At 41.4% G+C, this 71,595-nt stretch overlaps 3 protein-coding genes across 12 annotated transcripts in view; all 3 read right to left on the reverse strand.

Moving 5' to 3' along the window:
• Positions 1-10,957: 10,957 nt before the first annotated feature.
• Positions 10,958-42,193, reverse strand: LOC137125451 (A-kinase anchor protein 12-like). 8 transcript variants are annotated; one of them, XM_067500919.1, is made up of 31 exons: positions 41,793-42,193; positions 41,251-41,693; positions 40,366-40,554; positions 39,739-39,905; positions 39,341-39,369; positions 39,017-39,049; positions 38,355-38,407; positions 33,863-36,603; positions 33,604-33,765; positions 32,002-32,060; positions 31,725-31,745; positions 30,035-30,288; positions 29,783-29,844; positions 29,346-29,574; positions 25,988-27,774; positions 25,674-25,893; positions 24,126-24,336; positions 23,815-24,003; positions 23,491-23,725; positions 23,020-23,099; positions 21,408-21,466; positions 19,159-20,948; positions 15,280-15,372; positions 14,944-15,196; positions 14,806-14,866; positions 14,467-14,592; positions 13,083-14,351; positions 11,781-11,945; positions 11,519-11,606; positions 11,314-11,436; positions 10,958-11,184 (listed from the first exon to the last, which is right to left on the reverse strand). In XM_067500919.1, the coding sequence occupies exons 2-21, from the start codon at positions 41,327-41,329 to the stop codon at positions 21,433-21,435; spliced, it is 6,834 nt and encodes a 2,277-aa protein (XP_067357020.1). In that variant the 5' UTR covers positions 41,330-41,693; positions 41,793-42,193; the 3' UTR covers positions 10,958-11,184; positions 11,314-11,436; positions 11,519-11,606; positions 11,781-11,945; positions 13,083-14,351; positions 14,467-14,592; positions 14,806-14,866; positions 14,944-15,196; positions 15,280-15,372; positions 19,159-20,948; positions 21,408-21,432. The 8 variants fall into 8 exon arrangements, with proteins under 8 accessions (XP_067357020.1, XP_067357019.1, XP_067357018.1 ...); XM_067500918.1 differs by having other exon boundaries at positions 13,083-13,715; positions 13,908-14,351; positions 41,251-42,193; XM_067500917.1 differs by having other exon boundaries at positions 19,170-20,948; positions 41,251-42,193.
• Positions 42,194-45,154: 2,961 nt separating this feature from the next.
• On the reverse strand, positions 45,155-59,633 carry senp7b (SUMO specific peptidase 7b). Of its 3 annotated transcripts, none has more exons than XM_067501079.1 (22): positions 59,358-59,633; positions 58,607-58,715; positions 58,062-58,144; positions 57,689-57,856; positions 56,941-57,035; positions 56,542-56,693; positions 56,061-56,442; positions 55,784-55,899; positions 52,400-52,552; positions 51,455-51,488; positions 50,919-51,122; positions 50,402-50,622; positions 50,226-50,293; positions 49,957-50,073; positions 49,662-49,784; positions 49,446-49,538; positions 48,018-48,094; positions 47,329-47,408; positions 47,114-47,157; positions 46,965-47,033; positions 46,348-46,498; positions 45,155-45,755 (listed from the first exon to the last, which is right to left on the reverse strand). In XM_067501079.1, the coding sequence occupies exons 2-22, from the start codon at positions 58,712-58,714 to the stop codon at positions 45,618-45,620; spliced, it is 2,676 nt and encodes an 891-aa protein (XP_067357180.1). In that variant the 5' UTR covers position 58,715; positions 59,358-59,633; the 3' UTR covers positions 45,155-45,617. The 3 variants fall into 3 exon arrangements, with proteins under 3 accessions (XP_067357180.1, XP_067357178.1, XP_067357181.1); XM_067501077.1 differs by having other exon boundaries at positions 58,601-58,715; XM_067501080.1 differs by having other exon boundaries at positions 47,329-47,390; positions 58,601-58,715; positions 59,358-59,632.
• Positions 59,634-68,288: 8,655 nt separating this feature from the next.
• The window catches only part of LOC137125544 (uncharacterized), a 4,644-nt gene continuing 1,337 nt past the window's right edge, over positions 68,289-71,595 (reverse strand). The window contains exons 2-4 of the mRNA XM_067501183.1: positions 70,709-70,813; positions 70,289-70,389; positions 68,289-69,725 (exon numbers count right to left, since the gene is read on the reverse strand). Coding sequence (XP_067357284.1) covers positions 69,618-69,725; positions 70,289-70,389; positions 70,709-70,813 — 314 coding nt within the window. The 3' untranslated portion in view covers positions 68,289-69,617. The remainder of the gene's footprint in view (positions 69,726-70,288; positions 70,390-70,708; positions 70,814-71,595) is intronic.

Genomic DNA, 71,595 nt, shown 5'->3' on the forward strand with positions numbered 1-71,595 from the left:
TTAGCTTGTCTACATTTGATCATTTGCTTTAATCATTAATGTAATTAACACCATTACATCCAGAGGCTGCAGTCATTTGTACCTCTCTGTGACGGCTTAGTAGCAGATTTATATCTCTATGCACTTCTTCTTCTTCTTTTTGTAATATTTTCGCATCTCTGGGTGGTTTCATGTTTAGTTGTGTTGCATCTATTGTTGTTTTGTGAAACGCCGCAGTTATTTTGTGTCTTATAGGTGTTTGTGTCCCTTTGTCGTCATTTTCCATCTCTATCTTATTGTAATTGAACATTGTGAGTCTCTTACCATAAAGGTCCTGTTGACCTGTGCTTACTAGGCAACAACCACATTTATCAATATAATTACTTAAATCAACCGTTTCAATCTTAGGTGGTTTGTTGTTAAGCTGCAGGTCAAATGTGTGTGTGTGTAGGAGGAGCTTTGAGGAATGGGGAGAATGTAACTCAGCTGGGGATCATAAAGGTTTCTCACAAATATAAATTACTGTTAACACACACACACTGATTACCCAGCAGTGGTGTGTGTGTGTGTGTGTGTTGGGGCGATTGAGGTTTTTCCATGTGTGTTTGCAGAAACGCTTGTGAAATCAGAGCGTCCTCGGTGGCCCCACCACTCTTGGCCCACAGCATGATGGGAAGAATGAAACTCCACAACATCACACAAAGACAAACCCCACCCGCATCACAACACATCCGCCCACTTCGCACGTGCATGCTGGGAACAGCCTCAGAGCCAGAAGTGCTGACTTGTTTTCTCCGAGTTGGACGCTGAATGGAGGCGGAAGGGTGATGGAGAAGAGGAGAAGGGCTGAAAGGAAAACCTGAACACTGGCGCTGGACTCTGGCTTTGTGGACCCAGTTGATCCAACACGTGCCGTCGCATGCGACAGGATGGAGGGAAGCTGCAGCTCTGCCAAACAGCAGCTGATGCAAAAGAGAGAAGACTTTTCTGGGCTTTCTGCAGAAACTGGACAACATAGACGGGCTAAAAAGGGAAACCGACGACAGATGCTCACCAGGAGGACGTGACACAAGCAGAGAAGTGCTGCAAGACAGTTTAATTCCTAATGCTCAAACGTCTGCCTTAGTGCTGTTAACAATTCTTCCCAAGATTTGTGAATGATTTGCTCACGAATGTATCAGCACAGTTTAGAAGTGACTGTGAACTCCAGTTCTTGTCATGTATCCAGGGCTTCGATTAGATTAGGTCAGATTCCCTTTGCACAAGAACAATGAAATTAAGGCACGAGGTCAAATGGTTCTAATAAACAGTAATAAATAGGAAATAAAAAGATACACACACACGTAGTGTCACAAATGCTTGTAAACATAAAATAATGAGAAATTATTGCACCTATTTAAAAGACACCTATAACAATTATTGCAGCTATTTGCAGCTTTACAGATGTTCAGCACCGATTTAACTGTCTGGTTGTTCTTGCACGAACTGTCCTCGTTTCAAACACATGCTGTGATGTGTGGGATGAGTCCTTCAGAATCTTTTTTACCATCTGGAGGCAGCGAGAAGGGAAAATGTCCTCCAATGGCTGGTGGTTGCAACTGTGCACCACACAATGATGCCATGAGCCCGAATGCTCTCGTCACAAACACTGCAGTGTCCGGTCCAACATCTGAAGCCTTCAGTGATGGTACTTTATGGTCCATTTTCTTTGTCCTCAAACCAATGTGAGCGCCAACAAAGTAAAGACAGGCAAACTATAAGTACAGGCGTTTAAACATCTTACAAAAATATATAAATCATAAAAACCAACTTTGTTGCCAGATTCTGTCCTTTTTAAATAAGACACAAAACAAATCACACAAAGGTTTGAACTTGACACATTTTGTAGGTGGAAACCAACACGTTACAACCATGTTAAGGAAATGTTTGTTGCACGTAATAATGTCTGTTTTGTACTGGTGATATTCAGAGGAAGGAAACTAATGACTTTACTGACCTTCTTGTCTTTGCTCTGCTGTAAAATGTCAGAACCTTAAACACCTAATGTATAGAGCTGCACTTCCTGTACTGGAGTCCTTCACTGCATAATAGTGATTCATGCAGAAGATTATTCATAGGCCTGATCTCAGCTCTCAGTTTTCATTTGTTGAGTCATGTTTCTTCCTTTCACTCCGACTTTTATCTGGTTTCACTCTGATTTTCAGTCACTTCCAGTACATCTGAGTGAACGCTTTCACACTTACTGCACACGTCCATTAGGATGGAAAAGCATTAATTAAATTACCAAGTACAAGTAATGCAACACTGAAGAAAGATCAAGGAGGCTTGTTGTCACTGTGGTGACTTACAAAACCCGAATGTTTCAAGCGTCTGCTCCTGATTTGTTGAACATGTGGAAATGGATGGAAACCAATGGCTGCCTGGGGTGGTGGGAAAATAAACCCTCCAAAATTAAAACACTACAGCATGCAAGTGAAGAAATCTTCTTGTATTAAGCACAGGGTCTGAAACACTCAACAGATCGTGTTGGTCTCAAATCCTGAACACGTGAAGTGCAGAGCCCATCCCATCATCTTCATCCCAAAAATGGTCCTGACAAACTTCAACACGCAGGCAGCCTAATCGCACACTGCAGCTCGTCAACGCTCTGTCTTTCTCTTCACATCTGCGTTTGTTAGGCCTGTTGTTGCAGCTTGTCCTGTAAAACTTAAATGCTCCCACATCAAATAGCGGTGAGGCTCGCTGGGCTTGGACTAATTAGGGACGCTGTTATTACCAACATACTCACAGCCCGAGGCTCCCACAGCTAATAAGGCTAACGAGGGTAACTCCGCCAATTAGGCTAACGAGCCGCTGTCATCCCACGGGCAATTTAGAGTCAAATCCAACAGAAAACAAGTCGAGTTACCTATTTAAACCAAAGTTTAATGGAAAACCTTTCTTCACAGGTCTGACACTGTTACTCTGCTATCATTAATAATAATACTGCCTCTATTACTGCTATTATGATTTGATAAAAAAGAATCAGCTTTGAAAGAACCATCTCCTTCACAAATCTGCACATGCAAGCACAGTAAATATACAGTGAAAGTAATAATCCCAGTCATGTACTTCTCAACATAAATGCTGTTTAAACGGAATTTTTCAAGCAGTCAAAGAAGATAAAATAGCTAATGAGACACGTTAGCACAGGAGAGAAAATCATATCCTACACTACTGTCACAAAGTCCTTATGTCTCTACTAAGGTACAGTTTAAAAACCTTCAGCAAAGTCGTAGATGATCTGCAGATTTTATCAACTTGCAATTTCAAAAAACGATATGACCAGAATGTCAATTAACTGTGAAGTAACAATTTACATGTCATTAACAGATTCAGGCCCTAAAATCAAAGATTTTAAATCAAGATATTATCAGGTCAATTCACTGGTTCACAGGAAGGTTAAAACACGAAAACAACATGTTCCACCTCCTCCAGGAAGGTGTTTACTGTTCTCAGCAGTATAGAGATACAACCATTCACACCTCCAGCTGCTCATGAAACAATGCAGCTGTTATGCGAGAGCCAGCAGCAGTTTGTTTCCAGCCTGAAAGCTGCCAGTTAACTCCAACTCACAACTTTGACGGTCACTCTGCACCTAATACGCAGCCCTTCCCAGTAAATCACCGAGTCTTTCGAGATAAATCAGGGTTTCACAATAAAATGTAAAGCCTTTCAAAATAAAACACGTGGGCCATCACAGTAAAAAGTATTGAATGAGGTCACCTGCAGATTTAATCACTAAACAAAAGCTGAAAATGTCAGAGAACTTGGCACATTATTTAAAATAATTTTAAATTAAGAAAATAATTAACAAAAGGTGTCTGAGTCGTCCTAAATGGAAAGTTTCTTCCGTCATGATGAAATTCTTTGGAAAGCGGATTTAATGGACGTCTCTCTGTCTTATTGGATTATCAGACAATTTGCTTTTGTTTATCTGCATTTCCAGCTTTACTAGGAAAGTCAGAGCCTTCAAACTCATCAAACGCCTCTGTTGGTCCAGGGGCCAGCGTGGATTTGTCGTGTCAGAACCCACGCGGCACCTGTGTCGCATCACGGCAGTGAAGCCACAGGAGGAGAAAACCCAGCAAAACTGCTTCTGGTTCTTCAGGGGAAACTGTTCCTGCTACACAATGCGGCCTTTGTCTGCCCCCAGGCCTCCGAAAAAAAAAGGTTTTTACGACATTGTACACAAACCAGAACACATTATCTTATCCCTTAAGCGCCCTTAATTTCTCCATTAAGTCAGGATTAAGTGTACATAATGAATGGAGGGTCTTGAGGAATTTGTCATCGTTTGATTTTGTGTGGGATTCGAAGCCTTATGTGCAGTTTATGGGATTATTAATGAGAACAGAACCATAACACTGACCCGTTTAATCACCCCTGACTGATTACCTTCATCTGGACTCCATCTGATGCTTCTTAACCCTCAGATGTTTCTAAATCCACCTTTTAACAGTCTAAACAAAAAATACAAGAAATTTCGGTTTCAGCTGCAAAACTCAAACGAATGAGAGACGTCTGGGAGGCAGATTTTGCAGTTTGCCTCTGTTTCCAGTCTTTAGGTCATTGGGAAACACAGGAGTGCACTATCAAGTCCAAACCCTTGAGGATGAGATATGTGAACACAGAGAAGATAACATTTGAAAAAGTTTCCAGTTTAACACACAAGCAGAAGCAGTGAGACATGATCAAAGAGATAAGACTGTTTTCCTGTCTTCTGTAACTGTAGACATATTTACATGTGCAGATAATTTCAAAGGGTTTGCATATTTTCTCTTGCTACCGTAGCTGTCAGTTAGTATCATCGTTCGAGGACGTGGCTCAGGTGGGTGCTGGGTAATGAGGTAATTACCACCGTGATGGCTTGGCGTCTCTTTCCTGAGTGGATTCCCAGAGACACGTGTAGCAGCCGAGCCAAAGAGTGTGCAGAGCCTCAGGTGGCTGTCAGGAGAAGGAGGAGGAGGGAGAAGGAGGGCGGAGGGCCCGTAGATGAAATGGCAGCCGAGACCGTCAGAGGAAAGTTTAAAAACACAAAGAGCTCTTTAGTCCCGGCCTGTGGAGTCTTCGTGAGCCGCTGGGGAACTGGCAAAGAGACGAGGGAAACGATGACCGAGGCTCGGAGCTGGAGATGAGTTTGGAGGAGAAAACAAACATTTAAACATCCACCGGTGATACAAACGCTCCTCCAGCTCCTGCTTTGACTTCGCTTCCTTTGCCTCAACATCATCTCTCATCCAGTCTGATGTGCAGCTTCCTGTTAGAGAGTTTGTTAAGCACTAATTAAAGTCCAAGAACTCATTTTAGGATAAATGAACACTTGTGTGCTCATTTACTGTCCTAACTCTGTGTTTACCACCTGCGCTTTCCCACCAGTAATGACTAGTGTCCAGATTAAACTTAGTGGAGCCCCTGAAGTTTTGCATTGGGCTGCAAAACTCATCGTCCTAAAACTCCAAGTTGGTCAAGTTATTATCTCTTCTTACTTCCAGTCAGTGATTAGTAGCTTTTCTAATGTTTTTTTTTATCTCAGCTGCCATGTAGTTGTGGCTCTGTGAAGTCCGACTTAAGACAAAGAAACGGAGCTGGAATGTTTGATGATTAAATGCTGATTTGTTCACAGGCTCTGAAACTTTGTGATGCTTCAACACAATGAGGCTCAGGAGTGTGGACTGCAGTTTTACATCCTCGTAGCTCAGAGACAAAAACTCTAGGAGGATAAATATCTGGATAAATATCTAGACTCCCGAGGTGGTTCCGGTGTGGAGAAGCAGACTTGTTTCCATGTTGGACTCTCTCTGAGCTGTAAATCCATGAGTCCATCATGGTGGAAGTAGATCAGTGTCTGAGACTGGCTCACATTCTGCCTCTGAATTCAGACAGGTAAAAGTCTGATTGGAACAAAATCCACCTGGACTCCAAAATCTCGTGGTTGTTGGTCTCACGAAATTATGAAATCCAACATTAGACTGGATTCAGAGTGAAGCTTCAGTTGCTGCAGCTCAGACCAGCAATGGTTTTTACAGGAAGTTATGGATCTACCATCACGGATGTCTTTAAACAGGGCTGAGAGGTTTGAAGAGATTCTTAATGTTCCTCACTGTTTATCATTAAACTGATCTGGACTCAGGCTTCACCCAATGAAACCTAACGTTTTCTGGTTTGCCTGAGTCCCAGCTCTGGCTAAGAGGAGTGACAGCCGTCAGCTCCAGAGCATCTGAACCCTCGTTAAGATGGATGCTCCATCAGAGCTCAGCGATCAGCAGGAGACTCGCATCAGGGACGCCGCATTGCAAAGTGATTGCAGATGTGTCCTGAGCGGGCCAACGCCACCGTGTCAGCTCCCCCAGTTGGAACGTGTCGGGCTTGGAAAGCCGAGCGGAGCAGAGGACGGCTTATTTTCCACGCCAGCTTACATGAGCCGAGCGGCCTGTGAGGCCCGGAGAGGAGGCAGAGAAGTGAAGTAATCGTCCCTTCAGCTGCCGGGGACAGACTTAAGTAAGAGCAGCTCTTCCAGAATGGAAGGAAATCCCCCAAAACACCACAGAGATCTGATCCTGCAGCTACTTTTACAGTTGTGTTGGTTTGGAGTTTAATGCAGCAAAGGAGAGAAAGCAACCTGCTCACAACTGTGTGCAGTGAAATAAACACATCAGTGTGATGAATGTGCAGGAACATTACATGACTTCACTCCTTTAGTTAAAGGGAAAAAAACAGGACACACACACACTGTTCTTTATTTTATTGCTTTGAAAAGTGTTTTGAAACATCAAAAATGAGTTACAGTCTGTGTGACGTGTCTGATGGTCGTCTCAGTTGCAGCGGTCAGTGGAGCATGTGAAGACGTGGTACGAGGAAATGGACTTCAGGATGAAGGCATCGGATTCCTTTATGCACCTCTTAAAGTTGGAGGGTTCTGCAGAGAGAGAGGAGGCACAGGTTACACCACAGAAGAAGAAGAAGAAGAAAGGAGGAGGAGAGTGAAGACTCACTGGGAAACGTGATGATGACTGAGGCACAGACTTCATCAGGTCTCTGACACGTCTCCACTGTGTTGAAGCACCTGCCACCAACTGAGCCTGGGACACAGCGGTTACATTTCAGCGCCACTGCTGCAGAAGGAAGAGGGGGAGGTGAGGCATACGTCAATCAGAAATTAGAAAGAGAAACAAGAGCTGAAGAGACTCACTGCTGCTGATGCAGATGACGAGGAGGACGAAGAGGAGCTGGAAGGTCTTCATGGTTCACTGCTGCAGAGCTGCTCACTGTGAGACACACAGGAGACATTTGAACGTGTCTGTTAGTCCACAGAGGACATGTTACACACAATGTGTTTACAAAGCAGAGCTGTACAAAAAAAAGAGGGAAGTAATGAGTCCTCACCTGTCTGCGTTGTCTGTAGGACGTGTACAGATCCACTGCTGTGGCGTCTTCCTGCAGGAGCTTTTATCTTCTGCTCGGTCTCATTGTGAAACACTGGAGATTCTGTTTCTGCCAAAGCAGCTCAGAGAAGTTACAACATGTGCACTTTGTGCAACAGTTTGTGTGTAAAGTCAACAACGACAAAATGTCCCCGTCCCAAGGTCCTTTAAAGTCTTAAAGGACATTGAAAGTCTTGTTTTGGAAATAGCAACATTTAACTTCTCCTCAGCAACTATTGAGTAACAGATGAATCGCTCACATTGTCCTGTTTACAAAGAGGATTTTTCTTATTTGTGTTTTTGTTTTCATGGACTCCGGTGAACTTCAGGTCTTCACTCAAAGTTTTCTCCAAAAGTTTTGGAACATTTCTGCTTTTGCTTTTGGGTTTCTGGTATTTACACATAGCACAGAACAGACCAGCTTTTAAATCAGATCATCCACAGTAAGATGCGTTAAATGAAACTGGGATCCACTTGATCTTCATCAAAAAAAAGTTGACACTCATCTGTAGAAGAAGCTCCTCTGTGCTGCTGTTTGCAAGTCTGGATCAAAGATGAGGGAAAAACCTCTATGTCTGATGAGATCCTGGGGCCTGAAGGACTAACTGTCAAATTTTCCTCTATTTTTACAGACGTGCAGAGAGCAGCAGGGTGTGTTCTCTAGATAATGATGATATTTTGTGTTTTGTCATCCATTGTGTAACGACTGTGACCACAAGTTGTGTTGTTTGATGAGCTTCTGCTGCATGTTTCGGATGTTTTATTAATGTGACTCCTTGTGAGCAGTGACTTCCTGTTTGGGCCTGAGTGCAACACAAGTGTCTGTAAAATAAACAAGGTTACAAATCACTCGTTTTTAATAACGGCATCAAACCTGTGACTCACTGACCCCAAATGGTTGGTGTCTTTCTTCTTTGATCCACTTTAGTTCTGATGCTTTTCTAAACGACATGTTTTCTGTCGATCTCAGCTCATTTCCGCCTCCACACTCTGGTCTTTCCATCACAAATACACTATATTGCCAAAAGTATTTGCTCACCCATCCAAACAAATGAATTCAGGTGCACAAATCAAGGTCCATAAAGACATGGATGAGTGACTTGGTGTGGAAGAACTTGACTGGCCTGCACAGAGTCCTGACCTCAACCCGATAAAACACCTTTGGGATGAATTAGAGCGAAGACTGCGATCACTGTGTATTATGTATTTCATAAACACACTTCCCAGAATAGTTGAAGCTGTTATAGCTGCAAAGGGCTGACATCATATTAAACCCTATGGATTAAGAATGGGATGTCACTAAAGTTCATATGGGTCTAAAGGCAGGTGAGTGAATACTTTTGGCAATATAATGTATTTTAATGTCTTTTCCCTGCAGAGGTACAAAATAAAGATGGACAGCAAACTGATGCAGGAAAGTAAAAAGACATTTGTCTTTTGTGTGTTTTTTAACATTTTATTGAACTCAAAGGTCAGACATTAGAAAGGAATCACAGCATTAATGAATCTGTTGATGCGGAAGCTCCAGATGGTCAGTTGCAGAGGTCGGTGGAACATGTGAACACCTGATAGTGGTTAGAGGCCTTTAACACAGAGGCCTCAGCTTCCTTCATGCACCTCCTAAAGTAGGAGTACCCTGCAGGACACGACAAGACGTCACCACAAAGACACGCAATTCATGAAACTTTCAGCGTTTTCTCTTTGAGAGACTGAGATGAGAACTCACGGTTCAGAGCGGTGGAGATCACACGGGCACAGACTTCATCCTCTCTCTGACACGTCTCCACCGTGTTGAAGCACTTCCCATCAAACGGAGAAGAAACGCAGCGGTTACACTTCAGAGCCACAGCTGGAAAACACGTACACCCACATTAACACAACGACACACACCCTGCTGTCACATTTGAGCTGTTTCACATCGTTTATCCAGGTTTTACTCAGCCAGAATTGACGAGGCTGGTTTGGAAACGAGCCGATGGCTCAATCCACCGTGATGTTTCATAAGTTACAGTCAGTGAAAGAGACTCACTGCTGCTGATGCAGACGAGGAGGAGGAGGACGGCGAGCTGGAAGCTTTTCATGGTTCACTGCTGCAGAGCTGATCACCTGTTCACAGAGAAACCGTATCACTGGCCTGTTACATGTGCTCACACAGAGAAACTGTTTCACACAGTTGGGCTTTATTTTTACGATGAAGGGATGCTGAACCAGCGTTACTGTCCCTCCTCATTCTCAGCGTCCTCTATCTAAGGACTCTCACCTGATAACCACCAGAAACCATCTGACACATTCAAAGTGAAACCGGAGCTGTTACAGTGACAAAGGAGGCCATCAGGAATCCTTACCTGTGTTCTTTAAAGCTGCAGCGGCTTTAATTCTCTGAACTGTGGAGAGTCCACTTTTACCAAAGCAGCTCACAGAAGTTGCAACATGTGCTGTTTGTGCAGTTGATGGTTGTGCAACAGTTTGTACAGAGTGTGAGTTCATGGACACGACTTCCCTCTTCCTGAGCGATCACACATTGATCTGCACTGATACAACAACCACAATAAAACCAGTAAAACTGCAGTACTGTCACTTTTCTGACTCCGGTTGTCTGAAACCCTCCGGCTGTTCTTCCTGTCAGTGCTTGTGCAACACTCAAACCAAACTTCCCACAGTGTGTCAGCGTCACAGATCTAGGCTATGAGTCACTGTGTCCCGCTTTCAAAAACCTTCCAGAACCTGCTCATAAAACCACAGTACTGTGTCAGCTGATCGCTGACGTGATCCTGAACACACAGAACAGTACAACAACACGTGTGATTTGGATTGTGTGCCGGTAATTTAATCAGTGTTCACCAACATCTGTAAACAGTCTCAGCCTCCTCCTGCTGCTCCAGTACCAATGATCATCTTCACACTGTTTAAATGTTCAATCAGCAGCAGCCTGTGTGTCCTTTAGGAGGCTGCTGTTTATGCTCACTTTCTCAGGACCAGAGCCCTGTGACGTCAGAGGCTGTGCAGCTGTGTGCAGGTAAACAGTGAATTTGGTGTGTTGGTTTTCCCGGCTGACAGAAGAGTTTGTGAGCAGGTAGAACAGAGTGAAGGACAGAAGCAGGAGGATGAAAAGACGACGTGGACTTTTACATCACGTCCTGTCAACGTGATGCCAATAAAGTCTTTGTTATGTTGGAGGCTCATTTCATCAAACAGCAGTACAAACTGATGAGCTTGTACTAAACAGTATTTAAACCAACCTCTGCACACATCATTAATCCCCGAGGAACTTTTATGTGTTGCACTTTGATTTCTGAAGGTCAGACGTTGAAAATGAACTCCATGCAGAGATGTCAAAGTTTCAGATGATTCTCTTTTTCAAATTCCTGTAACGTCAGCTGTTTTCAGGTGACACACAACCTGTTCCCCTGGATGGTTTTGCACCAACCTGCAGTTTATGCTCTGAATTATGAAGTGGACTAGTTTGTATCCAGCCGTTGCACATGTACACAATGATAACAGAGCCACCAACACAGTTTCCCTTCATCAAATGTTTTATTCAACACAAAGGTCAAGATTTTTTAATCACAGACAATAATGGGTTTGAGGAAGCTCCTGGTCTCTGCAGACATGGTGACGATCAGATCATCCTCTCAGTTGCACAGGTCTGTGGGGCAGGTTCTGACTGTATAATACTTATTGAGAGCTATGATGGCAGCGTCAGACGGCTTTATGCACCTCCGGAAGTATGAGTAGATTCCAGCTAACAGGAGAAAAACACGAACGGGATGACAAATGTCTGATGCTCAGAAAATCTGGAAATGATTCGAAGGAGCTGACGTTTGTAGAAATGAGGGAACAGAAGAAAAACCTCGTCACATAAATCACCTACCAGGAGGGAAGTAATAGCTGGCAGAGACACAGACGTATCCAACTCCTGGACACGTCTCCACAGTGGGGGAGCACCTGCCCCCAGATGAACTAACAATACATCTGTTGCACCTCAGAGCCAAAGCTGGAAAACATGAATATTAACAGTTAATGTTCAGTGACGAGCTTCAGTTCTCTGTAGTTTAAACACAGTCAAACAGACTCACTGCTGCTGACGCAGACGACGAGGACGACGAGGACGAGCTGGAAGGACTTCATGGTTCACTGCTGCAGAGCTGGACACAGAGAGACACACTGGAGATATTTCCACATGTCTGTTAGTTTAACTGAAGTTTGTAGTAAACAAATTCAAACAGAACAATAATTCAACACATTCTAACATTTAACTACTGCACTAATTTGACAAACTGCATCTGTAATTTAAACCATGAGATCATTGATGTAAATGAACGAGTGTTGGCTCATTACCTGCTCGTGTTTCCTGTAGGATGCAATAAACCTGCACTAACAGCAGCTCTTCATGCTCAACCTTTTATACGCTGCTCAGTGCAACTGTGAAACTCTGGAGATTCCACCTGAGCCTGAGGCCAGCTGTGGCAGTTGACACACCTGATCACGTTTGGCTGCCTCGAGCTATGGGGGAATCAGAGGTCGAGACAAACAAAGGAACCAGTGAGATGGTTTATCGTTTCAGATCAAACACAGCAATAACAAGAGGAAGCAAAGAAGGAAAGACGGAAATTTTACTATAAGTGACCGGACGATGGAAACATGAACAAACTTCCATTGTTCCTGTAAACACGATGACACGGAGCCCTGCGGACTCCCCCAATTCATCAGCCTCAGGGACATGGGTTTGATTTTCTGTCTGTCTCGTCCCTTTAGTCTCTGAAATAAGCTCCCCCCCCCACATTCAATAATGAATTGAAATCTGACACTGTGCAGACGTGATGAGTCCCCTCTTTCAAACTGGGATGATGCTTTAACCTACATTTCATCATCAGAAATCATCATACGAACATAAAGAATCTAGGACACACTCAGGAATTTCAAACAGGTCACTCAGCTCGTTAAATGAAGTGTTAAAATAAGTACAAATATGTGTTGAATGTCGCGGCGTGTATTCATCCCCGTCCTAATGCACTGTTCACAGAACTACCAACAATGTTCATTAATCACATTTATCTGTACTGAGGACTGTGTTTTACACAACAGATGACGATGAAGCATTTTTAAGTTCATCTCATTTATAAAAGTAAACTAACATGTAAAACAACAAACTATATTTCCCACAACACTCCGCGTGTAAAGAAGCAAACATGTGACAGTGTTTGTACATTTTTAAGCCCCCTGACCTCTTAAGACATTTTCCGGTCTGTGCTCATTATGTTTTATAATTCCCGTAACAGGGACAGAACAAAGGACAATGTCATTCATTGTCAATTGTGTCCATGTCACTCAATCTGTTTTCTCTTAAAAATGAGGCCACAGGAACCTGTTCCACTGACACCTTTAACCAACACAGGAACGTTTCCCTGAAGTCCACACCTTAGTCACATGTTTGAACCATTTGTACACATAGTTGTGGAGACATTCCCCCTGTGTCCCTGTTCCACCTTAAACAATTCCTGCCAATTCACTGCATCTCAGTTTCCTCCAGAATTAATTTATAGATATTTAACAAGTCCACAGTCTGATACCCACATGTAGTGACTCACGAACACAAAGTGCTGAGAGACACAAACTAATCACTCAATAAAAGAGACTCACTGCTGCTGAGCTGATCACTGTTGCTCTCTTTGTCCAACTGGAGGACTGGTGAACAGAGGACAAAGGCAAGTAGTAAAAGTAAAGCTGAATATGAACACAGCTCTCTGAGGGACGGTGGACTTCCCTCGTTTGTCTCATTCACCTACATGTTGTGTTGCTGCACAATGTGTGACGTCATATTTTTACATTTATAGGACAAAGGAGAGAAAGGACTTCCTGTCACAGACACCGGTGTTAGAACTGAGCTTTGATGCAGAAACGTCCCCCTGAAAAACAGGAAGCTGCACTAAAAACATTCAGAATAATAAGCAAATGAATAACAACTGTTCAGAAGCTACAGAAGAAAACTTCAGTCAAACAGCTCGGACACTGGACTTGTCAGTGAAGAAGTGGATCAGATGTCAACAGCCGGTAAAAGACACTCACGGCCGCAGGGTTGATCACTGATCACTGTGTCTTTCTGTCTCCCAGTGAAATATAGTGATAACAGAGGCACCAACACACTGACAACAGACGAGGCCTCACACACAGTTTCACTTCAACACAGAGGTCAGGAGTTATTAATCACACACACTAATGGACACGATGATGCTCCTGGTCTCTGCAGACATGATGACCCATCACTTGCCAAAGCTGGAAAACATGAATATTAAGTGTTAATGTCTGTTTGGGTTCAGTGACGAGCTTCTGTGCTCTGTAGTTTAAACACAGTCAAACCGACTCACTGCTGCTGACGCAGATGACGAGGAATCATTGACCAACTTTACACGGTATCACACACATTCCATCCACAAACCACAGCTGGACGCAGTAATGAGTCCCCACCTGCTTGCGTTGTCTTCAGGACGTGTACAGATCGTGGCGTCTTCCTGCAGGAGCTTTCATCCTCTGAACAGTGGAGATTCGGTTTTTACCCAAACAGCTTCTCATTCCATCCTCAGTAATTAGCTGCCTGCGTTTCCTTTGGTTCGTTTCTCAAACTCCACCGACATCAGGTCGTCCGGCAAAACCATTTCCACTCCACTCAGGCTTAGTTTTAAACGGGTGTTTGTGCAGAAATGAGGACTGACACACAGATAAACATGGTCTGAATGAACGGTTTTATTCACAGAGGGGACACAGTCGGTACAAATGCTGTCTCTGCAGATGGGATGAAGACGATGCCTCAGTTGCAGCGGTCTGTGTTGCAGATGAGGACGGTGAAACTGGGATCAGACTTTAACAGCTCGGCCTCATATTTCCTCATGCACCGTTTGAAAAAAGTGATGCCTGCAGCGAACAGAGCCACATGAACGTGGTGAGACCACAATGAGTTCTCTTGTTTGTGCTGTTTAAAATGGGAGAGCAGACGTCCTGTCTATGTCAACACTGGAGACAAACTTACGATGAGCAACCTGATGGATGACGCTGGCACAGATATCATCAGGTCTCTTACAGGTCTCCACTGTGTTGGTACATTTACCAGGGTGACCTGGAGGGGGACTGCAGCGGTTGCACTTCAGCGCCAAAGCTGCAAAAAACCATTATACACAAGTCACACGTCACAGCGAGGCATCTATGTGGACAGAGGGTGGACAAAGAGCAGGACTGTCCCTAGTAGAGACCATTTATATGACAACGTCTCATCTGATCAGACCTTACACAGGGGACAGGCCACATTGTTGAACTTTGACCCCTGGAGTTTGAGCTTTACCCCATTCAAAGTCCTGTAAAAGAGACTCACAGCTGCTGATGCAGACGACGAGGAGGACGACGACGAGCTGGAAGGTCTTCATGGTTCACTGCTGCAGATTAAACAAACCTCACTGATTAAAGAAATCACCGTCACAGTTGCAACAACGAAGCAGCCTTAAATCATTACCTGCTCTGGTTTCCCTCAGGACAGATCCGCTAACACCGAGTCTTGCGGCTGAACCTCTTATAGTGGGACTGCCAACAAGTGGACCAATCCCAGGTGATGCAGGTGGACACACCTTCCGACGGTCTGTACTGCCCTGACAGCAGATTGTGCAAAGACAGAACTTTCCAATCAGCACGTTCTCTGATACAGAAGCAGGATAAGACAGAGCTCGTTTGCTGAGGTAGAGGGTTTGATTTGTGGGTGCGACACATCACTGAAAAACAATGAGCTTATTTCAGAAATTTGACCAAGCATCATGTGAAAACTGATGCACCATTGCAATTCAGGGAATTTAACCTGCGAGCTGTGGACCTGAGGCCAAACTGCTTCTTCTCCAGCAGTGATTCAAACACAAACCTCCTCCCATTAGATGAAATCGATCTCTTGAAGCTGTAAGAAGAAGAAAAACACGCACAGTTACATAACCAACGTTAACAGTCTCTGACAGAAAGGTCGACGGAGGCAGGAACAATCAGAGGGGCACCGGGCCTCACCGACGACTGTGTTTCTCATTAAAGGCCCACGCAGCCAAGTCCAGATGCTTTCCAGTCACTGTAAGATCACTTTTCAAAGAGCGGCTCCTTCACAGACACGAGAAAACCCTTCACCCTGATGTCACCTTTGGCTCAGTCTGCCCCTCACCTTCCTCCTGGAAACGACGCGCCCTCACAGCCTTTAGCGCTCAGTGCAGCCAGCTCACGTACGAGGCCGATGAGCGAGAAACTCACATTAGAGCCCATTTGGAGAAACACTGAACCAAAGCAAACACCTGCCGATTGCAGTTCTGAATGGGTGGACGGCACAGCGGGTCCTAATCTGCCAGCTGTCTGATGTTACCCCATAAGCTGCGAGGCAGATGCTTCACTTTTTGTGGAACAGTACTTGTTCCTTAACCCTTCACCATCGTGGCCTTAAAGTCCACAGTCTGCTGAGATTAAGAACTTCCTGCTAAAAGCTGCCATTTCCTGCTGAGGTTTGTGGTCCACCATGTTTGTCTGTCCACCAGTTTCCTGCCTCCTCAACAAGAGCATCTGCATCAACTCTTCCTTCCTACTCCATCCAATCAGATCCATAGACAACAGGGAGGCCTTTAGGTTTATGATCCTCTGTCTATTGACATCGACTCTTAGCCTGATTTTAACAAAGTCACTGAGATTAAACTGAAGCCGAACACGTGGAGTTTAGTCATTATTCTTCTACACTTGAGCAGGATTCACGAGGAGACCACACAATATGTAGTTAGAGCTGCTTCAAATATGAGCTCTTTAATGAGGAAAACACTCACTTTATCTATTTCATATTCCGTACTGGGAAATGCAGGAAATCCTGAGCTGTGAGATTACAGGAGTTTCTCATGGTCCACCGCAACATAAAACCATGTGTAGCACTAAAAACCAAAGTGGATCCAGTGTGACTGTAGTCGTCTGGATTCACTGCAGCACCAGAGACAAAACAAACTCCTGGATTCATAATTTAGCTCTAAAGGAGTAACAGTCATCTGCTGTTCCAGCTGGTGATCCTTCATGAGCTGATGGACCTGTCTGCAGAGTGTCCCGGTCTTCCACGGTGCACTTTAATGTCATTACATTTGGTCTCAGTGAGAACCGGAAGAAATCGGATGGCACAAAAACCAGCAGACAGCAACTGTTGGTGTGATTCTGCAGGTTTAAGAGCTGCAGTCAGTTTGTAGCAGCTGAGACGTCTGTAGTTGTAAAGCTATTTGTCAATCACAGTCCAGGTCCCTTTGATGAGGGTTTTCTAACAGAAAACAATTCAGATGTCTCCAGGCAGCAGAAAAAAAAAATCCTGAATTAAGATTGTGTTAGAAGTTATGAAGAAGCGACTGGTTCTGATCTCAGCTCTGTCAGAGGTTTGTTTTCACAGTGTGGATGGATTTAAGAAATAAGGGTTCTTGGCTCAGCTCAGACCAGATCCTGGCTTGGATCCTGCTGATGTAGCTGTCAGGGAGTCAGCTGACATCTGTCCTCCAACATATGGAGGTTTTATTCAGTTTCTCTGCTCCGTTGTGTCTCGTCAGTCTCCAAAATAAAAGCCTGCGTGAAGCTGGCAGCCTGGACCAGTCTGAGAGGACACAAGGCTTTTATAAGATCCTGAACTGAAGGTTACGGTTCAACACAAACGAGCTCATAGAGATGAAACCGAGGGGAGTGTGTGAGCCCAAAGAGATGAAAACAATGATCCACTTCTTAAGATAAATCATCTTAGGATGATGCCTCATCACAACCAGCTTACGTTTGGATGTTTTGTTACAAAAAGGAAGAGAACTATGAGACTGAAAGGCTTTAAAAACATGAAAGGTTTGCATCACTGCATTTTCTATGTTTAAAACCATAATAGATGTTTTTTAGTCACTTTTGGTGCTGCAAAATACAATGTGATATCAGGAGAGAAAACGTCTGCGTTCTCTCTGTACTTCTTTATCTAGTCTTTAAGTATTTAAGTATTAAACATTTGCACCATGTGACATTTTCTGAATGGTAAAGTTTGCTGGTTAAAGGTTTGAGACCATTTACAAAATCTGACTGTTTGCACCAAACATGTGGATTGTTCCCATCATGCAACATCACAAAAATAAAAGTAAAAACAATTCAAAGTGAAACTTTACTAATGAGTTTCAGTTTGAAGTTTCGCAGTCAGAAACTGTTGGTGTCCTGGGATTCCCCGTCCCACGTCCAGGAGCAACTTCACCAGGAACCAAAGGGCTTTTCCTTGGTTTCTTTTGTAGTCGCTGTAAATCATGTTTGCCAACGATCAGTTTGTCGATGAGCGATTTGGAAAACACAAAGTATGAGACACACAAAAAAAAACCCCAATGTGGTTCTGCAGCTTAGAGCGAATGTTCCAGTAACAGCAGCACTTTACACCACGGACTTTGTCTCAGTGTGTTTGGCCTCTGACTGCAAATGTGGAGGATGTGCAGATGCAGATTAGGAAAAAAAAAAAGCTTGAGTCTAAACAACCAATTTCACCATCTGGAGCCACCGTCAGCTCCACAACAGTGTTTACCAGAGTCTTCCCAAACCTCCAAAAATGATGAAAAACATAAAAGATGCTGAGCTGCCACTTTTCTTCCAGACCAGACAAAGTACAAAGCAGCATTAATGACCATATTTTAGAACAACAGCAGCTTGTTACCGCACATAACAACCACTGTGAGTTTGTTTTTTTACATTAACACCAGCATGTCCTCACTGTTACACCACCGAGGCCTGATTCCTCACGTCGACCCCTAAACATTCCTTCTGTCAGCAGTTGATAAAACATGTCACGCTGTTGACTGATCAGTCTGTCTGTCTGACAATGGATTTCAATATATAATAAATATAATCATTATTAGGAACTAAATATTCATCAGGAGGCCACACACACACACACACAGAAAGGGGGGGTAAATATACCAAATATTTAGTATGTATTGGTAAAAAAGATATTTTTCCAACAGAAGTTGATTGGGACATGTGTGGTGGATGTCGTAATTATGAGATGAGGTTTAAAATTGTTTTTTTCCTCTGGTGAATGCAATGCGCCGCTGTACCGATTCACTTTTCGAGATTTCGCAACAAATAAATTCAGCCTCGGACATTGGAGTGGTGTTTGAGACAACACACACAGCGGTAGTAAGAACTGTTTTCTGATTTCAGTGTTCACCCCCTCCACAGTCAGGATCACGTCAGAATTCCAGTGCATGTGTGAAAGGGGCTTAAGCCTGTAGCAGCAGAGGTAAGAGCTGGTTCAAAGTGACTGAACAGCTCTGCAGGTTTGAAGCCTAGTCTTCAAAGCAGAGAGGATGTTTGAGAAGTGTTTAAGAAGAGGTTCTAATGTTTGGCCACCTCATTCATTTTAAATAGGGTGCCAAAACATTAGAACCCCCTCTTCTTCTAAAGCACTTGAGGACAACTCACATAATAAACAGCCAGTAAAATGATCACCTTTCCGACATTTTCAACTGTACGATTAAAATATTATAATATAGTCATCTTAATACTTAATCTTTAGAACTAGTTAAAATATTTTATATGCAGTTTATATGCAGCTAAATGACTTTTAAATCTAAATACTAGTGACAGTTTATAAAAATGCTAAGTAGAAACAAACGGTGGTGATGGGGAGCAGGAGAATGACCACCCCCTCAAACTAAAACCTTTTTTTATTTACCTTTATCTCACCTGTCATCAGGTTGTCGTGGCAATGACGTTGACTGGCGGGTAGTTATTCCCCTGCACCTCCATCCAGTGTCTCCTGTATTTGTTGAACCCGGGCACATGGCTCCATTTCAGAGACTGTGTTTTTCTGGTACAGTTGACTCTTCTTCCCATGCTCTTACAACAGGAAGTGAGCAGACTCTCGGCAGAAACATAATGTACAAATACACCAAGTTGGACACACGACTCTGTAAAAAATAGTGTCATTTTATTTTAGAAAAATGTGACAGTGCCAGTTTGCATGTACACATCACGGTTTGTCTTTGCACTCCAATTAGATGTACAGCATAGAAAACACAATACAAAACACAGAGATAAAAGCCCCTGACCTAGACACAAACACGATTCTTTCAGAATTTGACTTCATTTTAACGGTTTTGCTGACGAGAAGCCCGTCAGGTGTTTGGAGAGTTCTACTGGGGCCCAGGGGTCTTTAGCAAGACATGCACACAACAGCACATACATTGAAACATACAACAACAAATATTAGCCGTCTGACTACAGCATCACCTACAATTAATATGGTTTGTTTGAATGGTAGTATCTTGCACAACCCAATATTTTCCACCAATAAGAAAAACAAGATTGTGGGCTGAAACCCGTGAATAACATTTGACCTTCAGAAAACAAGGTGTTAATGATCTGTCATTATCATGTTTGAATTAATTGAGGAAACAATTTCCTGAGTGACTGCATGAAAAAAATGACAAGTTCCAAAAAGAAGTTAAGAAGTTGAGCAAAACAGACAATGTTTGCATGGAGATAATACTGTGCTGCACACAATATGTTGAGCTAAACAGATGTCTGGAGCTAAATATGTTGCAGCTAACTTAAAACGTTGCCCAAACAAAATGATACCAGCATGATGTGCATGATCAGGAGAACGTGCACAAACAAGGTGCTATCATGTGTGAATTGGACACATGCATGAACAGGATTATATTTGAAACCTTGGCATAAAGGTTTATTCTTGGGTGGCCACATGTGAACATTTGTAGTTAGGGAAAAAACAACAACATGCACATACAAGATACCGAGGGCTAAACATGTTCGACAAATCAGTTAACACTCCAGTGTTGATGAGTAATGTAAACATTTGTGTGAATCGGAGGCGTCGCCTCATGTTTGATCAGCAGCTGAGAGAAAGAACAAACAAAAAAAAAAAGCAGGCGAGTTTACTGATCCTAGCTGTCATGGATTTACGGGAATGTTGACTAAATGTCAAGGGCTCTGAGATTCTGTGCATCAAATCCCACAAACGCTAACAGAGCGGTAAAGGCACTGATGGGGAAGAGCGCGGAATCACAGCCGTCTCAAAAAAACCACATCAGGGAACAGAGTCAAAAGAAAGAAAGCGGGAAGAGTTAAACCAGTTTGTGAAATGAAATCAACTCCACAACTCCAACCGACTCCTTCAGTGACGTGCAGGTTAGGACACAAACAGAAACCCTTGGAATCAAGATGAAAGCCGCGAAATCTATTCCCAAGTTTAAGACAGAGGTTCTCAGCAGTGACAATACAGAAAGCGTTGAAACGTGACTGAAGTGTTGCACAAAAACAAAAAAGTCAAAACAGAGAAGTATTTAAAGGTAAAAGGTAAAGCAAAGAACGACCTTCCTACGGTCAAAGTTCAGTTCAGGTCTCTAAAAGAGAAAACTTGTCCAACAGAGCACAAAGTTTCAGTGGATAGGAAGCAGCAAGGCGACAGAAGTCCTCTTCCGTCCTCAAGTCAAAGGCAGGTTTCTGGAGAGAGACGAGTGAGGACAATCATGAGACATTAGCTTCAGCATTAAATCAAACATCAGAACATGATTTCTACGAGCAGCAGGTTCAGATTGTGTCTTTGTGTGAGACTAAGTGCTGAGTGAAGTTAGTCGCATTTCAGAAATTTCAAACAAATCTGATTTATTTCACTGTAATGAACATAGTTTTGTTCAGCCCAACATCTGCACAGCCTCATGAGTACTGAGGGCTTTAAAGTTAAATACTTGCAGACACATTAGACCTGACAATGTTTTTATAAAACCTGAAGCCTTTTGATCTAAAGAAGGATGCAGTCCTTCATGTCCGAGAACCGACTGGGAGGTCTAAGACAAAACAGCCACAACGAGACATCTGGGCCGGGTTTCGAAAAGACGGAAAACGAGAATGAAATCAACAGATTCAGATAAAATCAGCCATTAAGGTGCTTGACATTCATACCTCGAGGACGGCGTCTCCCCGTTCACTATGTGGTGGAGCTCCCTCTCCTCTCCAGGAATCTGCTCCACACAACAAGAGAAAATTGGATTAGCTCGCGGTTTTGGCCTCTGAAGGATGTGGCACAAACAGGCGACATCCAAACCACAAAAGAACCTCTGAAAATAACCCCAAACATAAACAGATGAGCAGAGAGAGGAAGAGAGATTATTGTTTGTGTATTTGAACATATTTTAGGTCAGAATACTGTTTGTTTGGCTCCTCGATTGAGAAAGTGGACTCACTCCAACCTTTCTATTTTTAAACGGTTCCTACTTTTTTCCTTCAACACGGGACTCGTACTCAGATCAGATTGTCGTTGAGGTTTCTCTGTAAAAATAGGTCTTGTTTGTTTGGTCTAAAGCCTTGGCAGATGCTGCTAGTGCGGCTGGGAAAGAGCTTTTATTTGGTTTAGCCACTCACAGGGACAGTTTCAGCCCGACTTTGATATTTACCATATTTAGCACAGACACCAACGTTTTGTGGACATCTTAAATGTCCTATGAGTCCAACAGAAATGTTTCTTTAACTAAAAAATTATGGTTTTCTCAAAGCTCCAGATGCAGCTCCAACATCAGCAAAATGCAAATGGCTCCTTATACTGTGTGTAAATTACAGGTCTCAACTCAATCCATCAAAGGTGTTCGGTGACGTCTGGACAGTCGGTTCTTCGTCTTTCATTTAGCAAGTTCTCCATCTGTTTGTCTGGAAATGTTTCTGTCTGGAAATGGATACTTGGAGCAGGTGGACAACGGCTACACAATGAACAATGAGAGTAGACAATGCTACAGTGCAGGTTTGTACGAAGCCATGTGGCCTGAAGAAAAAAGGTCAGAAGGTCATTAAAATGTACAGAGTTGATCCTCTGGGGCAGCAGGAGGATGTGATGACAGCCTGCTCAGATGGATAAAACATTAATCCATCAAAAGCATAAGTCGACATTTAAATGAGCTTTGGACTTCACAAAGGACTAACTGCTGAACTGAAGACTGTGCCCTACAGTATATTGTTGGAGAAGCTGAGCCACAACAAATACTTTATTCCTGTCTGGACCTCTCAAAGGAGCAGAGACCTGGACCTGCCTACTGTTACAAACTAACGGTGGGTTAGTGTTTTTAAAGTGCAGCTGATTCTGTCGTCAAGCTTTAAACCTGCCCGCCTACAGCTACAGGTGGGGGTGCTGTCTGAATCCCGGCACAGCTTTCAGCTTTAAGCCCCCAAAAACAGTTTAACGTCTGCAAAGTGTTGCAGACAGTCGTTTAGGTAAAAATAAAGATAGGGGTCAGGTCCACATGGTAAAGCTTTTAATCACTTTTCTTTTCTTTTAGTGTGATTGATTTTGCATGTTTATCCTGTTTCATTGCCTGACATTTTGCTTTAAGTATCTTTATTTAGTGGAATTATTATCACAACTTTTCCATTTGCAACAACTGCAGTTTTGTGTGATAGAAACCACCAACAGTTCCTATTAGATTAAAATAATACAGGTTTAGTGATTAGGAACAAACAGTCCTATTACTCCACATGAAATGTGTAAACCTTGTTTTTAGGTTTCCAAACACTTTAAATCACTCACACTTGAGTCTGTCGCACAAAGTCTGCGAAGTGTTGATCCCTGGCACACAGTTCGATTATCCTGACACGCTCCTGGATCTCCTGCACAGGGAAAACATGTTTATGTAACAGTCGCACTGAACAAGGTCTAGACTGAGGTGAAGAAGATCCCACAGGTAAAAATACTTGCCAGCATAGTACAAACCTCCTGCAGGGACTTAGTCAAAACATTGTCAACATCAAGTCTTCACTTTCCAAAGACTTGGACTGATCTTACTAAACAGTCCCTGTGGTTTCAGAAACAAAAGCCAAAGCTCTCAGACTCATACGACACATAGTTTGACCAAGTTGCACCACCATGTCATTTTCTTTCAATACCTGAACACTGCCAGCAAGATAAAGGTCTGTGATCTTCCAGGTTCTAGTTTCTAGCTGCATTTTACAGGATTTAAAAACTGCAGATGTCTTCAAATACACGGAACAGTTTTATCACCTCTTTAGTGAGTGTGGTGTTCTGGTAGATGTGTCGCAGCTCTTCGCTGCTCATGTCTTTGGAGGCGTCAACACCAACAGAGCTGCTGTACTGGGGAGCGTCTGGGTCTCGGCGGCCATAGTACTGGGGCATGTTGTCTTCATATCGACGGTAGTACTGGGCGGTGACTGGATCGCTCTCAAACATGGGGTTGAATTTGGTGGCGCGCTCCAATGTTGGTACACTGTCACCTCGCCTGAAAGAGGGATCAGTTAAACGAGTCTTCAAACTCAACAGGGCACAGGCCAATCGAAGAACACACAGGAATTAAAAAAAACAAATCACCTCAGTGGGTCCTCTGTGTCCTCCCCGTCGTATTGGTCCCGCAGCGTCCTTGCCAGGAAGAAAATGATACCGGCTGCCACCATGAGGAAACCAGCCACCGAGGCGATGGCGATCCCCACCACCAGCGGCTCAGAAACATATTCCTCACAGTGCTCGCCACGGTACCACCAGTTCTCTCCTACTCGACACCTGAACCCGAAAATAAAAGCAGAACAGAAATGTGTCCCCTAAGGCCCCTAATTCAGCCTTTGATGTCAGGCCAAAAATCAGTGTTCATTATCAAGCATCAGGACTTCAAAACCTTCTCCGACCTGCAGATGGCACCTTTGCCAGAGATGATATCGCATTTTCCATCGTTGAGGCAGAAGTCGTCCTGCACCTCGCAGATGCTCTGACACGGCAGCCCATCCACGCTCAGATACCCGGCGTCACAAACGCACTCGGCCTCGCCTGACCACTGGTTCACCATACACCTGGAAAACTCGTTACACGCCTGGAACTTACAGGGATCCGCTCTGTCACCTTAGAGGAAACAGCAACATTTTAAAAACATTTTAATGTCCTCACAAAATCAGGGAGCAACTTATTTTAAGCCTTAAAAGCTTTTCCAGCTTTTCCACTGTTTCTCGTTGTTGTGTCAGAGAACTAAAGCTGTTTTTCTCCTGCAGATTAGTAAAGTTATCACTCTGCAGTGTCTTGCTAACTGGATACGGTTCCAAAGAATCCGGAGGCTTCACATAAAACACAACAAAATCTAAATATCGTTCTTAGCATTAGGAAATATCTTTTAGAATGATTTTGGGCCGACTTTTTGTGGTGATAGACCCACCATCTCAATATGGCTGATTATGTGCTTGTGCAATGGAAAACATTAGTGCAGATTGCAGTGAAGATGAGGAGTAAACTGATTATCATGTTCACAGCGAGTCCTGACTACACTGACTCACTGCTGTAGATTAGGGTTATCAGGCTGTCAGGGGCGGCTCTGACTGGCTCAGACAGATTAAAGAGCTGTTGCTCAGGAGAGACGGACGCACTGGAGGAACTAACAGCACGATTTTATAACGATCCTGCTGCTAAGACGACAATATATCAATGTCCAGTACATATGTGAAATGTTCAGTTCACACATTTCATAGTGAATTAAATTGTTCATGTTAGAGATGTTAGAGCTACTTATTGTTGGTGTTTTTTTTTGTAATCATGGTTAAGCTTTGGCAAATCAAATGCATGGACAACACAGCATTGTTTCAATGAGATTTAAGGGTGTCACGCTTTCCACTTTAGCTGCATCTAAATGACACCAGTCAAAGTACGAGTAAGCCAAGGGACAGACAGCAGCCATAATGTTGATTCATCAGGGAGAGTGCTGCTGCTTCTGCTCACGTTTGTCTCAGACAGATTATCCCAGGTATTACATGCGTCCTGACATGAGTTCCAGTGTCAGAGCTGATGAGATGCGACTGAACCAGTGACATATGAAATGCATCATTAGACATTATTAGAGAAGTTAAATCAAAACCAATGAACCTGTTAACTGCATTAGAAGGCGGTTGAGATCATATTGCACCTATGATATGGCAGGTTTTTCAGTTCACTTTGGTACCAACTTCAGCTCTGACTCGGTGCTTAGATGATCTGGGCATTTTGGAAATTTCTGGAATCTTGCCTTGGATTTTTGGCTTACATAGAGAAAAATGAAGCATAATTCTATCGAGTTGTCTAAATTTGTAGATTCGTATGAGAAACTAGTCGAATATTAGACCAAAATTGAGGAGTCAGTCACCCTCAAATATTTGAATGGCACCCTACCAGGCATGTGGCCTCATTAACATGTTCAGGTGTAACTTCAGCCGTACCTGATTCAACATCGAGGGAGTATTTGTCGATGGCCAGGTTCATGGTCTGGTAGGCAGTGTTTGCAAAGTCCTCCAGGATCAGGTAGACAACATTTGTGACGCCACTGGGAACTGGCTTGCCAAACCTCATCCTACTGTTCACCACAATGCTGCCATTCCTGAAGTTGAGGATTTCCAGGTTCTGGAAGTTGTTCAGATTGGACTGCAGGTAGGGGACCAGCTATAAGGAGAAAACGAAGATATCAGTATGTGTAGATCCATACATATTACAACAAAAACAGTATCTGATGAGTTGAGATTCTTTGGGTTCCTACCAGTTCTAGGAACCGTTGCTCCAGGGCCTTGTACTCGGGGGAGCTTTTGTTGAAGAGGTCCATGGAGAATGCCATGTTGGTCACCCTCAGGCTAAAGAAAACTGTCAGCGCTCTGCCTGGCCGGGTTGGTAATGCAATGGCATCCAGTTCTGACCCCTGAGAGCCGCTAGAGAAGCCGCTGCTGTCACCTTCAGTCGCCACACTGAACACATTGAAGCTCACATCAATCTTCGGTGTGTCTGAGAACCCATGCTTGAAAGTTTGGACACTGATAGTAGGTGTGCTCTCTTTGACTACCTGAAGTGAGGAAGCACTTGTCTGAAGGATTTCTGTATCTACCTTGTTGTCTGAAGTATCTGTCAAGCTAATTACCAAGCCTTTTTCTTCTGCTGAAGAACCGGGTGATCTTTTTGTGGCATCCACAGGAGTACTTTCTGTCTTATTGGCAACCACCACTGACAGTGTGGACTGAGGAACATCGGAAGATGCAGTACTGTCAACATCTTCATGGTTTGGGTGGTCCTGGTGAACTGGTTCCTCATCCTCTGGTGCAGAATCAGACACTCGAGTAAATGGGGAGTCCTTCTCAGGTGAGTGTGCAATGCTGCTGCTGTGGTCTGAACTTACAGATGAAGTTGGGACTGAGATGGCAGTTGTTGTGGTGACAACCAGGACTTCATCCAAAATAAGGTCTTTATCTAAGGCTTCAACCTCCATTGGTGTCGCTGCTGTGGGAACAGCTCCATCAATGTGTTGTTCTTCTAAAATCTCAACCTCTCCGTGGCCTTCAGATTTTGGTAGTAGTAGTTTGGGCTTTTCTGTGGATTCCTGGACTTCTAGCGGCTTTTTAGTGACTGCATCAAAGCCAGACTCTTTATCTGGGACTCTCTGGATTTCTACAAGTTTAGGTGGGTTTTCTGTTTTGGGAACATGCGTATCAGAGACAAGAACTTCAGGTGCAACAACAACTTCATCCTCCACCTTTTTAGGCACGTTTTCTTCTGATTGAGATCCAGTGGTAGCCACAGGAAGCTCTAACTCTGCTGCAGTAGCTACTGTAATTTTTTGCTTGACTGCAGTATCCGTTGGGCCTACAATAACAGGAGTCTCATGAGTCCAAGGCTCAAGTTCAGGAGAATTTGTGACTGGCCCTGAAATCGTATGTGGCTTAGTTAAAAAGTACTCATTGTATATGCTAGATGCTTCGACTGTTTGAAGTGAAAATTCAACATTCAAGGTTCCTACAGGGGAGAATACAGGAGCTTCTGTTGTGGATGAGTACTGTGACCCAGTGCTAATGTGTGGTGTTACCAGGACTTTATCGAGAAAAGTGTCCTTAATGCCCCCATCTGGCACTGATTCATCAGAAGCAGGAACAGTTGTTGTCTGCAACAAGGGAGCAACTGTGAATTCTACTCCCTTTGCAACCAAATCCTCCTTTGCTGTTGTTGGTGACTCAACAAAAACCCCCTCTTCATCTTCATCCCCAGTCTCCTCTAGGTCAGGTGGCGGTAGCACCTCCAGGCTGCTGTCCATTTTGTTGTAAATACTGGTCCCACCAGATGTCATCACTGCCTGCCAGGACCAGAGATCAACTCCCTGGCTATCTCCAGAGAAACCAGAGCCAGATCCATCATCCAGCGTGACCTCAGAGCCTGTCTGAGGTTTTACTGGGAAAGTAGTAGAAGAGCCTCCAGGACCAATTGCATGGTCCCCTCTGGGGTTTTCATCTCCAGGACCAGCAGCATTACTGACAAGAAATCCCTCATCTTCAATGTTTCCATTATCTGTAAACCAGAAAAACACATGGAGAGGTTTATGGTCAGGATCCCTCTTCAAAGCTCTGATGGAAAGTAAAAGGTTACAGAATTTTACTCCCATTCAAGTGAGAAAACCTGATAGAGTTAGGTTTAAATGGGTTCAGTGGAATTAAAGCCACCTAGAATCCTGTTACAACCCCAATTCTAAAAAAGTTGGGATGATGTGTAAAATTTAAAAAACAAAACAGAATGCAATGATTTGCAAATCTCATCAACCCATATTTTATTAAAAATAGAACATAAACAATATATCAGATGCTCAACTGAAACATTTTATAATTTTTTTTTAAATAAAAAAATAAATTAGCTAATTTAGATTTTGATGGCAGCATCAAAAGTTGGAACGGGGCAACAAAAGGCTGGAAAAGTAATTGCCACAAATGAAAAACAAATGGAGGAGAATTTGACAACTAATGAGGTTAATTGGCAACAAGTCAGTAACTTGACTGGATATAAAAGGAGCATTTCAGAGAGGCACAGAAACAATTTCAGAAAAATAATCCTCAACATAAAATTGTGAAGACTTTGAAGATCAAACCATATACAGTATATGATATCATCAAAAGATCCAGAGAATCAGGAGGAATCTCTGTGCACAAGGGACAAGGCCAAAGGTCAAAACTGGATGCATGTGATCTTTGGACCCTCAGGTGGCACTGCATTAAAAACAGCTATGGTCCACAAATGCAAGTAAAAGCTGAATCATGCAAAGAAGAAGCCATATATGAACACTGGGCCAAAGCTCAATTCAAATGGTCTGAGGCAAAATTGAAAACTGTTCTGTGGTCAGAGGAATCAAAATTCTTTTTGGAAAACATGGACACAGTGTCCTTTGGACTAGAGGAGAGGGACCATCCAGCTTATTATCAGCGGACAGTTCAAAAGCCTGCATCTCTGATGGTATGGAGGTGAATTAGTGCCTATGCTGTGGGCAGCTTACACATCTGGAAAGACTCCATCAATGCTGAAAAGTACATAAAGGTTTTAGAGCAACATATGCTTCCATCCAGACAACGTCTCTTTCAGGGAAGGACTTGCATATTTCAGCAAGAAGATGCTAAACCACATACTGCATCCATCAAAACAGCACAACTTGACAGGAGAAGAGTCCGGGTGCTGAACTGACCTGCCTGCAGTCCAGACCTTTCACCAATAGAAAGCATTTGACTAATAAAACAAACATCATAAAACAAAAAATCCTCTGCTAAACTCCAGCAACTGGTCCCCTCACTTCCCAGGTATTTACAGACAGTTGTTAAAAGAAGAGGCCATGAGGTATGATAAAGTGTTATTTTTTATGCAAATTGTTATCTTTGAAATATCTGAAAATCCTATATGAGCTGTGTCCCTCTGTTGACTATGTGGTTGACAGGCTAAATGACTGTTCCCCATTGTTAAATGCAGACTTAATACCAGTTAAACTACAAGTAACTCAGGGTCTGAATTCCCTGCATTTTGATTTAACTGGTAAATAAATGTACAACAGTCAGACAGCTGGTAACTGCTCCATACAACATTTCCTGACACTTTTTACTCACTGTCTTGTGTCGGCTCCAGCTCCAAGGTCTTTTCAGGAAACCCAGGAAGCGGTGGAGGAGCCGTGCTCTCATCTAACATGAAGACATCGTTCTCGCTTGCCACCTCACTCTGAGGACCTCTCCACGTGTCAAAGGGGTCGAACAGGAAGTCATCCTTCAGGAAAACGTTGCTGCTGTCCACCTCATGGCTCGGAGCATCAGGAGGCTTCTCTGCAGCCAGGACATTATCCTAAAATAACATTCAAAGACGGGAACAGTTTGTTGATTTACTGCATTTTATTTTTATTGTAGTTTTTGCATTATAGATTTCAAAACCAGTATCAACTTTATTACACAGCAATCCTGCAGCTTCCTGGTTTTTATTATTACCACAGGATTGTTCTGTTTGTGATATGATAAGACAACAGATTAACGCTGTATGTTTGAGTATCACTCACCATATTGTCGTAGGTATCAGCCGGTCGACTGGTAGGTTTCACAACAGGCAACAAGTTCTCAGCTGCAAAAAAATTGTTTTTATGAAATAATAATAATATTTTTAGTTGTTGGGTCAAAAGACTATATGTAATGTAGCATGACAAATAACTTGGCTTTCAAATGATCCGTGCAAAAAAGACGCGCAAACCACCACATTTGCGACTGGATGGAAACATATTGTGGCGTAGTGTAGTGCATCAGCTGCGCTGTACCGTTCTCCAGCAGCAGTGGGTCGGCCTGGGTCTCCAGGCTGCTGTTGGTCATGAAGTTGTCCTTGTGCAGCGCCTCGGTGATGTAGTTGCGGAAGTCAGTGATGGTGTAGACGACAGTGGGCTGCTCGGCAGCTCCGGGGTAATTCTTCTCCACCAGGTTGTTCTGCAGAGAAATGAAGTCCAGCGTGTCGTTGGTCATGCCCCCACTGTCCAGCTCCAGGGTGATGGTGTAGTGGACCAGTACCACCAAACCACTGAGACACAGGAGGACAAACCCAGTTGTTGTCTTTTCAAAGTGATGTTGTCATGTAGTGTAACAGTTCTAAATGAACATGTAAAAATGTAAATACTATTGACGCAGCTTGACCTAATTTGACTTTGATGCCTATGACCTAATTTATTATGTACATTAACATCCTTTCTAAACTCACTGCTGACTGCTGAGAATGACAAACCTTACAATCTAACATCTGTTCATCCTTTTTTGCCTCGTCTGACCTCAATCCTTCACTTTGAGATTCATTTTTGTGGTGAGTGTTAAGGAAAAAAAAACAGAACCTGACAACTTTTACAACCGTATCACCTTTCTGCACGTCACATCGCTGCTTTATCCTTTACGCTTGACTTTTGTGACGCGGTAGAGTTCAGGCGAGTTTAACGGCCTATCTGAGCGCACAAAGCGAAGTTGTCTGTGCAGTGGAGGGGGACACGGACTTTCCTTGATAGAGAGGGGAGGTGGGGGAGGACAGCAAGCCTACCGTAAACCTTTAAGAGTAATCCTGCAACAGCTGCAGGTGGCCGCCGAGCAGCAAGGGACTTATCCCACTTAAGAGCTGATTGACTATTGTTAAGGACATTAAGTGGAAATTAGAGCAGAGTGGCAGCAGAGCCGTTATTTACTGTGACAAGCAGGTGAAAGGGGCTTTCAGGGGGGAGACGGTATGTAGACACAACCAGGAGACAGGGAAGTCAAGAGATTCACATTTCTACTGTTTGACTTATCAAAGACTTGTCTGTCTGTCCACTGATTTAAAACACACAGTTCATATCAGTCCACAAATGGACAGAGGTCAGTGTCCTGGGAAAAAACATAAACAAAAATATATTTCTAGAGCAACATGAAGAGTTAAAATATGAAACCCATTTTTGACCATTTGTCCCAATTCAAGGCAGCTAAATAATCTGGAGCAATTTGTATCTGCAGTACCTATGGATGCAAAGTGTGTCAAATGTAGGACATGTCTTTTATTTCCTGAATTTCTAAGTGAGTTTATAGGTTTCTTGTGATTAACATCACATACAATTATATCCATCAAGAAATGTAAATCATGAGCCACACTGCAACAATCAGGTGCTAAGGGTCTAAAGTAGTGGTCAGTTTAATTATATCAAGCTTTGAGAAGAGGTAGTAGAACCAAGACACTTTTAACAGGTACACTGCCTTATTAAGAAAATAAAGTGTCCAAGCACATTATAAGAGACAACATTTTCATTAGACTTCCATTAACTAAAGTGAAAAAAAATAAAATAAAATAAATCACCATAATGTTTTGCATCTCGAGCTCATAGAAATGGGAATAGATGTTCCCAGAAGCTGCAGAGCAACAAACTAAGAATTAACAAGACTAGTTTCCTGTTATTTTTTTAATGAAACTACATCTAAAAACAAGATGAAGATTGTGAAACTCACCGCTCCAAGTCCTTCTGTGGCCTGAAAACAGTAATAAAACCTTATTATTATGAGTATTATGTACTGGTGTGCGAATTAAAATGTGTATTTGAACATTTAACAGTATGTTGGCAACAGGACATCAAAAAACTGTCTCTCAGCTCAAAGTATTTGTAGATTCCATCACTTTTTGAGTTTTTAAAGTAGAAGCATTTCTAAGGATAAATATTTGAATCAGTGTGCATCACACATGCACACACACAATAGCAGGGGATGATCCTTTCAAATGAAACTGTACCTGAATTCAACAACCTGGACATTCTTGAAGCCTGGTAACCTCTCAAATGCATCTTCGATCTGGAAGAACAAGAGAAGAAAGGTTTTAATGAATGCAGCATTTTTAACTATACTCAATAAACGTTATAATCTACAAAATGATTCAACAAAGTTTAGTCCAGTTTTAACAGATCAGCTGTTATGACACAATAAAACCACTTTCATTTTCTTAAATCTACCAATAAATCATCATGCTTTCATTCTGAGCAACATGCAGACGAACCAAGACTCAGCAGTCTGCCCCACAATGAGCCTACACAGCCAATGATCTCCTTAGCTTCTCCTGCATTTCTACTTTTACAGTGTTTGAGATTAGCATCAAACCGCTTCCACGGATTCAGTGATGTATGATAGAGTTTAAATCAAAAGCGAAAGAAAGAGAAACTACAGAAACACAAACATCTGTGTGATTCTTTGTCTGAAAACCATGAAGCACCAAATTCCTTGACAGTTGATTTAATATGTGTTAAGATATTTATAAAAGTCATTTATAAAAGATTGTAAAATGTACAGTGCATACAGTTGTACAAACTTCTGATTAAAGCAAATTATATAAGAACATTAAGACATCACAATAACAACTAGTTTGGATTTGCCTCCAATATAGTTGTGTTTATGAAATCTAAAGCAGAAGTCTTGTTTAGAATAAAAACCGGCATATTCAGGTCTCAGTGACCCATGGTTGCACCCCACTGCCTTTACTCTGTTTCTTTGCTGCAGTCAAACTCCTGCTGTTGCTATTAGGCCTGTTATCCACTCAATATTCTCTCGTTAATGACCTGACCCTGATATTTAAACCATAAACTGGCTTCCCGCGTCACTAAACTTGAAAACCTCCCAGAGGTGCAGGAATCCACCAGCACGCTCTGCTTTCCTGGCAGGGCTTGTTTTTCCACCAACTCCAAGTGAGTCACTGCTCATATACTCGATGTCCTCTGAGGGTTTCCAGCTCTGTTTCGGCCTCTGCGGCTCGTATGGCCGATCGCTGGCAGCACAGAGAAAACTGAGCTCAAAAGCGTGAAAATCCTTAATGCGTGAAAAACAGGAGGGGCCTTTAAAGCAGAGCCAAACTCCTGAGTCTGCAAGTCTGTAGTAAAACCACAAAGCAAGTCAAATTGGTAAAGAGTGTGCATTCTGGAGAAATGACAGGAAGAGGTGAGGGCAGGAACCACATAGATCACAAAAACTGGCTGGTAAACCAACCACAACCCAATACACTCATCTTTTTCTCTAAAATGAGATGACGACAACAGTGTGGGTCATACTGAAAAAGTACAGTACGCTAAGTTCCACAATAACAACAAACAGTGTGTGGAGTGTCATGTTGTCCATTATTTATGATAATCGGTTTAACATGAGGTTTAGAGCCATTAAATACAAATTAAGAAGTTGTAAAGTTTCTCTGCGTAGCACAACTAGAGAAACAAAGTTGTGGTAATGCTGAGGCTTTACAAAGGGTTGCATTAATATCCAAAGACTCCAACATCAGACTTTCTGGAACATTGACAGTTTGGGCTAAATACCATCACATTCATAAAGCACAGACCGTGTACAATGTCCTTACCCTGCGTGTGAAGTGTCTGGCCAGCTGCTGGTAGTGGAAGCTGCTGGGGTCTCTTAGAGCATCGTTGTAGGTTTCCCCTCGAAGCTTGATGCTCAGCTCCACCACCTGGTCCTTCAGAGGCTTTGGGGGCCGCAACAAGTTGTCAGCTATCTCGTTACCAATCTAAATGTTAAGGGTCATGTAATCGTGCACAGTTATAACATTGGTACACATGTACTTCTACTATCAGCAAAGTGTCAATCAATCTATGTTTTCTTACAGAGTTCTCCTCCTCGTCTTCCAGCCCAAAGCCATTGTTCTCAAGTAAGTTGACATGTAAGTCATGAGGCATCTCCGTTAGATCAGGGAAGTTCCCATTGTTGTACTCAACAACATCCTTTACTTTCAAAGAGGTACTGGGAGTGGCATCTTCAGTGGCAGTACCCTGGACACTCTCTGAAGTGACTTCTGAGGGGACATCTTGTGAGGACTCAGGTGATGTAGCAGGCGTCCCCTCTATTATTTCCCCTGCATCTTCTTGGGAAATATGCTCAACTTCCAATAGGGAAACCTCTGATGGAAGAATCTGGGGGCTGTCTTCATGTGGGGCACCCTCTGTCTCTGGTACAACCTCTGGAGGAGTAAACTGGTTGCTGTCTTCACTTGTGGCAAATTGTACAGGGGACTCTGGGGTGACCTCTTCAGGACTTTCTACCTCTGAAATCCTCCCTGGAGGAGCATGAGTCACAACTTGTTGAGGTGATTCACTTGTAGCCTCTGGGGCAGTAGCTCCTTCAGTGTCTGGAATGTGTTCATGTCCTGGGACTTCACTGAAAGGCTTAACCACCTGGGTTGTACTCTCCTTTGTTTTATCCAAAGGCACTTGAAGCCCAGAGTCTTCTGGAACTTTCACCATTATTTCTGGTTTAGGTGTTTCCCTTATTTCACTCTCAGGCAACAAGCCCTCTGTTTCTTCCGGAACAACAACAACAACCTGAGTGATCTCTTCATCAGAATCTGAAGGAGTTTCATCAATTGTCTCCAAGACAACATCTACTTTAACTTCTGGTTGGATTTCTTCTGCCCCTGGTTCTCCCAAACCCACTTCTGTTTCTTTTATCTCCTCAGAGGCCTCAGCAGTTTTTGGTCCTTGTGTGGGTTCTTTTTGTTCCACAAGTTTTCCTTCTTGTGCTGGTTCTGATGTAGGTTTGATAACATCTTCTACAAGTTCTGGTTCTTCTGTGGCCTCTTTTCCAATGTCTTTTACAAGTTCCACATCTTTTGCCGGTTCTCCTATGGGTTTGGTCTCCTCCGTTGTGTCTTTGGCAACCACTAAAGTTTCCACTTCTTTAAGATCAGCTATTTCTACAGGTTCTTGTTTTTGTAATGTTTCTACTGGTTCTGTCACTGTGGTTTCCATTACTTCTTTTTCTTCCTCGATACCTTCTACAGGAACATGAGGGGATCCTTCAATTGGTTCTCCTGGAGGCACAATTGTTACCCTCTCTCTTTCTTCTATCTTTACCAGTTCAACGTACTTTACTGGGACCTCTGCTGGAGATTCTAATGTCTCCTCTGTGGCAGCTGTTGCTTCCGCTGCCTCTAATATTACATGATGTATGAGATTTTCAGTTTGAACTTCTACAACCTCTTTGGCTGTGACATTGACAACAGTTTTAATGACCTCACTTGTCTCTTTTGTTATCAGCTGAGGAGACTCCGTGCCAAAAGGAGTTTCAACAATCTCTTCTTCAAAAACCTCCGTGGCTTTATGTTTGTCTTCTACTTTGACCTCTTCTGGCGAGCCAGAAGAGGTTTCTTTTACAATCTCCTCTTTGATAGTTTTCTTAGTGGTGTTTTCCTCTGTTGCCTCTATTCCTATTGCTGTAGTAGTTGGTAGTACCTGCTCAGTTACATGAGTGGTGTCTTCTTCCTTATCATCATGAGAGATCACTATAAGAGGCTCAGAAGTAACCTCGGAAATTACAGATGGCTTCTCTTCAGGTTGTTCAGGTTCACTAACATCTACTTTTGTCATATCTGTTGTTGTTGGAATAGAGATCTTGGATGGAACTTTTAAGTCCAATAAAGATTCTTGATCAAGAGTCACATTTATTTTATCTACTTCTGAAACTTCTGCGGCACCCTCTGGAAGGCGTTCTATTGGTGGATTTTGTAGGTCACGCTCAGGATCTTTAACTGCATCAGGTTCTTCTGGTAGCATTTCACTCAATATTTCTGGTAAATCCTGAGTGGGTTCCATGTCAGTCAAGGAATTCTCTGGAACCTCTTTAACTTCTGGGTCCACAATGACATGTACAATTGTTTCTGGCATTTCCTCCTTCACAACTTCTGTTTCAGCCTTGAGACCAGGTTCTGGAGATATTTCCTGGCTTAATTCTTTCACTGTGACCGTTTCTGTAGTTGGCGTTATAGTGGGCTTTGTAAGAACAACAACAGTAGCTTCAGCGAGGACCTCTTGAGCCACAGCCTCTGAAGGTGGCTCTTCACCTTTTGGGGTAACTTCTTCAATCACCCCTGAATGAGTTAGGTCAACATCTTCAGGAGTGCTACCGTTTTGCTTGTCATCTTCCTCTACAGTATCATTCTCTGTTATATCTGGGACAGTTTTGTCTTCCTCCAGTTTCCCACCAAAAGGCTTGTAAGTACCAGCAGCAGCAACCTCTGTGGAAACCTCCGAAGTGTCCCTAGGGATGTCATCAACAGCTACTTCTTCAGACATTGTAGGAATCTCAGTGTCTATAATGACCAGTGATGGACTTTCTGAAGCAATGACCCCTTTAGTCTCCTGGTGATCTTCAGTGCTTCCTGGCACAATAGCAACAGCAGACTGAGAGGTTAACCCCACAGGAATATTGATCAGAGTTGTTGCAGGAGCCTCGGGAATGGATCCTTCAGCTGCAGAGAGCGGAGGTGTCCAAGCAGTGGCCTCATAGCCACCCAAAAGGTCATCTTGATTGGTTGCAATTGTCTCTGATCTGATGATGATAACATCTTCCACTGTAAAATGAAGAAAACAGAAAGAATGAAAAAATGAGGATAATGGAAAGTAATGGACCTGCCTTAAGCTTTAATCACTGAAGTTGCCCATGGGAGAAGCCATGGAAAATAAATGAAATTAATGCTTTTTGACTTTTTTTCTCATTGACAAAACACAAATAAAAATTTTTTGCTGCACTTTTGCCGACATTTCTTTTCAGAATTCGAACTCCTATACTAATGAACAGATCCCTAAGATCCCAGGCCCTAGAGCAAGCTGTAATTTCCATGGCTCGTTCTAGGGACATAATCTTAATCCCAAACGGTCTGAGCACCAGAAAGACTGAGCACGTGCAGATCTATCATGTCTGGCAAATGTAATGTAAAGTGGAAATTCTTTCTAAAATCTACACCTGGAAATCAGGGAGTTTACATTTGGAACATCAGCTCAGGCTTTTCAGATTATTTAGAAAGAAAAGTCCATAGCTCACTGTTTGTTAAAGGGTGTAACATACTGTATATGTATATGAGATATGTCTTTATCTCCACTGTGAACTGTACAGCTGTGTAATGTTAGCTAACAGGACTTCTTACTCAATACTACACTGGCAATGAGCCAGAGGGATCCCTATAGAGAAAGACAACCATCTCCGTGGCTGGTTAAAATGACATATGACTGAAACCTGCAGCCCCCGAACAACATATTTTGTGTGTTTTGGAAAATAATAAATACTCTAAAGCCATCAGACTCATGGGACTGTGAATGTCTGTGCCAAAAATATCAACGAACATGTTTTTTAGTTCTGCTTTTAATTTTGTTGTAGGGTGAAGCAGGAGGACTTCCAAAAAAGCTGATTGAAAGAGCCAGGACCTTGTTTTCAGGTTCATACTAACACAACTACAATACCTCTACAAACCCAACTCCCCCACCCCGTGATCTCACTAACCCTGACAGTTGTAGATCTCTGTTGGTCCTCTGCTCAGCCTCCTTCCATTGACCAGACTACTGCCCGTAAATAGGCTTAGTGATCTATTCTGAGAGCAGAGCTTATGATGGCAATCAGCCTCCTACACCCATTCCTCCCTCACAACAATGCAGATTGGGGTCTAAGGTGACAGACTGGAGCTGTTGACAGAATTGTACTGGTCTCTGTATGCATTTCTCTGGGTCGTCATCCATTGCAAGGTCACGAAAGACTTTCAGCGCATCATCAGGGAGTCGCCAATAACACGCTAGTAACCACCTGTTCTCCCAAGTCCCTTGAAGAAACAGCTTCACTGAAGCCTACGAACGTAATATTTACACTTTTTGTAATAAAAAATATTTTGACTGCACAGTGCAAACTAATAAAACTCTTAAGATATCAAAATGACGTGTTTTGCAAAATCCTGTGTGTGAATTTCACAATAAGAGCACGGCCAACAAGAGATTTGCGTTAAAATACTCTGTGCTAAAAAAAAAACATGCTTCCTGACGGCCTTCAAATATAAAGACATAATAGTAAATGTTTCCTTTGTTTATATTCTTTTATTTATTCTTTTGCTTTTGAAAATATCAAATTCCAAACAAAAACATCAAATATTTCAGTATTTCAGCTTCTCAGTTCTGAGGATCTTAATTCTCCTTGCTTTCTTCTTATGCAGCTCTTTATAACCATAACGTTTAGGTTTTCAGGGTTAAGACTATTAGTTGGATTTGTAGAAACTATGATGGACTTTTTATACTGTATCCTGGATTATTCAGTTTATTGAGAAAAGACTTGTGTGTTTACCTGGTAGAGAATCCGTCACTGATTGTCCAGTCTGAACGTGTGTTTTTTCAGAGCTGCAGGTGACAGAAGAAGAAACAGGTGACCACTTAGAAACCAGTATAAACCAATAAACAACCTAACAAAGCTAGCAGTTGTTGGTTATGATTGATGGCAGAATTATCTTCTGCTAAAGCTAAAGAATAAGAGTCCAAGAGAACAAACAAGTCCCAATCAGTTCACAACGCACACAAAACATCTGTGAAACCTTAAAATAGTTGGCCTTCTCATCGAAGTTCATTAAAACATAGATGGACTGAGGCATTTTTACAGTGAGATTTAACAGAAACCACATGAGTGTAAAACGTGCAACAAGTCAAAGAAAGAAACAACAAACAGCATCTGACACACAAACACAAAAACAAGACATTTCCTGGCTGAGCATTAGGCCGTTTCTCGGATGGACTCATTAAAACTCTTCAATTTAGTGTGATTCAGCTTGATATACACATAGGCCTCTATATACGGCATATCTACCATATCGTCTTATCATTTAAAAGTGTGTTTAAAGGCACTGGTCAGCATATGTGAAAACCTAAAGATTTCTCTTCTCTGTTCTGCTGGGTTTCTTAATGAACTGACTCTAGCCCGGCTCTGTGGGTGGTGTTTGGTGTCTGCAGGCCTACCTGCATGGAGGTGTGCCTGAGGTGACGGGCACGCTGCGGGGGAGGGGGTGATGAAACACAGCACAAGTGTCAATACACAACCACAGAGGCCTTCACTCGAAATTATTATGTTAGGCATTTCTATTAAAAATTAATTCAAGAAATGTTGAAGAGACTGTATCATAAAACAGTTCTCAAAAGTCAAAGAAAAATACATTTAAAAGAAGCTGGTGTTTTGAAATTATCGCTTATCATTAAATGATTTATTTTTATTTTTTCTGTGTGTTTTTCATCTCCATATTAGAAAACGCGACTCTAAAAGTTTTGACATTATCGTACACTGACCTGTTCATTGCAGCAGCCAGAGAAACTCTCTGAAAAAAGAAACACATTCATAAGGTTCATAACTTAGACGACCAAAAATACAACCATAGCTTGCTCTACCTATTAATACCTGTTAATATGGTGAGAGAATACTAGTGAAGAGTAAGGCTCAGCATGTGTTTGCATTTTCTGATATCACAACTGTATATTAATACATGTGGCACCATAATTTTGTTGACATTCTCCTATTTTGCTTAATGACTACATGTTAGTGTATCAGACCACCACCACCATCCAATGTGGGAAGGCCCTGATTTTGCATTAATAATTAAGAATTGATCAAGTAAATTGATTAATTGAAACTGTCTGATCCATAATGAAATAACATTAAAATAATTACAGATCAGTGGTACACTCACACTCTTGATGAGGCTGATGTGCTCCTCTGATTGGCTGAAGAAGCTGCCAATATCCTTGATACTGATGGAGCCGTCCATGCAGCGGGTGACCCAGTCATGGTACTCGTCCCGCTCTGGGAGCCGGTCCCAGAAGATCTTGAAAGCCTCCCACACTGTCTCTTGACACACTAAAACGACCACAGAGATGTTAAGAAGAAAACATTAGTTTAAAGTGAAGGTCTCTGTACCTTCGAGTTAAAAGAAGCGTCCTGTGAAAAAACAACTCAATTATCACTGTATATGGTGGATATTTGGTTAGTTAGACCATATAGTCAGAAGACGAAGTGTTGGCAACAAGCTCAAGCCCTGAAGTGATAAAAATCCTAAAGCTTGAACTCGAGGCCAAACAACTCATTAGGAAGGTGATGTTTATGCAGGGCGTGTGGCTCTGCATGACCCCTAAACTCTGTGGGATCGGCAACCTTTAATAACAGCCGACGTGGATTTTAAGCTTGTAAGTCAGTTTGGATAAGACCCTCAGCGAAATGCTCTAAGTGGTAACTTGTGAAACAACCTGAAGGGTAACGTGAATCCAGAAATGTGTGAATTAAGTCAGATGATGGGGAGATAATCTAAAAACTGACAAACCTCTAAGGTGAAAGTAGCTGAGATGGTTGTCAATGGCCTGGTCCACCGTCTCCTGGGTGCAAACTTTGACTCCACTTGGAAACAAGATATTCCTCTTTCTACGAGTTAGCGCAGAATGTTGTCTGTATGAAAGCTGATCAGAGTCCATCACTGGCTCCTCTAAATCCACCTTCCAGTCATGAGACGCATCTTCAAGACATAAAAAAAAAAAAAAAACACAACTCAGCAAAAGCAAAAGTAAATTAGGGAAAAACTGGTCAAATGTACAAGATTGAGGTACAGTGTATTTATTTTACCACTATAGATGGTTTGCAGGCTTTTTAACATAAATATTAGTTTAACTAGAGCTGTAACGTCTCAAATTCTCATCATAACGTCCGTAAATTAATAATTTAGTCAAGATCAAACAATATCAAAAAAATGTCTTCATTTATCCTGAGGTGATGTTTTTGTATCTGTTCAAAACTCAGAGATACTCATAGTTGTGGTATCATGTATGGCCAACAAAAGTAAAAAACGAAGCTGGGACCATCAAAAATAAGAACATTCTAACTGGAGAAACTGCAGAATTTGAGCATTTGATTTATAAAACTACTTCACTGGGTTTTCCGCTGGATAATTAGTAATTCGTTCACCAATTAACTAATCCCTGCCGCACTGTCTTCCACTGAAGAATCATTTAGCCTTTAAAACTTTCACACAGCTTGACTTAAGAAAACTGTTCCCCTCCTTCTTAAGATACTGTACTTTTACCTGCATGTTGGACTTTCACTTGTGGGGGCCTAATAAATCAGTGAAGTGCAGCTTTTACTTCATTACATGATGTGAATTAACTTTTCCACAACTTTGTGTGTTTTAACAAGAACATAAAAACTTCCTACAAACCTGTTTCCATGAAGAAGCAACCTGAAAGCAGCACAGCCCCGAGCGCCCACAGCACCAACCTCCTGCACTTTCCAGCCATTTCTTGGGGAAGAAAAAAAAAAAACTCCTCCAAAGCTCCAGCCCTGGACCTGTTGCCTTCTATTTCCACCACCTCAGCTCATCATCTCTCAAAGTCACCCATGCATGAGTTGGAATTGCATTGGTCAGAAAGTTGTTAAAAAAGGACACCGAGGGATATTCTCCAGAGTGGGACACGGTCCTGACGTGGTCTGGCTGAGCTGCTCGTTGCTCCCTCTCAGGTGAGCAGATGGGACTTTGCTGCCGGTGGAGATTTTTTCTCTTTGCTTTAATCCCATTTGTTAAGCTGCTGGAGTGGATGACTGTCAGACTTGGTGCAGCAGAGCAACGGGTCAGCTTTGCTTAAGGGAAATCAAACTAACAGGCTGAAAAAGAGAGTTTCATTTTACATACTGGGACAATTTCAAAGAAACGAATTAAACTCTAAATTAGTGACACTGCAGGTATGATGGATACGTTCTTACCTGTGGGCTGATACAGTTCCAAAATGGTTAATTTCCCAGGATTCAACAGTGTGAGCGACACTTTCAGAATACTCAAGTTGAAAAACCGGTGACAATTCCAAGAATCTATGTGCATTATTTCTCATTTCTAGTCTTTAAAAGCTTAAAATGAAGGAGAATATTAGTGTAATTTGAACCAAACACACACAAGACATGTTCGAGGTTGGAATTTCAACCAGTGAGCGCAGTTATTGCCACTGCTAATGCAAATGGGATCAAACTGGAATCTAACCGGAATCTAACCGGAATTCGGCTGGAACAAGTCTGAGCCGACAAAGCAGGGAATCAGCCAGGTGGTCCTTACCATCAGACTGATCACAGTGGATTACCTGAGCACACCACAAGGTCACGTTAAGTATTTAAAGGTCAAAGGTGACAGTGAAGCATCTCGGATTTATACTTTTTGATTTCAACACTTTCTGGTGTTTGCTTTCACTGTGTTTTATTTATATTATATTATATCATTTATAAGGATAAAGGAAATTCATAGGACAGCAATGATATAAAAACATAATAAACTTTAATAAACATAATAAATTTTCTCATCATTTTTCTCACTTAGTTTGAGAAAACAAAAAACTATAATGCAATATCTATGCACAATATAATATTAGCATTTAATAAATAATGATTTGTATAATGGTTTCATTCTAGCAACTAATGCTGTAATCACTCCAACATCTGTGAAAATTATATCATTTTTATACAATTCCCTGCACACTGTCGTTGATAACCACAAATCTTAAGTATTACATTTTAACCATGTAACAGTTAATTAATAAAACCTGAAAAATAAGAATACGATTCTATATACTATTACTTGTATATTATAACCATTTTATGATGTATGTTAGTGCACAAATAACAACTTGAAAGATAAAAAATTCCATAAGGAACATCAGTAAAATCTGACATTTATTTCTGTTCAACTTGGTTATAAAAATAATTAGAAACTGAACTGGTTGATTTCCTATAATTAGACTCGTCCTTGTCCAGACTAACCCCACGCTGCATCAGAGTCAACAATGACATCTTTTAATGGATAATGGGATTAACGGGAAGCAGAGGAGAGGAAACAAGGAGAGGAAGGAAACCACCAATGTTCACAATTAAACAACCCTCTTAAAGTTGTTAGTGAAATATGTTTCACAAACACTGGTGCTGCAACTGAAATTATATTTTACATCATTTTTACAAAGTGAGACAGAGGAAATCCTTCCAGTTTTCCAGACAGCGATGGCTTTACTTTAAAGTCAGCATCCAGCAGGGAATCGGGATCAGTTTCCCATCTTCTGGACTCCCTCAGATTATTTTTGGGAGACTGTATGGATGTCCTAAATCGGTCTAATCCTAACCTCCCGATGCTCAGATTAGCCTTCTCTATGGCTGCTGGGGCAAAACATGGCCTCCTCACGGTCTACTACCGCTCCAGGACTACGCTGGGCCAGAACAGGGGCCAAACACAGGCCATAGTAGAGCAAAAGCAGGACCAGACCAGAGAAACAGGAAACAAAGTAACATCATTTACTGCAGCTTACTCTAAAATGTATTAACTTTAAAATATGAGTCAACCTGTCTTAATGTTTGGGATGCTGATGATTCGCTCCCTCCCCCGTTGTTGAAAGGTTAAAGCATAACTGCCTGAAAGCGGTGGATCCTGGAGTTAACACACATTTTGTTTTACCAATCAAGTCTTAAAGTCTGACTTTTACTGTAATTCCTTGTAATGTTTGCATTACAATTTCTGATACTTCCCAATCAGCAATTATCTGCTAATGTACTTGTTCCCAGTGATCCTTTGTTACAAAAAATATATTAAGTTTTGCTGACAAAATCTTAACAGAGGCTTAAAATGAGGTGTTCTGCTAATTAATTAAGAAATGATAATAATTAACAAGTTTATCCGTTAATCAAGGTGTTGAGGTTGTTTTGACTTTAATGTATAAAATCTCCTTCAGACTCGGGGGGGCCCCCCCAGTCTTATCCAGTTAGTGAGCTATAAGCTGATTGGTACTCAGTGGGGGGACACAAACACACACCAACACACACCATTATACACAAACAAACCAGAGAGGAGGTGAAATGTTTGGTTCAGAAGAAAGAAGAGAAGTAAAAATCTGGGAAACGTAAGAACAAGAAACAAAGAATAATAATAATAATAATAAAAAGATCCACAAACACAGAGACGGAGCTACAACCCACTCAGAGTAACCCAGTGACCTCTGACCTTGCCTTAGATAAACACCAAGGACACACACGCTATAATTCATTGATCCCAACATTCATTGACAAGTCATTAAGCATTTACAAACCCTTATACTACTAGAGAATTAACACAGCATTAGTCTTTGTAATTCTGTAAACACATGCTAATTATGTAGTGCTGTGACCAAAGAGCGATTAGATGTAGAATTTAAAGTTTTCACGTTATTACTCAAGTGATCCTCCATCTACACAGAGAAACACTGTCCAGTGGCTTTTGAAGCTGAATTTTAGCTGAATCTGAGCAGAAAATGTAGCTCTGGACACGTCACAATTCATCCTGCTGCTTTTGGCAATGCTCACATAACCAGTAAATATAAGAGAACCAGCTCCTTTGGCAGCCGTATGTGCTCACACAATAACAGGCGGTAGCTCCAGATCATGAGCGGCTTCCTCCCTCCTTCTAGTACAAGTTGTTGTACAAAATGTTTTTTGGTTCAAAACTAGCTAGTGCACACAACTGAGAATCAAAATTGTGCATCTTTCCAAATACTCATGAACCTGAATGTATGTTGGCACTGAAAACGTACATACACCCACTCACAGATTAGCTGGATCACAAGTATCAGCATGAATCACTCCCGTCTTTTCTTTACATTCCCTGCTCAGCGTACGTAAATTAAAACCAGATTTTCCATCCTGATGTAAAACAAAGGGGTCTGCAGTTTTATTTACATTAAATTCCACGTTTCTGGAGCAACTAGTCTCTTTATGAGGCCAAGCTGAATGCATTTTCCCTCCAAAACCACAAGAGCGTTTCATTTATTTTGGAAAGAAAAGACTACATTTGTGTTAAAGCTATGTAGGTTTAAAAAAAAAAAACAGCCGAGCACACTGCATCTTATTATTTAGGCATACAACCAAATTATTACAGCATTTTTAAAAAAATAAGAGACCACAAACTAAAATAGTTGTTCTTTTTCACTAATTTGTGTTTCAAAATGAAGTCCTGTAATTGATAATGGATTTTATTACTATCAAACCACAAAGTAGAATAGATGATATGTCTTGTAAAAATCTAAGAAACAGCTCAGCTGGGGTTTCAAAATAAGAGCAAAACATAATGACAATTCCAATTTAATAAAATAATACATATTATTAAGGTATAATCAGGAAATAAATGCAGTTTTTGATAGAAAACATACCGGATCATTTAATTGTATGGTTACAAAAAAAGTATGCACTTTTTTTTATCTTTAACTTTAATTTATAAGATTTCTTAAACTAAAAATCCAATAGCATTTTTTCACAATAAATACTAAATATTTAGAACTGAGAAATTCCTTGAGCACAAACTGAAATCTTGAGTTTCAAAATAAGATCCCAACTCCTCCAAAGTACATTTAATATGTTTATTTAACAGGAAGAGAAAAACCATTTAACTAATGGTAGGAAGTTATTTACACGCACAAGAAACTAAACAATTAAATAGTTAATTTAGAGTAGATTTAAAAGTAGAAAAATATAAATTATTTATTGCACAAGTGAGTTACCGGCTCGGTGTGAGAAGTTTTCATTTTGGTCTCAGTTTTCTTCATCCTGTCGCTGACTCTGGTGCATCCTCATTATCAGACTCCGTATCGCCTCACGTTTTTGCCGCACTTGTTGTCGTAGAAACCAGTTGTCCAAACGTAACGGGAGGTCAAAGTGCACGACAGGGTTCTGGGGAGCCAATCAGAAAGCGCAATTTAGTGTTGGAGACGTCCCCACGATCTGCTTTCAGGTTTTTCAGTTTTACTTTTCCTAAACATTTGTTTACTATATTTTGGCTCCACTTAAAAAAAACAAAACAAACTCATTTATAACTATACATTTATTGCAAAGTCAGCTGCATTTACAAGTATATTCTCTGAGTGTCTTTGAGTTGAAATCCTTTTTGCTGCCAGTTTCTAGTGTTTTATTCTCTTAACTGGACTTGTGCCGGCTTAACTTGTAATTTGACAACTTTGGCAACATAAAATGAAGGTCAGACTATGAGAGTGACTTCTCGAGTTTGTGTAGGCAGAAAGAGAGAAAGAGGGACAGAGTGAAGCAGCAAAGAGAAAGCAGAAGCAAAGAGCTGTTTCAAAATATGTTCTCTTAAGATTTATGCAGATTGTGTGTATTTAAATAACGTAAGACTAATGTGCCTGTTTCTGTGAAAAACAAAAAAATATTTTCCGACTATTATTTGTTTGGGCTTTAGGTGCCTAAAAACGCCCTTAACAAAGAAACTGATGCAGTTTCACGCAGCTTCAGATGTTTTTTATTTTACCTGCAGAAAGCTCTCGACGTACTGCAGTAAGTACAGTCCACAGTCACTGCTGTTGTCCTGCTGAGGAACTCTGCAGTTGAAGATCTTCATGTTGTCTGACGTGAAGCAACGAGTTGTCCCCCTGCGGACCTCCCACTCCACATGCAGGTAGCTAAACAGGAAGTCAAACTTTACGTCCATCTCAGAATCTCTTTTTATACTTCCTATTGTATGAACATTCTAACATGCACAAAAACAATAAGGAGAAACACTGGGCCTCATGAAAGTCTTAAAACTGACTTGAGATTTGCACTTGTGGAAGGCTTGTTTTGAACTGATAAAAACCACCTGTTAGCGAGGAGCTGCACCTTGCTGGGATTTGCTCATTAGCTTGTTTGGCTTTGTTCGTGAGAATGTCCCAGAACAAAAGCCTGTCCTGACTGGTTTGTGCATGAGGCTCAGAGAAGAATATGTCGTGACTGTGTAAAGACTGAGCCTGGTGCAGACCTGAACACACATAAAGTAGCTCTAGTTTGGCAAGACTACATGCTGCAGTGTCATCATTCTAAGCATCACATCAATACACATGAACTCTACATAAACAAATCTCACACATTAAGCTCCTGTGGGAAACTCACTCTCTGAGGAGTCTGCAGACGTTCTCATGGTACGACAGCTTCAGTGAGTCCATGACCAGAATGCACGGCCTGGGGAAAACGAAGGAGCCTCGGTGTTAAGGAAATAATGAGTATTAAGTGACGTGACACACGGGTTGCTGAACACTCACCTCTTTAACACAGTGTCTTTCCAACAGCCCTGCTGAGTGCACTCCTGCGCAAACAGAGAAAATTGATTTCATTTGATACAGAAACAAAACATCTGCTCAGTAAAGTTGTTTTTTTTACATTTAGCCAGCTCACCATGCAGGAAAATAAAAGGTTTATTCTGATTTAAACCAGACTGATTAAACTCTGAAACTGAAAGTTTCGAGTTTATATTTACCGGCAGCTGCTGTGATTTCAGACTGAAGGCTGAAGTTGTTCCTGCGGGTTGCTTTAAAACACCTGAAATACAAATCAGTCCTGGAGATGTTTTTTACTAACTTTTAACACAAAATAACCAAGTGCACAGATTATGCTGAAAAGAAAAGCGATACAAATGCTTAAATGTAATTTTCTTCACACTAAAAAACCCATATTGTCCCACTTCGAGAGATCGTTTAATGTGGAGCGGCAGTTCTTGTGCACAGGAATCAAACTACAAAATTTTATAGCAAATAAAGCAGCAGTTAGGATCCTCAGGAGTGTAGATGCTTCTATACTGACACAATGATGGGGTGATTTTAAAGAAATAGCTTTAGAATCAAGTCAAGGAAAGTAGTAAAGATTGGAAACAGATGTTGAAAAGTGAGCCATATTTTACACAATGTTCTGTTTGTATTAGTTTAATTATAGACATTAAACAAAAGAGTGACAGAACGATATGTGTCCGACTCTTCAACCTTGTACATTTAATCCTTTAATGTTTGGTGTGAAGTAAACAGTTTTAATCAGTGCTTGGAGAACACCATGCTCCAAATACCATCAACACGTCTGGCGACTATTACAGATGCTCCATTTAACTCTACTGAGGCTGGAACAATCACTTTATTTCAACTAAATCAGGTCAGAAAGAAGGAAGCAGCTTCTCACCTGCAGGTCTCTGAAACTTCTCGTACTGAGTCTCCTCCAGTCGGGGAAAACAAACCACCACCAGGTACCAGTGAGCTCTGACAGAAAAATAGAGGACAATGATTTAACTGTGACCTTTTTTTTAAACAACTTTTGATTAATAACTCCAAAAGACATGTCGCCTTGACCCAAAGTTATATCTTGAAACTACTGAATGGATACGACAAGGTTTTGCAGTAAGAACTCTTTGCATTCTTAACATGAGCAAGATCTTTGTGCATGTAAAACAAGATTTTTGTGTATGTCCAGTTTACATACATTGCTAAATTACAGAAATCACAAGAAATGGAAATACTGAAAAATCTGATATGTGGTTACAAATGTGGTTAAAAGGCTTCAGCAGCTTCATAACATTTTTAAAATAAGGACAAAAATTTAAATATAAATTAATTCAAAGTGAAAAAATGTCATAAGAAAATGTAGTAGAAGAAATAGTATTAGATTGCTGCATAAATTGCACAAATGTTAAAATCAGTATGACAATGGCATAAACAGCATCAAATGTTGCAAATATTATAATATAATGCTGAAAGATCAACAGACACGAAACTCATTTTCTGGAAATACAGCTTGACTCGTTTTGAAGAATGAATATTCACAAACTGAACCTGACCCTGAAGAATTTGGGCTCTTTAGATTTTGGACTTTAGTGAGACAACTGTGATAGAACACAGGGATCTGTTAAAGCCATCGAGAAGAACCAGAAATGATCCAGCAGAGGTGACTGAGTCGGTCAGTCTGTTACACAGTTGGCAGGTTCAGATGCTGACGAGGTGTTGGAATTAAAGCAGAAGGACTGTGTTTTTAACGGATTGTCCCAACAGACGTCAAAACTCCAGAGTGGCGTCTTTAAATCTGGGACAAAGAGTTGAGGTCAGATCTGAGCCACCTCCAACAAACTGCAGACCACCCTTAATGTATTCAGAAACTTTATGATGTTATAGCATCAGCATAGAACAAAATTAACTCAGAAGACTTGAAGAGACAATCAATTACTAGTTGTATTTGTTATCATTTTAATCCCATATTTGTGCAAACTTATCAAATCTGTACATTTGTGAGCCATTTTTCTCCCACCTTTAGACCAATTCAGTTTCAATTTTTTAGGCATTTTGTTTCACCTCTTTGTCCCATTTCTAAGCTATTTTAATATTTAATCTCATTTTAGTTCACTTTCATCCCACCATTAGGCAAGTTTTATATAAAAAAAACTGATCCTGCTCTTGTACCATTTTCTTTTTTGTTTTAGCTTTTCTCCTTTTTTCTTTAACCCCTGGTGTGTGATGGAATGCTACCTTGGATCCATTTACGTACAATTTTTATTCCAACTTTGTGTCTTTGTTGAGTCATTACTGGGTGAGTTGAGCTGAAACCAACAAAATTTCTTACTCTTGGTTGACAGGCACGAAGAGGAAGTCTTTGGTAAAAATGTCAACATGACGGGTCCACGTCTTCACCCTTTGATGTCTCATGTGACGATAACTAAAAAAACAAACCAAGAGGTGGTGCTGGACTGAGATTCTGAATCTGAGAACAGGAAAACTGCTAAAATCTGTGTAAAATGAAAACACTTTCAGTCATTTCTTTCAAAATAAAAGCTCTTACGAGATGGAGGGGACGTCGTCCTCTCCAGCAGCTCTCCGTCTGCTTAGCTGTTTGTAAAAGAAGCTGCTAAAGATGTGACTCCGCTCGGCTACTGAGCCTCCAACTCCCTCCAGGAGAAGATACCTGCAGCAGGAGGAGGACAAACATTCAACAGAGGTTTGTGTCTCTGGCGGTAAAACCAGAGCAACTGAAATCGCCAAAGATGAAGTGACTCAGATCAGGAGTATGAACAAAATAAATGAGATTTTAAAAACATTAAGTCTTAAATACTTGTGTTCACATCTCTTTTACTGACTTGAGGTAGAAGTCAATGATGACATCATTGAGGAACTCGCCGCTGGTCAGACACGCCAAGTCTTCCTTTGTGACCGAGATCCGGCCTTTACAGGGTGCTGCAGGATACTGAATCAACCTGAACACAGAGCAGTGGGTTAAATGACCACATTTTCATGTTTTCGTAGCTTGACCAGACCTCAGGTGAACACTGAATATTTTATCAGCTGATTATTTAAAATCATCAGTCTGGACCGGCCGAACACTTCAGACTGGTTTTAGGGTCTTTACCTGGAGGGAAGCTGCTGCAGATCTGACGAGTTCAAGCTGGACTTTCCGGCTCTCACCTGACTGGACTTCTAACAGAAAGGTGAGTAAGTGAAACTGTTAGTAAATACTGTAGAAGGCAAATGGAGAGAAAAAAAAGGGTTTAAAGGCCGAAGGAGACGGAGAAAGTGAGGTCTTACTTCAGAGTGTCCCAACAGTCTGAGGAGGTGCTTGTTCAGAGGAGGAGGACAGCTGTGGAACAGCATCAGGCCATCAGTCCAATTCACAGGGGTGGTCGGTCCACTAGACGAGGCTTGTCCCTTTTTGTACTCCTCCATGTCCAGGATGGAGGCCAGCAGACCAGCCTGGAGCTCCTGCAGCTGCTCCTTCAGTACCAGCAGGAGGAAGGAGCATGGCGGACCTGAAGAATCCAGGAGACCAGATTAAAACAAACTGAAAGTGGTTCAGTGTGTGGAGATTAGGCTTAATATCCAGTCCTAGCACAAACTCATTGTAACCCATGGATGAGTGAGACCAGTTTGATCATGTGGCTCTTGAATTCAGACATATTGGCTTCTTTTACCCAGTTTAACCAGTGTCTGGACATAGGTAGATCATGCCAGGATTCCAGTGTAAGAAAGAGGCTTCGCATACAACACTGAGTTTAATTTTTCCTACGTTAAGGTCACATAACTGTCAGTTTAGTCCTGTGTTTACCTGAGGTGGAGGTGGGGGTCTGGATGGCAGACAGCTCCCTCTGCAGCAGGTTAGCTTGAGCATCCGACACCCACAGGAAGAGCAGCGAAGGGGCTGGACCCTCCCAACCAGCCAGCAGCTTCCCATCCTGAGCAACACCTCCATCCCAAACACCGTAACCCCGAACCTGAGATGCCTCCACTTTTACCTCCTTGTCCTCAGCTCCTGGTGGAGACCGAAGCATCACATGTAAAGTTTCTCCTTCCATGATTTACACATCAATATAAAAATGGGACAATTTCAACTAAATCCCACAGAATAAAAATGTTACATAGCAGATTTTTATGAAGAAAGTTATAAAAAGTTAGAAAAAAGTCAGTTTTACTGTAGTCATAATATCTTATTACCAGGAAAATTGTAATATTAAAAGAAAAAGAAAGTAACATTATGACCATCAATAATAAAAAAGTAATTTGGCAATAACTGAAATTTGAATGCACTTTAATATCAGTGTAATCCCACAGAGCCCAGATAAAAGATCAAATCGGGGTCCTTACCCTTCACAGGAATAGTGAGGCCATTTTCATCGACCTAAGCAGGAGGGGGAGGAGAGAGAACATTAAAACTGCAGGAAGAAAACTGCTAAATAATTTATATAAATTTAATAATAAAAACCAGACTTAAGGGATCAGACAAGAGTTTCAGACAAGAGTCTGAAAAGTATTAAATGTATTTTAAATTTGTGTCTTTGTCCAGGTTCTGTCTAAGTCTAAAATTGTGTGGTTTGTTTCACACACACACAGACCCACACACACAGTATAACAGAATAAACCATTAAAAAATACAACAATGAACACAAAAGCATCTGTTTGTAGATTTTATCAGGCTCCCAGCGTGTGGTTGGCCGACGTGCTGACCTACTAACCTGTTCCTCTGTTTTTACCATGCTCTACCTAAACCCGATCCTCCACCGTCAGACTTCATGCTACGTCTTTAATAGCTTGTTAAAGACACATTGTAACGGTTTACAGCCTCGGTAGGGGAGGTTCCTCTCTGCTGTTACACCACACTTTGACTCGCTGCCCACTTCAGCACCTCTGAAAGCTGGAACTTAGGCTTCTCTGATATCTCTATGCCAAAATCACTTAGTTTGGTGTTTTCTGATGAGACTCTTGAGTGTGAGAATACAAGTTTGAATATAAATACACAATAAAAACACACAAAAGTGTACTGGAAAAACAATAATCATTAAACTACAGCAGAAGCACCTGAAAACAACTGTATATATTCTGAGCTCTTGTCCATGAAGACTTTGTTCTTGTTCCACTTCTCATCCGGTCTCCCTGGTTCCCCAGCAACTGACACGGACCTTGTTGACCTGGGCAACGTCAGAGCTGGTGTGACTCGTGTGTTTCGAACGCTCATTAGTAACAAGGTAGGCATCGTGTCACCATGTACATAAAGAATAAAGCACCATCAGCTAAAGAAACCCTAAGACTCACCATCATCTTCCCATTGGCGTTGACACTCGTCAGGCCGACATGAAGCGAGGTGAACTCCATCGGCAGGCACGAAGGTGACGTCAGTGGTGCTGTGGGCTTGTCCACATCCCTTTTATCTCCGGTAGAAGCAATCTGTTTCCTAGCCAGCAGAACCTGTCGGACCACACATAGGTCCACATTTGAGACACTGTCATGGCCAGGAAATGTCATTTTAATCTGGAAGGTCATTGACTGAACATTGTTTTTTAAGACGAGATCCACTAAAAGCTTTTATCCTCCTCTCCTTCACTGTGTTGTCTGCTCAGAATCATGTTTGTGCAGTGTTTACCACAAAATAGTTTCTCTGAGCTCAACTCATCACCTAAAGATGTACTTGCAAGAGTATTATGTGTGCAAACTAATCATTACTTTAAACAAGTGTGACCTGCGAGTTAATAACTTCCAGGTCACAGATTCAAAAATGGATTTTTCAATTAGAAGAAAAACAAAGTTGAGTAAAAAAAAAAACACACCAACAACAAAGTTTATAATACAAAGAAGATGATTTTAAACGTTTTAATGCAGGGGTGCATTTGTACTGACACACGTGTCAGGATGTGGACGGTTCACGACCTCAGGTAAAAGGGCTGCTCGGAGCCAAACTAAGAGCAGGAGAAGCTTCATCTGTAACTGCTGACTAATTATCTTTATACAGATTAAGACACTAGGTGGCGCTTTTCAACAATAATAACAGTCACAACATTACGTTGTAGCAAAAAATAAACACCAATGATTTAACTACAGCTGAAGTAAAAAAATGTTGGCGACATTGTGTTTTTATAGCGGTGTTGGAATTTAGTGAGCCATTACTAAAGTTCCTGCATGCAGCTCTGTTACGGTCACCTGACTTGTTCAGTCATCCCTCCGTCTTTCCCTATAAATGTATCGCAGAGAATAATCTGAGACAAGCAATAAGTTGACTAATGTAGAGAAATGTTTAAGCCTCAAGCAAAAAACACATCTGCACATGAGGACACTAAAAACCTGATGTGACCTTAAAACTAGTAAAAATGGGCAACAAAAGTCGATGATTATTTGTGCAGCAGGTGGGCTGACATCACCCCATTCAGTTATAAACCAGATCTGGGTCAGTGTTTCACCAGCAGTTTTCCTGTGTCAGAGAACAAACCAGATTTTCATGAAGATTCTCAGCTGGATTGAGGATCAGTAAACACGACAACACAGTACAGTCCACTCACGTCCAATCTGGATTTGCTTAGAGGGCTGTCACAGCCTGACCTTTGTTTACAGGCTGGAAACCAACAAACTACCTACTTAACTCAACTTCAAAGTACAACAGACCTGAGAACAAACTGGGTCATCACACCAGTCCTGCCCAGAGACCAGACCAGTATCAGATAATCTGGAAAATAAGGACTCATACCTTAGGATACTTTTCATAGACTATAGCTCCGCCTTCAACACGGTCATCCCCCACAAACTCACCCACAAACTGTCCACACTTGGTCTACACCCCACCCTCTGTGACTGGCTCCTAGACTTCCTGACTGGCAGGCCTCACTCTGTTAGGATTGGTAATAGGACTTCAGCCAGTATCATCACAAACATTGGCCTCCACAGGGTTGTATACTCAGCCCCATCCTCTACACCTTGTTCCCCTATGACTGTGTCGCCTCAGACAAGGACAACATCATCCTGAAGTTTGCGGACGACACCGCAGTGATAGGACGCATTGCTGGCGGTGACGAGGCAGCCTACAGGAGGGAGGTGGCCAGTCTGGTGTCATGGTGTGGAGACAACAACCTCACCCTCAACACGGACAAGACGAAGGAAATGATAGTGGACATGAGAAAGGAGAGGAGAACGCATCAGCCACTGTTCATCCGGGAGCTTGAAGTGGAGAGGGTGAGCAGCTTTAAATACCTGGGTGTCCACAACACTGAGGACCTCACTTGGACACCTCACGTCACGCAGCTGGTCAAGAAGGCCCAACAGCGGCTGTATTTTTTGAGGAGGCTGAGGAAGTTTGGCATGTCGCCTAAGATCCTCAGCAACTTCTACAGCTGCGTCATTGAGAGTGTCCTGAACAACTGCATCACTGTGTGGTACGGCAGCACTACTGCCATGGACCGTAAACGCCTGCAGAGAGTGGTGAAGACTGCACAGAAGATCACCAGGACTCCACTGCCCTCTCTGCAGAGCATCTACCACCGCAGAGTCCACAGGAGAGCTGCGTCCATCCTCAAAGACCCCTCTCACCCCCAGCACGGACTGTTCACACTTCTACCCTCAGGACAGAGGTACAGAAGTGTGAAATGCAGGACCGCGAGACTGAAGAACTCTTTCACATACATAACTGTTACACGGACACAACTGATACATAGACACAACTGCTTATGAATCACATTTTGTATTTGCACACAAATTATTTTGAATTGCACTACCGCACTGAGAACGGCACTACCTCACTTTATCGCCCTTTTTTTAAGAACTGCACTACCTTATTGCTCTTATTTGTTTGCTCTTATTTTTTTACTTTTTTTTATTTCATTTGTATTTTATTTTATTTCTATTTTTTTGTATATTCTCATCTTCTTTACTGTGTGACATTCAGAGTGGAGGGCAAAGTAAGAATTTCATTGTACAGGGAAACATGCGTTCTATCTGTGCATATGACAATAAACACTTTGAATCTTTGAATCTTGAATAACTTGCCGGGTCCCATATGCATTTTTCTTTACTGCATAGGTTACTGGGGTTTTTATGCACATTGTTTCACACAGAAAACAAGTTCCTAACTTATCTGTTCATATTCTTGTTCTCACACACACACAATAAAAAAATGATTAGGATCCTGCATCTCAACTGTCCCTCTGTTGAGCACACTAAACAAAATCATGTTAAAACTCTGCTAACAAGAAGTGTTTTCAGGTGAAGTCTTTTGAGTGCAGATGCCCAATGTCCCGCTGACAGTGATACCTCACATAATATATCACAGAGTTTTTGAGTTCACAGTTCACAAGATTAAAGCAGATGAAGGTTCTGGGTCTGAAGCAGCTCTGGAATCTGAACAGTTGCAGTTGGAAATTAAACCCTGCTGTCATTTAACATGATTCAGACACACAAAAAAAAAAATTACAACCTTCTGGCCCGTCAGTAATTCAGTGCTACAGTTTGTCTGAGGAATGACCTGACTGACCTTTGGCTCATTGAACTGACTCTACATGGAGTTGGGGTCTGTTTCAAACCTGCAAACTCATATTAGCACAGATGTCATGTGTCAAACCAGCCTCTGTAAGACTGAGCAGAACCTTAGATCTGGAAGCTCAGACTTAGAGGAATCAGCTGTGGTTGTCTAAGATACGACACAGGGGAGTGTCCTACCTGTATCTCTGAGTTTCCGGAATGATATTCATCTGCACTGCTGCAGCTCTGTGATGTTCTCTTTGCACCGTCTCTAGCGTCTTTGCCCTCCTCTTCCTCTTCACTTGACAACACAACTGTAACCGCAATCACAAATAAACAGAATTCATATCAGTCATTTGATTATTTCATTGTCGCTGTTGTAAATTAAGAGAAAATCTCTCAGAAACAATCACTGACACACTAATGACAAAAACACAAACACAGTAAAATGTCTCTGGGTTCTAGCTGGACTCACTGGGTTCTGCTGGAGTCTCCCCGGGTTTCTTCAGCCGCAGCCGGAGGACAGCCGATCTGTTTGGCGTCTTCCCATCTCTGAAATCCCTCCATTTCTGTCTCTCCTTCTCCCTCACGTCCTGCTTCAGGTTGCTGTTTGCTGCGAGCCACGATGTACGGTTCAGAGTCCGCTTACGGTCCGGGGTCGCCCTCAGCGTCAGGCCCAACTTCACTGAGGTGAGCGAGGATGATGATGAAGTTCTCGAGGGTGAAGTTTTACTCGCTGAGGGTTTGATTCTTGGCCTGGGAGGAGACGCAAAGTCGTCGTCCGACGTCTGATCTGAGCCAGAGAAAGACGAAGAATTCTCCTTCTGTGGTTTCAGAGAAGACTCAGGAGAGATGCTCTAAAACAACAAAGACCTCAGATTAAAAGGAAATCATCACAAATATTTATAACTAAAGGAGACTGACTCTGAGTTCTAGCTGTGACCTTTGACCTTTACCTTCCACTCAACCTCCTGTCCAGTTTTGGCTTTGCTCCATGTTCTCTCTCCTAAAGGAGACAGACATAAACTCCCAGCATGCTCCTCTCCTCGCAGCTCGGCCAGAGAGTCAACTGACTCCACAGAGATGCTTTTAGTCATTGGGGACGAACCTTGAAGAGAAAATATTCACACAGGAGATTTATACAGATAATTTATTACTGACTGTGCAAGAGCTTACAGTTCATCACGATTACAACGATTATATTTATGTTTTTAATTTAAGATGTGAAAAATGTGACAAAGGGTTCAAACTGTTGCTAAAAAAACAAATGAATGAATCAATCAATAACTAAAACCCACTTTTTTCTCAGAGCACTAATGAAGCTGTGCAGTATGTTAAAAAGCAAAACCTTTTACCATTAAGTTCACTTGTTTTCTTCTGTGGTGGAGACAAATGCTCAGAGGTCACATCAGGCTGCAGCAGGCGGTCTGATGCTCTCTTAGGACGCCACCTGGTGGACGACAAACGGGACAGTAACTTCGTAAAAACAAAACTCAATTTAAAATATTATCATTCTACTGTTTACATGCTCAATAACATAGTAACAACCAGGATGTGGAATTTAAATGTTACTGCAGTAAAACCTCATGCATTTAAACATTTTGATTTTTTTTAGGTTTGGATGCTGACAGATAACATTAAGAAAGGACTTGTAAATATATTTATTCTCTTCTTCGCTTTGGGTTATTTCTTTCAAAGCAAAGACCGGTCTACAGAATTTCATATCTATGCTTGTTTTTCTCCTATTGTTCCATCTTTTCCCCCCTTCTCATTTTTGTTCCAACATTTTACATGTTTCTGTTATTATTTACTGTAATATTTATGACAGTAAAACTGATTTTATTGAACAAAGGACTCTCAAAAACTGACTACAAAGTCTGATCAATAATGGAAGTTTATGAAACAGATCTCAGATTTTTGTAACTTTAAAAATAATAAAATGTGCTGTGACTCAGTTGGAAGAGCGATTGTCTCTGAACCCGTTCAGGAGGAACCAGGTTTGGTTACAAGCCCCCCCTATAGCTACATGCTTGTTCTTAGAAATCACCCTAAAACCCTGTAGTAATACCATCATTATGTGTCTGAATCTGAATGTGAATTCACCCGTTACAAAAACCGTCTGATGAGGACTCCGCTCTTCGATTCAGCTGCGATGGGCCACTTGATCCTCCTGGAGATCTGCTATTGGTTGCTGCTGAGCCGCCTGTATTCGGACTATTGAGTCCCAGCAGTGTTTTTACAACATCTCTGAACAGAGGTTTACACGGTGTGCTGGAAATGGAACAAAAGCAGTTTAATTCGATTTCAGCTAAACAATATTTTAAGATTTGCACAAATTACTATTCAGTCTGATGTGGATCATGACGACATCGTGTAAAACAGTGTAAATAAATAATATTTAACTACACCACAGGTCAGAATTCCAACCCTCACTGTTGGAACGAACAGTGCAGCATGTAGGGAGGGTTTTACACACCTCTGTCTGTTTGTTGTGGAGCAAAGTGTGTTCCCAGCATGCATTCTGTCCACTCCTCTTCTGGTGGACTGGTCTCCATAACTCTGTCCCGATAAGACCAAACAAATTAGATCGCAAAATAAATTGAAATGTAAGAAAATCATTAAAAAAAAACACATGTAAGATATTCTATCCTAACATGACAGACTAATTCTGTAAGATCTTTTATACCACCTTAAAAAAATGGAATACACAGCCACTAGATCGTTATTTACAATAATTTCATTGGGCCAGTAGACACGACCATCTATATAATCTTCATATGATGTACAACTGGTAAGAGATATCATCGGGATATAAACAATAACACATCTTTCCCAACAATTCACTACACCCCCTAGAGAAATGGTAACAGATCAGTAACATCACGTTAAGGACCCTAAACTGCCAGTGAAGAAGCTTATACACCTGTCTTACCATCTAAAACAAAAACTGTAGGTAGAGAAATAAACAAGTTACATAAGCCACCTTTGGAAACATTACTCATTTAATAATACTACCTTAACCTGTGTGTTGGGACTCTGGAGGCGTGACAGCGGTGACTGAATATGCTGGTAGTCGGAGTCAGATCCTGTTGGATGTTTCTTCTTGGGGATTTTGAATGGAGATGCCATGCTGTCAACGCAGATAAAAACACATATGAAATACATAAAACTACATAAAGATGGACATATTTAGTAGACATAGGTAGATCTTTACATGACTGTCAATTGAATTGCAGTAGATAGGGCTACTATAACGAAACTGTATTAGAGAAATGAAGCATTTGGGAACAAGAACTGTGAAACAGCAGATTGTCCAGTCTGTGTTTGATTTTCTCACAGATGTATGAACGAAATTATTTGAAAAAAAAAAACAATAAATTAATTATGTTATATTTGAGTATAGATCACAATGTGACAAGGTTGTTCTAAATAAGGCAGATTGGGAAAACAACTAGCGGGCTAGCTGGGAGCCCTCGCAATACATAGTCAGTAATAAAAACATAATCCATAGTTTTAAAATTGTTTTTGTGCGGAATTTACCAGAAACATAAGTAACTCGTGAAAAGAGTTCAGTTCTATTCTGTCTGTTATGGATCTTTGGATTTGTACACAAAGTCTTTGTCGGCGAGAATCCTGCAGACGGTGCAGTTTTAGTCGGAATCCGGACAGACACACAGTTATATGAACTTGCAATTAAACATTCAGATGAAATAAGCTGCAGAACAGGTTGCTAACAATGCTACAGCAGCTCTCAGACTTAGACTGTACCAACCTAAAGTCAGCCGCGCAGCCAGCTAAGATGCTAACTAGCCGGCTAGCCACGGAGCTAACGTCAAGTTAGCTGCTGGCTGACGTCTTTCGGGTAAATGTTGGTAAAGTCGCCGGCAGATTCATGTGGTAGGTAGTCCGTTTTGTCCGCTTGGTTAAGAGTTAAAACGTATTCAAAAATACATTTCTATCTGTTGAAGGTTCGAGGAGAAGATACGATCCCTCAATGATCCAGCAGCTAAATGCAAAGATGACGACATACGTATAGGAGCTTAGCAGACGTTTGACGTGCGTGCTTACGCCGGTCAAAAGACGCAAAGCTTTATTGATACATTTTGATTCCATAAATTCAACTGGTACGTTTACAGTACGTGAGAACAGTTTTGCGATACTTGTACTTTACACAGGGTTCTTTCATGTACTTTCATGTTGAATTGAAGCAGAAAAAGATTTGAGACGTTTCATGCATGTTCTACGAAGAAAGGAAAATATGTTATGAGGTAACACAACAAAAGAACTACAGTTCCCCAATAGAATTAGTACTTTGTCACTAACAAATATTTCAGTCATATTTATGTTTTTGGAGGCAAAGAATACAACGCTTATAACTGAAATAAAACAATACCTTTATTTTTCATGTACACATCGATGTTCAAGTACATACATTAATTAGCATATAACGTAAAAATATGCAGTACTTTAAGCATTTTAAAGACCTATGCAATGTGCTAAGAAACCATGTAAACACAAAGATCAAAAACAAACATTCTGAATGTGGGGAATTTGTAAAGCACGGTCAGATTCTCAATTTTATCACAACTGTCCATAAAGTTCTGCAGGTAGAAATGTTATATACTGTATATTTATAACACTCTGGTTTTAAATAGCAGAACAAAAACTTCTACCAAACATTCAAAAGCTTGTCTTTGTCATTAATCCATGTAAATCTATTCTCTTGTGCTTTTTGGCTGTTTGTTGGACAAAATCACTAATATACATATGTTACAGGCAAATAAAAACATTCCTTGAACAAATTACATTAATCAATTATTCATATTTAATACTTTCAGCATCATGTGGTTGGTTTCAAAAGCAAATCGGTATTTGGCTTATTTCTCTTTTTTACAGTGATCAGTGCCTAGCTTTGCATAGCTTGTAATCGACACCGAGTCTGGGGACCTGAGAAGATTGACTGCTGTCCCTGACAAGTAATCCAGCCTTATCTGCACCCAAGTCACATAGAAACAAAGGCCACTATTCAAAGGTCATTTTGAAAGAAGTCTGACACGCGTAAAACTACAAACGTGAAAATAAAACTAAAAACTAACTAACAAACTCACAATTTCAGTTTTCCTGATCTCTGAGATACAGGTTTGCACATGTAGATGTTTTTCCCTAGTTACTAGATTTTGTCCGACTTTGGCAGGAATTGGTTCTGTTGTTCTCTCTGTTCAAAGCAACACAGCCAAGCTAGAACTGGGCACTGGTTGGGAAAGAACTTTCCGGTTACATCTGGATGTTATTTACACTTATCACCAGTCGCACTGTAGAAATGGATGCAGTTCTATCCAATAATTGGTGTGGAGCAGAACATAGCAGCTCAACATTCTCTGCTTTTACTAAGGCCTGACCACGGTCTGACCACGGCACTAAACACCAGGACATCACCAGGTGGATTTAAGGGAGAGAAATGTTACTGCCCGAACTCATGTGAATAAGGCCATAGTAAAACTATTGAATCAGCAGTTTAACATAATTTAGTCAAATTGTGATCCTAAAGCTTGATCGAGCTAAAGAAAACAGTGCTACAACTATATTGCTCTCAGAAATCTTCGTTTGCTTATTTTCCTATATTGTTCAAATCTCAAGTATTGCACTTTCTGCTCCAGTTCAGCATAACACCTAAAGTAACTTCAAAATACAACAATACAATTTTTAACTCCTCTCAGGCCCTGCAAAACATACACATCACTGTGATTTCATTTTCTCAGCCAAGATTTCATCCACCACTTTAGTTTCTCAGTACAAAGCAGCACATTCAAGTGCTACTAGCAGTCAGGCTGTATCATGGCAGTTTCTGCTAGATCTCAGAACTGTACTGTTGCAGGACGGTGACTCGAGTGGCAGCACTGCTCAGGTGGCTGTACTGGAATAAATAGAATCGGAATGTTTCGAAGGTTTAATGACAAACGTCTTTGTAGCTTAAGCATCTCTTTCCATGACATTTGTTCCCAAGGTTGATGGTTTTCGGCATTTCACCAACAGAAGGACAGAAGACACAGCAAGAAGCAGGACCAGGAGGAGAAAGTTCTCCCTTACTGCATCAACACCACCTGTTGGAGGTGGAGGAGACTCTGCAACATGAATCAGACAGATGATTTAAAAGCGTGTACTGAAAAGTGTTTGAATTCCACAGCATTTTACTGAACCTGTGTAACACAACTAGTTATTCTAATTTGGACTTAAGCACCAATCATCAGTCAGTTTTCATGCAACATGGTAACTTAATAGCTGTAAATCCAAAAATACATGCAACAGTAATCAGATTACTCTTCTACTTATTCTGCAAGCACAGCTCAAATATTTGAACTGAACAGTGAAAGAAGATGTTGCAACAAATACTGAACTGTCATGGTCCCATTAATGTCCTGATTTATGACGACAGTGTGAGACACGGATTAGAGAAGTTAGCATAGGACACAGCAACAAGCGGTACAAGAGGTAGAGAACAAGCACAATGCACTAGTTTGAACCCCAGGTAGGACATGAAATCAATCTTGGAGTTTGACCCAGGAGGACGAGCCCATCACAAACAACAGGCCTGGGACCAAACACAAACAGATTGACTGGACATTTGCCTCCTGATCTAGTTCTCCCTGTCACCCAAGCTTTCCCACGGTGTCTCTCTCCATCCAGTGCTCACTGTCTCTGCCATGTGGGTCCATGCTTAATGAGGAGGATTCACATTGATGGACTTTAATCACTGAGACCTCCCTGTTTCTTGCTCCTTGTTTGGAGGCAAATCATGACAAAATGTGAACATGAAATGATGGAATCTGTTTAAACTGGCAAAAAAAAAAAAAAAAACTGCAGACATGTTCTTCCTTTCAGTCCACTCACCTTAGTGAAGCCTCCATGATAACTGTGGGAAAACATGTGTAATTCTGAAAATCCCACACAGTGTAGTGATGTTAAAGCAGATCCTCCAGTGTTGCAGTCGGGAAATGGAGAAATATCGTGCTGTCAATTTTAAATTATTGTATTTTGAACCAAACGAAAATTCACAGGCCAGGATCACGTGTTTGGCAGGATTTTTCAGAATTTAATGCCGCAGGACTCTCTGCCTCCTCGTTTTTCTCTCTCAAAAAATCTGCGGGAGGTGACACGTCACACATCAAGTGACCACCCTAAAAGACGCTTCATTGCTTCTAGTTCTGCTCATTCTATGTTGGAGAATCTATTTAAAAGTGATCTAATTTTAAGAAAACTACCGTGGCTGCATTAACACATCTCATATTGTGATTAACTGTTTATGAAGCACATTCACATTTAAAAAAAAAGATTTGTCCAGCAGATGTCGTCATTCCGTACAGAGTTTGCCCCATGTTGACGTGATACCATCACACAGTTGTGCAGATTTGTTAGCTGCACATCCATGATATGGGGCAGACAGATATTAAAGAAGCTCTTAGGGGTTAAAACAATATTAAAACAATAGGAAGAAGGGAAAATGTTACAGTAACACAACACAAAACTATACAAAAATACAACTGTGTATAAGATAAAAACAAATTCATACAGGTTCTTATGGAAAACAGAAAGAAAAGCAAAGGTGTTTATTAACTATTGCTGAAGTAAAAAAACGTAAAAATTAGTGCTTTATTCAAAATTTAAAAACAGATATTAAAATATTAAAGAACAGTTTTTGTGTTTGCTACAGTACGTAGATGATTTGCTAATCTGTATTTTGTATTTGTCCGTTTAGAGAAGCATGCAAAAAACTGATATGGTGCAACTGTTAAAACATCTTGTTGACAATGGCCATGAAGTGATTCTTTCTAAACTGCAGTTTGCCGACTAAAGTGACATATCTGGGTCATGTGATCACCCCAAAGATAAACTGTGTCACAAAATTCCAAAGCAGATGACTAAAGAAACAATGATGACTTTTCTTGGCATGACACCATTTTGCAGACAAATTGTTCTCTGTGTGAAGTTTTCCTGTTTGCTGTGATTAATATTTTTGTTGTTGTTGTTTGCACTTTATGAAACCATGTGAACTCCTGAAGAAAAAGTGTTGCCCTACACTTGGTTTGCCCAATACTCTAGTTGTTGACCAGAAAGACAGTTACATGCCTTCTTTATTAAGTCTACCTCATTTGATTATCTGTTCTGAGATGTTGCTTGAAAAGTCTAACATGGTTTTGAAAAGATGTTCTATATGCTGAACCCTGCTACTCTGCTGCCTGCAGAGGATGATGGATCCTCATAACTGCACTGAGGTAATAGAAACCATCTGTACTTCCAGACCTGTAATCATGAACACACTAATTCTGAATTCTGACTTAAGAGTTACGATGGCTTTGATTCTTAGTTTGCAGCTGTTACAGAAAGTTCATGATAAAACTACCCTCTAACTTGTCTGCACACGCTGGTGAGCTGAGAGCTCTTACTGAAACCTATAAACTATCCATTGATATGAATGTTTATGAATTAATGATTATTTAGACTGACTACATTTGTTGTTATTTGTGAGTTTTTCAATTAAATATTGATTATTAATTGTGACACACTAACATAAACAAAACAATCTTTAGGCAGGAAATTTGCCAGAAGATGCAGCTGCAGAAGCAGTAAACATGGTGGGACAAACGCTTCACCTTACACAACTTTCTCCTCACAGGAACTGAATCTACAGACCATGCAGTCACTAGCAAGTGTATCTAGAAAACTTTGAGAAGACATTATGTGCACCACTGCAAAAAGGGACATGGATTGGTCCAGAGATAAGCTTTGTTTACCTAATTCATATTTTCATTTGCATGCAAAGCTAGTTCATGGTAAACATCACATTTGCAAAAGGGGGATGTGTCCATATTGTAACAGCTATTGCTCCAGAAGGTTTACATACCAGGGTTCTTTCCAATATATAGAGCTGAATAATCTGTGCAGCACACAATGCCTCTGATGGGCTTAACAAAATGCTGTGAAGTAACAGGTTTGACGTGGATTTAAGAATTAGCATCGGTGCTAACTTAACTTGCTATATGCAAGTTAAACCTCCTGGCGTAGTTCTTATTCAGAACAAACAAACTCTGACAAGTTTGTCATGAAGATGTGATCTTTTAACTATAGTGCAGAACTCTCTCAGCTGTTTGTCCCCAGGTCAAAGCAGCCCTGTCTACACCTGCAGCCACCAGCCTGCAAGATCTTAAACCAGGTGACCGGGTGCTCATCAAGGACCACCGGAGGAAACACTGGAAACAGAGACGTTTCATAGGATCACATCAAGTACTACTGACTTCTAATACAGCAGTGAAGGTGGAGAGATACGTCGGGTGGGTCCATGCCAGCCACTGCAAGAGGATCCTCATACCAGAACCGGAAAAGGAACTACACCCAGATGCACACTGACACAACAAGGAGACAATCACAGTGGAGGACGACCTACAAGGCACAGATGGTCAGATTTGGCCTCTGAATTGTTCACCTCAGTGAGGGGGGAAAAGTGATGATTGGGCTTGAATACAAGGTGAATACAGGAAGGTGACAGAGGTGACATCTGCTGCCCAATGATGGAGAATCCCACACGGTAACAGCACCCACTCAAACTGAAGGAGTGGAACCTGAAGATCAGATTGTGCACATTTTTTCTCTTCACCACGGTTGCAGAAATCTTAAGGATGATTCATGAATTATAGCACAATCAGACAATGTTACTAAAGTTTGTGTGATTGACTGCATCATCATTCGAGCCTCCAGACAGACGACCTGGGACAGCAATGACGTTTTATTCCAAAAATGCCATAGTGCAATATCCATCATTGTCTCCACACTAAGCCACATCAAGCCTGCACTGGGAGCTAAGTTTGTCTGCTTCAATCAGACCTATGGAAATGTGTCAGTAGGCATCACACCACTGAACTGCACAAAGACACATACCCTCTACCCACCACTTAAACCTGGACATTCACAGAGCTCTGAAGTTGCCAAGGAGATTATTGAAGATGGAGTTTATGGCAGACGCTGCAAGAGAGAAGCATTTGATGCAGGAATCAATCCCGTGCTGAATGTGTACTGGATGTGTGGCAGGTCAACTAGAGCTCTGCCAGCTAACTGAACAGGAGTGTGTGCCCTTGTCATTCCTCCCTTTGCTTTTGGTGCACGACCAACAAGAATGTTGATTGGAGCAACTACCTGTATTACAACCAACAGAGATTCATCAAACACACACATGATGCCATTGCAGGTACAGCTGAGCAGTTGGCAGCAACATCACAGATGATATGGGAGAACAGAACAGCAACTGACATGTTGCTTGCAGACAAGGGAGGAGTCTGCATCATGTTGAGACTAATGTTGCACCTTCATCCCAAACAACACAGCCCCAGATGGGTCTGTAACAAAGGAGCTGGATGGACTGAGGTCACTGTGACAAGAACTGAAGAGACATTATGGCTATGACGACACCAGCCCAGGCTGGTTTGACATTGTGTTTGGAAAATGGAAAACCTTCATCCTGTCCCTCTTCACAGGTGTTGTTATAGACATTACTGCACTGACCCTGTGTGGGTGTTTCCTTATTTCGTGTGCATGTGGACTAATAATGTGTGTCACTGACCACTTCATCTCACACCAAGTGACTATCCAAAGCCTTCCTTTACTTAGGGACAGTGCTTCCCCTGAATCCTTTCACATCCCTAACTGGGAACCTCCATATCATGAGAATGACGACATAGCATCTAGTCCTTTTTTCTGAGGGTCAGTATATATTTGGTTTTTCTAACCCCACAGTAAGAATCAAGACTTGGGGTAAAACTTTAGCTCACTACATTTCAGTGTGAGAAAAGATTTAGTTTAATATATGAAGTGACACTGGGGTGAACAGTTGAGCAGAACATGTTTTGGAGGGCTCCCTCTACTCAGACAGAACAGGCCTGGGTAAGATATAACAGGATTGAACGTGTTCTTCCAAAGACAGGGACCAGTCCTCTAGTGGACACAACCAAAACAGGAGGGAAGTTTGTGACAACAATTATTGGACTGAACATATTGTGGAGGTAAAGAAAAAAATTTTTATCCTCCTGGATAATGGTGTTACCCAGAAAACAGTACAAATAAGCCAAAAGCATATTCAGATTTTCAGATCCAATTCAAACCTGTCTCAGTGGATTGACCTTTTTTGGAAACGAACATAACTTCATATTTGACCTTTTTCTACGTTTTTAATGCTTTAGGGAAGAAAACTTTGCTGATTTTGTCCAAAAACTAAAAACTTTTGACACAATAGTCTTCAAAACAAACCAGAACATGTTTTCTAATATGTTTAAATTCAACACTATAGCAGTACTTTTACACTGATTTAATGTTTAAAGTTTCTGTTTAGTAAGTAATTGGTCTGATTACTGTGTATCAGTGAGTACTGGTACTGCTAACTGTGACTCAGTTGATACACACAGCGAAGTATTTTAGCCAGGAAACACAACTTCTTCTTCTCTGTTTTAAAGTCTTTATGTTTTCTGAACAAATTATTCACATTATTCATTTAAAGGTAAATATAATCAATAATACTACTAGAAATAATATTACTACCTTAGACCTTATAGCTTCTGTTAGTACAGATACAGTAGTATTACACCTGGTACTGCAGTAGTTTCTTCTTACTTGTTAATCAAGTGTTTTATTCACAAATCTCCTGTGACACATTTCTACAAATCTGTGCCATTGACTTCAGACTCTGATATTGAAGATTTCACAGATTTGTCTTCTGTAAATTAGACAGTATGTCCCAGACTCACACCTGACTGTCACCTGTGTCTAATGTCTCTTCACAGGACCTGCTAGTGCTGGTGGTTCACATACTTTTGCTACACACATACAGTGTTAAAGCTGCATTGAAGTATTTAAAGTAAAGTTTAGTCTGTTTCCTTTGATCATTGCTGTGAAACCAGCTTCATTTCTGAAGCTAGTTTCATTAAAAACTCAGCTTCAAGCTCCAACACTGCTACTACTACTACTGATACTACTAGTACTGAACTGATACTGATCTGATTCCAGCTGTGACGACTATGTCCTGATAAACGATCGGCCTTCTGTTGAGCTCAGTTCCAGTTGTTTACGTGAAGGTAAAGTCACTTTTTGAGGAATCTTTCACAGCTCAGGCTCCATTTAGGATCTTTTAATCACAGCACATGAACTTCCTCACGTGATGTTTTCCAGTGTCTCACAACAACAGTTTCACATTATTTTATATTTGGCTTCTTATCATGAGATTGTTTCAGTCTGTCTGTCTTTAAACTGAGCTCTATGACCATTAAACAAAGTGCTCAGGGCTCATCTGCAGCTTTTTGGTGGTCAAAGTGACACAGCAGGAAGTGGTGGGTTCAGCACATTCACTCGTTAGGTGTGTTTGTTCTTACAAATGTGGCCAATCTGAGAAGCCATTTCTCCCTCGCTGAGACCCAGAGACTCACACAGAGCCCCTGGAACAACATCACTATAGTGTCACTTAAAGATTGTTGCAAATCAAACTTGGAGACATTAATATTCTGGGTGCAGGGTTTTTTTCTGTGATTCTGTTTTTAGAGATGAGTAGGTTTTTCACCCACCACCTGACCACACAGCAGTTCTCACCATAACACCCCCCACTGCAGCTCTGTGGGTGTAAAAACTCAATCTGCAGAAACTGTGTAGCTGCAGAAGTAGAACAACATAAACCCTCCTTAACTTTATAACATGTGAGTCACATTAACTGCAGATGACACTGTCATTTCACTGGATGTTAATATTTGTTTGATATATTCTCTCAACATGACAAATATGAATACAGCAGCAAGAAGCACTGAAAACAGCAAATGAGGTCTGTCTATGTCTTTTCTGAACAGTTGACGATTGTGCATTCATAACATAAAATAGGACCTGGACCTGGACATGGATTTGGACCTGCTTTGCTACTTATGGACCAGGACAGCTTCACATCATGGATGGAGCTGTGGCTTGTGAGTTGGACAGAGAAACTGTGTAAAAAATGACACAAAGTTCAAATCTAAACCTTTTAGAAATACTGTGGAAAGACCTGAAGATGCTTGATAGAGAGCTACACAAACACAAAACAGGAAGTTCTGCCACTTCTACACCTCCTGTTGAGTTAAGCCAAATTAAAAATGCTCAAACACCCAGAAACACTTGCAGTTTGTTGACCAATGTCTTTCAGCTTGTGGTCTTCACCAAGCTCTGTAGAGACTGTGGGAGGAAACAGGGAGGTGCAATAATAAAGGTGTTGCAAGTGTTGAAAACAGTCAGAGTTCAGCTCATAGACTCATTAAAACCCTGCTGAACAAAGAAAATGCTCTGAAGCCAAAAGCTGTAAACTGCAGAGAAACAGGACGTATTTCACTGTGACACTGACAAATTTAACACTTAAGCTCATTAAAATAAACCTAAGAACATCAGAGCTAATCAGCTTTTGGAGAAATTAGGTGAATGTAACAGTTTCTTTTCCTGACTTCTCATTTATGTTTTTGGTTCTTTTGCAGACACAAATTTGTTTCTATGAATCATTGATAAGACAAAGCAGGTAGAATTAGTTTAACCAACTTTTAATGTTAATTTTCAAAGGTTAGACTTTTTTTATTGGCTCCATAACTGAACAGTTGCTATAATATCTGATGGTTAGTCAACAGCAGCACAGAAAGAAAAGTGACCTCCTACCAGCCAGAACAATACCAACAACACACCACAACACACTACAACACACTACGACACAGCAACAACTACTTTTCCACATAACGTAAAAATAAAAATGCTCCCTTCACACGACTGAGGGGTTTTTCACTGCAGAAACACAGACAAACAAGTTAAGTGTCCAACTAAACAAGTGGACAAGCAACAAGAAGACTTCCTGTGAGACAAATCCACCCTCTGACAGGTTTGTCTCACAGACTGACAGTGGAACAGGAAGTCCTTTGTCCCAGCTGTGTGAAGGTCAAACATGAATACTACAGGTGAGTAGACCTGGTGTACAGGTACAGTCCAGGTGTCTCCGTCAGCGTCCACGATGAGTTGACTGAGAAACCTGAACTTTGGAGTAAATACACTCTGAAGAATCAGCAGGTGGGGGGGCTCTGACGGGGGGGAACTGGATCTCCGCATACTGCAACACACAGGAAGAGTACTGAGTACCACACAGGAGTAGTACCACTCATAGAAATGGTAGTACTAGTAGAAAGAGATCTAGTACAGTATTACATAACCAAAGTGTGGAGATCCTCAGTGACCCAGGTCATGGTTTTGGATTTTTGATGACATCTGCACTAGTCTGAAAAAGCTCTTAAATCTAAGAAGTAAAATCTAAGAGGTTTTAAGACTTAAAGAGCTTTTTCCCATCTCTAATAAATGTAGGACACAGATGTGTCAAGTCCACAGCTTCTTTAGCTTTAATGTTTGTGTACAGGAGTGGGTCCCAGAACAAAACTGGTCTGATAGCAGGTTGTAGTTAGAATAGTAGTAAAATCTGCAGCATCTCCTAGTAGATATAGCAGTAACTAGTATTAGTACCATTAACATTATGAGCAGAAGTACTGAGGAGTAGCAGCAGTTGGTAGTAGAAGCAGTAACTGTAACAGATAACGGCATCAGAAATAGTAGTAGCAATAGTAGTATCGGCAGTAGTACTAGAAGTATTAGTACTGTGACAGTATAAATAGGTTTGTTCACCTGCTGTGAATCCAGAGTTCCTGTGTTATTAGGTGAAGGATGAGTCACCTGACGGCTACAGTTCTTCTTCTTCTTCAACCAAATCAGTGAACAAAGCAAACCTGCAGCAGAGCCTCAGGTGAGTCACCTTCAAACTGATTCCACATTCAAACACCAAGACGTAACTTTAACCATCACTCTGCTATATATACACTCACCACCTGCTGGGTTTTCTGCAGATGAATATGTAAAATACACAAGATATAGTTTGTAGCTCACAGTGTGGCCAACTCAGTTAGGAATCTAATGATCTTCCTCATGTGATAGAATGCACACAGAAAAACACTGAGCATCGTCCCTCATGCTTCCTGTCTGCTCTAGCACCAATCTAATAAGGCCCCAAATGCTAAGAGAACAACTTTAAACTAATCACAGACTCACCCAGTAAGAGGAAGACATTCAGGACGTATGAGCTGCATATCACAACCTTATTCTGACACATCACGTCGTGCTGCTGATCGTTGTTTGGTGGACTGGGAGCAACATCTGGGGAAGAAAGACTGAAAAAGTAAATGGTCTGCACTTGTATAGCGCTCTCAGCTTTAGAGGACACATCATACAACTTTGAATATTTCACGTGTGCTCAGTCCTTAAAAAGCTCATCATGGTCAATGCTGATGCTGATGTGAAGTTACAGACTCTTTTTTCTTTTCTTGCTCAGGGGGATTCAGACAATACAAACCCTGCATTGTAAGCACCAAGAATGTACATTTCAGATTTCTACCTACGTAAAAACATGACATTGATCCATGTGAAAGATTCATATATTACTAAACCACATGTCCAAACTGTATCAGCAGAGAGCTGCAGGTGTCTCTATATGGACTCAAATACTGTAGCTGTGACTGACTGAATCAGGTGCTGTGTCAGGACACAGGTCTTTTCCAGGTCTTTTCTTAGTTTTGGCAGCTATTACAGGCACTTTATTGAGGATTAGCTAAACTGGCTGCCCCCCTTTACAAGATAGTTTTTGTCCTAGCAGAGAAGAACAATTATTACGACCAACACAGGGTTCCCAAACTTATCCATGCCAAGGTTCCCCCAGAAAGTCTGGTCTCTGGCTGGGGACCCCCTTCTGCAAGAAAACCCATGTAAATGGTGTTTTGACTGGCAGGCAGACAGAAAGCAGGGGAACAGCAAAGAAGATTTCAACATTTATATGGCACATTATACCTGATTATTTCAAGATTTAGAGCTGGAAATCAAACCCCTGGACTGAAAGGCTACTATGAAATCTCTGCTTTAGAAACTGAAGAGGCCTGAAAGAA

This window comes from Channa argus, chromosome 4, assembly GCF_033026475.1.
Source record: "Channa argus isolate prfri chromosome 4, Channa argus male v1.0, whole genome shotgun sequence".
Classification (NCBI taxonomy): domain Eukaryota; kingdom Metazoa; phylum Chordata; class Actinopteri; order Anabantiformes; family Channidae; genus Channa; species Channa argus.

Excerpts from the sequence above, each read along its gene's own strand:
- LOC137125451 (XM_067500919.1), bottom strand. The coding sequence starts at position 41,329 with ATGGCTGGAAAGTGCAGGAGGTTGGTGCTGTGGGCGCTCGGGGCTGTG. Across the intron at positions 29,575-29,782 it reads CTGATACCTACGACAATATG|GATAATGTCCTGGCTGCAGA; the intron begins GTGAGTGATACT and ends ATGTTATTTTAG. Across the intron at positions 24,337-25,673 it reads CTCCCTCGATGTTGAATCAG|GTGACAGAGCGGATCCCTGT; the intron begins GTACGGCTGAAG and ends GTTTCCTCTAAG.
- senp7b (XM_067501077.1), bottom strand. The coding sequence starts at position 58,714 with ATGGCATCTCCATTCAAAATCCCCAAGAAGAAACATCCAACAGGATCT. Across the intron at positions 47,034-47,113 it reads AAAGACACTGTGTTAAAGAG|GCCGTGCATTCTGGTCATGG; the intron begins GTGAGTGTTCAG and ends CGTTTTCCCCAG. Across the intron at positions 46,499-46,964 it reads GTCTGCAGACTCCTCAGAGA|CTACCTGCATGTGGAGTGGG; the intron begins GTGAGTTTCCCA and ends CTTCCTGTTTAG.